This window comes from Notamacropus eugenii, chromosome 2, assembly GCF_028372415.1.
Source record: "Notamacropus eugenii isolate mMacEug1 chromosome 2, mMacEug1.pri_v2, whole genome shotgun sequence".
NCBI lineage: Eukaryota > Metazoa > Chordata > Mammalia > Diprotodontia > Macropodidae > Notamacropus > Notamacropus eugenii.
This window is the reverse complement of record NC_092873.1, coordinates 357,676,612-357,748,418: the sequence shown is the minus strand read 5'-3', so window position 1 is coordinate 357,748,418 and position 71,807 is coordinate 357,676,612. Positions and strand designations below refer to the sequence as shown.

At 39.0% G+C, this 71,807-nt stretch overlaps 3 protein-coding genes and 1 long non-coding RNA gene across 4 annotated transcripts; 3 read left to right on the top strand and 1 right to left on the bottom strand.

The window, feature by feature from the left end:
- The first annotated feature begins 10,315 nt into the window (after positions 1–10,315).
- LOC140524025 (keratin, type I cuticular Ha3-I-like) lies at positions 10,316–13,250 on the top strand. Its single transcript, XM_072638555.1, has 7 exons — positions 10,316–10,663; positions 10,788–10,870; positions 11,428–11,584; positions 12,071–12,232; positions 12,330–12,455; positions 12,606–12,826; positions 13,166–13,250. Exons 1-7 carry the CDS (start codon positions 10,316–10,318, stop codon positions 13,248–13,250), a joined length of 1,182 nt encoding a protein of 393 aa, XP_072494656.1.
- Positions 13,251–17,720: 4,470 nt separating this feature from the next.
- LOC140528524 (uncharacterized) lies at positions 17,721–53,739 on the bottom strand. The gene is made up of 9 exons (XR_011975208.1): positions 49,254–53,739; positions 38,354–47,673; positions 34,686–34,762; positions 33,942–34,565; positions 31,950–32,067; positions 30,540–30,678; positions 28,253–28,497; positions 20,991–21,088; positions 17,721–18,003 (listed from the first exon to the last, which is right to left on the bottom strand). It is a non-coding gene; the product is annotated as an uncharacterized lncRNA (long non-coding RNA).
- On the top strand, positions 22,804–30,952 carry LOC140528521 (keratin, type I cuticular Ha3-I-like). Its single transcript, XM_072646423.1, has 7 exons — positions 22,804–23,151; positions 25,122–25,204; positions 25,837–25,993; positions 28,062–28,223; positions 28,335–28,460; positions 29,357–29,577; positions 30,451–30,952. The coding sequence occupies exons 1-7, from the start codon at positions 22,804–22,806 to the stop codon at positions 30,587–30,589; spliced, it is 1,236 nt and encodes a 411-aa protein (XP_072502524.1). The 3' UTR covers positions 30,590–30,952.
- Positions 40,634–47,375, top strand: LOC140528523 (keratin, type I cuticular Ha3-I). The gene is made up of 7 exons (XM_072646425.1): positions 40,634–40,981; positions 42,320–42,402; positions 43,400–43,556; positions 44,787–44,948; positions 45,046–45,171; positions 46,122–46,342; positions 47,222–47,375. Exons 1-7 carry the CDS (start codon positions 40,634–40,636, stop codon positions 47,367–47,369), a joined length of 1,245 nt encoding a protein of 414 aa, XP_072502526.1. The 3' UTR covers positions 47,370–47,375.
- Positions 53,740–71,807: the final 18,068 nt, after the last annotated feature.

Below are 71,807 nucleotides of genomic sequence, written 5' to 3'. Positions count from 1 at the left end.
TTCTTCTTTCAGTTTAGGGATTTTTCTATTCATTCAACAAATATTAAGCACTTATCATGAACAAGGAAACACGCTGGACATTGTGGCTATAATGGCAAAATAAAACAAAAAATATCCCAAATGAGGAATTTATATTCTACTAAATATGTAAAGGAAATTTTTGGAGGGAAAGGGCACCGACAACTGGGAGAGTAGGTCAGGAAAAGCTTCCTAATAGAGGAGGCATCTGGGTTGATGAGGATTCTGAGGGGGGTGGGGGAAGGAGTGAATGCATTCTAGGCATGAGGGAATAGACTGCAAAGGCATGGCAGGGTGAGATGGAATGTTGAGTTTGGGCAATAGCAAATTCTTTAAAGATATTTGGAATAGAGATAATTTAAGGTAGCATGAATATAACGTGGCTTCTAAATGATATATCCCCCATTTATCTTATAATTTTAAAATACATTTCTTTTACTTTTATAGTATGTTCATTTGTGGATATACCTTTTCTCCCAACACAGTGATCCTTCCTTTGCAACAACAATTCAAAAAAAAAGGAAAAAAGAAAAAGAAAAAAGATGAGTAAAACCAACCAACCCATTAGTTGTATCTGACATGATATGAAATATTCCATATACATACTCTTCCACCTTTGAAAATAAAGAAAGGAGATACATTGTTTCTACTCATCCCTGGGGCCAAGCTTGGTTATTATAGTTTTATAGCATTCAATTTTGTTTTATTATTTTTTCTCCCATTCACATTGTTGTAGTCATCATGTGTGTTCTCTTCCTGGTTCTGCTTGCTTCATTTTATATTAGTTCACTTAAGACTCCTCATGTTTTCTGAAGTCTTCATTTTTGTCCTTTCCTATGGTGCAATAATATTTCATTGCTTTCATTTACTATGGTATGTTTGGCCATTCTATAGTCAATGGATATCTCCATTGTTCCAGTTTTTTTTTTACTACAAAAAAGTGGTAGAGTTTATACTCATGCTTCTGAAAGAAGAGGATCACAGAATTGTTTTGACTGAGTCCACTACAGATTTATGTTACAGAGTATGACTGGGCCCTCACTGCTGCTAGGCAATGGTATCACATACCTGTCTAATCAATTCGCTGCCCCATTCTCCACAATGACTCTTTCAAATATTTTCATCCCTCCTCAAATTTCCCCCTCACCTTACCTTCTCAGCATAGAACCTTTCCTCATATTTTACAAAAAAAAAAATTGAAGCCATTTGCTGCGAACTTCCTTTTCTTCTCTCTTCCTCATTTCCTAACGTTCAGATGCCTTCTTCCATTCTCTCCATCCATTTGTCACAGGAAGTAATATTCTTAATCCTTACCAAGGTTAATCTCCCTACCTGTTCAAGTGATGCCATTCCATTCCATCTTCTCTGATATTTTTCCCTTTATCATCCCCACTCTTTCTCTTATTTTCAATGTCTCCCTCACTACTAGCTCCTTTCCTACTGTCTATCTTCCCCCTCCTGAAAAAAATACCCGCACTTGATCCTTCTATCCATATGAAATACCATTCTATTTCTCTCCTGCCCTTCGTACCTAAACTCCTGGGAAAGACTTAGGTGCCTCTACTTTCTCTCCTCACTCTCTTCTTAACCCCATACAATTTGACTTCTGACCTTATCATTCCACTGAAATGGCTCTCTCCAAAGTTACTGATGGTCTCTTAGTTGCCAAGGTCAATGACTATTTTTTCAATCCTCATTCTCCTTGATCTCTCTGCACTCTTTGACATTGTTGATCACTCTTTCCTTCTCTATATTCTCTTTTCTCTAGGTTTTCAGGACACCATTCTTTCCCTGTTCTCATTCTACCTATCTGACCACTCCTATTCTGTCAGCTTTGCTAGATTCTCTTCCAGAGCACACCCTATAACCATAGGTCTGTCCTGGGCCCTTTTCTCTTTTCCCTCTGTACCTTGCTTAGTGATCTCCTCAGCTCCCATGGATTTAATTACCATCTTTATGCTACCAATTCTCAAATCTACCTTTCCTTCCTCAATCCCTCTGCGAACTTAATCTCACATCTCCAATTGTCTTTCAGGCATCTTGAAATGAACATACAATAGACATCTTAAACTCAATATATCCAAAACAGAACTCATTATCTTTCCCCTTAAACTCTCTTTCATACCTCCCTTCCTTTTACAATAGCAATATCATCCTTTCCGTCCCTCAGACTCACAACCTGGGAGCCATCCTGCACTCCTCACTATCTGTCAACCCTCCATATCCAGGCTCTTGCCAAGGACTCTCAATTTCACCTTTGCAGCATCTCTCATATATGTTACCTTACCTCCTCTACATTGTCACCCCTCTGGGGCAGGCCTTCATCACTCTACACCTTGATTATTGTAATAACTTGCTCATGGGTCTCTATTCCAATGTATTCTCCATTTGGCTGCTAAATCAATTTTCCTAAAACACAGGTCCAGTCATGTCATCCTCCCCACTCAATAAACTCCAATGGCTTCCTGTTGTGTCCAAGATCAAACACAAAATGCTGTTTGGCATTCAAAGCCTTCATAACCTAACTCCTCCTACCTTTCTAGTGTTCTTATGTCTTACTCCCCAAAATGTACTCTTCGATTCAGTGACCCTGATCTCCTGGCTGTTCTATGAACAAGACGCTCCATCTTTTGCACTCAGTCATTTTCTCTGGTCATTCCCCATTCCTGGAATGCCCTCCTTCCTCTGATCCTCCTTAGTTTCCTTTAAGTCCCAACAAAAATTTTATTTTCTATAGGAAGCTTTCTCTAACCCACTTAATTCCAGCTGTTTCTTTTAATTGTTATTCCTCTTTTATTTTTCCTATATATAGCTTACTTTGTATATATTTGTCTGTATGTTGTCTTCCCGATTGGATTGTAAACTCCTTGAGGGTAGAGACTGTCTTTGCCTCTTTCTGTATCCCCAATACTTAGCATAGTGCTTGACACATAGTAGATGCTGAATAAATATTTATTGAATTGAATATTAATATTTTGATGAATATGGGAACTTTGTTTCTATCTTTGACATCCCTTGGCTAGGAATGGAATCTCTGAACTAAAGGGAATGAACATTTTAGTCCCTATATTAACATAATTCCCAATTTTTTTTTTCAGAATAGTTAGATCAGGGGTGGAGAGCCTGTGACCTCGAGGTCACATGTGGCCCTCTAGGTCCTCAAGTGTGGTCCTTTGATGGAATCCAAAATTCACAGAACAGATGATGAGGTTTGGATTCTGCCAACGGATCACACTTGAAGACCTAGAGGGACACGTGGTCTTGGGCCACAGGATCCCCATCCCTGAGTTGGACCAATTCACAGCTCAACAATAGTGCATTGAGGTGCTTGTCATGCACCTTTCCAATATTGACTGCTTTCATTGTCATCTCTGACATTTTTCTGGGTTATTAGGTGAAACCTCAAGTTATTTTGATTTGCATTTTTCTTTATTAGTTATTTGGAGCAATCTTATATAACTCACTATTAAGAGTTTGCGATTATTCTTTTGATAACTTGGTATAAACTGAAGAATGGCTCTTAGTATTAATTCTCTGTATACCTTGGATATCAGGAATATTTGATTTTTTTTCTCTTAAATTTCATGCAATCACAACGATCTATTTTGTTGCTTGTGATAAGTATATTCTTTGTATAGTTAAGAATTTCCCCTAGTCCATAGTTATGAAAAGCATCTGATTTCCTTCTCTTCTAATTTTTAAATGATGTTTAAATGATCATTTTCATTCCCTCTTTTCTTTTTAATATTTAATTGAAATTCTTTGTTTTTACATCAGCTTCAATTTTCAATGCAATAGCTACTAATAACTGGAACTTCTATGGTACTTGAAGTTTTCTAAAACAGTTTACAAATATTATCTTATTTGAGCCTCACCAAAACTCTGGAAGGTAGGTGCTATTATTATTCATATTTTATGGATGAGGAATCTGAGGGAAGCACAGGCTAGTTAGTTGACTTGTCCAGGGTCTAGTAAGTGTCCACAACTAGTAAGTGTCTCAGGTCTTCCTGATTCCATGTTCAGTGCTTTATTCATGGTGCCCTCTCTCATCATTTCCCCTTATAATCAAAGAATAAAAAATGAAAGAAAAAATAGTAATTCAGCAAAACTAATACATTAATCAAGTCTGGTGGGGTTATACAGGGTTCTACAACCATAGTTCCCTACCTCAGCAAACAAAGGAGGGTAGTGTATCACTCTATTTCTTTTTCAGGACCAAACTTCATCATTATTATTCTGTAGCATTCAGTTCCAACTTTGTTGTTTTTTCCATTTACATTGTGGTAGTCAGTGTGTGTATTGTTTTGCCTAGTTGCTTCACTTTGCATCAGTTAATAGAAATCTTTCCACTTAAACTTGTAGTCTTCATACTAATTGTTTCTTATGGTACAGTAATATCCCATCACATTAATGTGCCACAATTTGGTTAGCCATTCTCTCATCAATGGACTTTTACTTTGTTTCCAATTTTCTGGTATTACAAAAAGTGCTGCTACAAGTATTTTGGTGTATATGGAACATTTCCTTTTATACTTGACTTCCTTAGAATATATGTCTAGTAGTGGGATCTCTGGGTAAGAAAGTATGGATAATTCCACATTACTTTTCAGAATGGAATGGAAAATTCACAGCCTAACCAAAAGAACACTAGCATGGCTTTCCATAACACTGCCACCATTAACTATTAGCATATTTTGTTCTCTTTGCCAGTTTGCTAAGTGTGAGGTAAGGTCTACAAGTTCTTTTGATTTGCATTTTTTTCATTAATTGTAATTTAGAGCAACTGTTCATATCATTCTTCATAGTTTGCAATTCTTTTGTTATCTCTTTGATCACTTAGATGCAATATTTGACAGCATATGCCACTGAGAATGGCTTTTGGCGTTATATATCTGTGTAGATTACCTATGTAGATTGGATATCAGAGCTATTTGATAGAATTTTCCTCCTAAATCAGCAGTTTCCCTTCTTATCCTAGTAGCTTTGATTTTGCTAGTTTCCAAACTTTTCAATTTCAGGTTATTGAAATTATCTATTTTTATCTTTTGTGATCTTCCCCATTTGATTTTTGGTTAAGAATTCTCTACCTAGCCATAGTTGTGATCCACTTGAGTTCATTCTTCTCCTCCTTTTCCTTCTCCTCTTTCTTCTGCTTCTTCTTCTCCTCCTCCTCCTTGTTCTTGTTCTCCTCCTCCTTCTTTATCTTCTTCTTTTGTGTTAAGGTCTTCCCCTATTTTTACTTCAATTCAATAAATACACATTAATCACCTATTGTGGGGAAGACAGCATGTCTAATGAATGAAGGGCCAATCTTGGGAATCAAAAAAACCTGGATTCAAGGCCTGTCTGTGACACACTGGTTTTATGATTAGGGTCAAGGGACAGTCTCATGTCCAGCATAACTCTTTAAGACTGTAAGTTACAGCTAAGTTTTTGATCTTCATTAATGGAGGAAGTTTTTACACCAATGAAATTAAATGTCAGAATAGGAGAAAAAATTGAGGAAAGGCAGAGGATCAGGTTAGGTTACATCATTTCATTCTGATACTGGCTTAAGCTTATAAAAGCACAAATTCTTGGAATGCCAGGGAAATATAATTATTTAATTGGGAATAAAATCTTTGGCTATAGCTGCCTTTTCAGACCTGAGGCATTTGTGATGCATCACTGGCCTTAGCTCTCAAGGCAAGTTCCACAGACTATTATAGGCTAATATTCTCCCATGCCAAAGGTCTCCTAATTATTTCCATTATTTATTCCCCACTACAAGCCCTAGAGATTTGTCACATTTATTATCCCTAATTTACTCTGCTCAGTCAACTGAGGGGGTAGCCTGCCTGTGACTATAGTCAGAACTTGTATCAGAACTCATAAGAACCAATTTATGATTTTTCTCAAATCCATTTCTTGCTTGTTGCCCTTCTGTAACATTGAGTTGCCAAGTAAATTAAAAAAAATAGCAGAAAAATCACTCTCAGAATCAGGCTGATTGTCTCACCTAGTAGTGCTTACCTCATTAACCAGAAAAGATCAAACTTAAAATCTAGATCCTTCCACTTTTTTTGTGACAATCAGAATAAAATCACAAGATCTGGAGGTCAAAGGGATCTTTGAGGCCATCCATACAAGTTTCTACATGTCACTGATGAGGAAATGGAGATTCTGAGAAGACAAATGGTTTGCTTAAGGTCATACAGGTAATAAGGAGCATAGTGTGGATTCCAATCCAAGTCCTCTGACTCTAAATTCAGTGTTCTTTCCATTTTATCTCTTATTCCATCAACATTTATTGTTTACTATGAGCTACGCATTGTGCCAGGCACTAGGGATGCTTCATATGAAAACCAAAATTCCTACCTCAAGCAGCTTACAAAAAGTTACCAGAGATTACATAAAGCAGGACATAAAGGAAATGCCAGTCACCAGATCTTTGCATTGAACTTTTGAAATAAATAACAGAAACTGTCCATTTAGATCCAAGTTTTGTGAAAGGGCAAGAAGGGAGAAAACTTTTCTCTTTTGTTACTTTCCTTGGAGTTAGAAAACCTAGGTTTGAATCCCATCTCTGCTCCCTGTGTAGCTTTGGTCAAATAACCTTTATTTTGGTCTTGGTTTTCCCATCTGTAAGGTGAAAGACATTCTGTTAGATTCCTTCTAATTTTAACTTTTTGTTATCCTATGAACCACCTCTACCATTTATTTCATGCTCAGTTTGTGCAATGTTTGTATTTTCTTGAAAATTTGGAAGATTGGAAGTCATTTTGTCATTTCTCAGTTTACTACAAATATGGAATTCAGTTAGAGGTAACCTGATTAGGAGAAAAGCAAATGCACACTGCTGCTTTATATTTTATACATCCAAATATGCTTAGAGACTGTGGTTTCATTGCTATCAGGCACTTCCTTAGATTCTAACCTACCAGCTTAGTTGATAAATCTCAGTGGGTTGTTTGAGGCACAGGAAAGTTAAGTGAGTTTTCCAGGGTCAGACAGCTGATGAATGTCAGAGATGGAATTTGAACTCCAGGGATTCCTGACTCTTGGCCTGGCTCTGTATCTGCTACATCAGTGATGTCAAGCTCAAATAGAAAGTGGGGTCATTAAACTGTACATAAAGGTTCTTGTGGGCCACATCTTGGCTTAGAAAACTGCATATTAATATTATGTATATTTTATTTTATTTTCTTAAATATTTCCTAATTATCTTTAATCTGCTTAGGGCTCACTCTGGAGTATTATGAGCTGCAATTCAGGTCTTTGATACCCTTGTACCACACCAAGTTGTCTCTTTGATACTTGACAGTAAAGATCTTTTCTTCAAACATCCAAAAAGGCCTTCTATGGAGGCCACTTGAGTTTTGGTCTCTAGTATGGAATTTTTGCTTTGTTAGCTTTCTACTTTTGCCTGCACCCTTGCAGAGAGATGAGTTAAAAGTTGTCTGATTTTCAACATATGTTTACTGATAAAATGAAGTACACAACTAGAAAAAAGATCTTGGGAAAAAATATCTTTGCAGGACTCAGGACAAAATCCCTATTAAGAACTTGAGAAGGAGCCAACCTGATAAAGAACCTCTTTGAAGTCAGCTAGGTTGGTCTTCAGATGAAAGAAAGAAGGAAAGAAAGAAGAAAGGAAAGAAAGAAAAAAATGAAGGAAAGAAGGAAAGAAATAAAAACGGATATGGAAAGCATTTATTAAGCATTTGTTATGTGCAACATTGTCCTAAGCATTGAGAATACAAATACAAGCAAAAAAGAAAGATACTCCCTATACTCAATGAGCTTGCTTTCTAATAGGGGAACCAGAAGAAGCATGCCCACACACATATACATATGTATATCTGAAAAGAAAAATGACCTTTTGAAATCCCTTATGGATATATTACATATATAATATGCACATATAATATACACACATGTATATATATAAAGACATATGTATGTCTGTATATACATCTGTATATATGCACACACACATATATATGGATGTGTGTATATACATGCACATGTATATATGCATATACAAAATCCATATATATGTGTATACGTATATACACGCTACACATATATACATATATACACATACACACACAACATATATATATGTATGTATATATACTTTTTCTTACTTCACTTACTACACTTCAATTACAACTACACTCACTACACTTGCTAAGCTGAGGATACAAGAAGGGTAAAAACAGTCTCAAACTTCAAGGTGTGCACATTCAAATGGTGAAGGGACTGATAGGGCATGTATGGTCAGGGATGAAGGGAAAGTTTGTGGCCTCTTGTCTTGAGAGACATTCCTGTTGTCAGGCTATTGGAAGAGTCAAGTAATTCATCTGATCCTAAGGGACTTGAAAGCGTGAATGTGGTTCCCAGAGCCTAAGATTCCCTCATTACAGAGTGCAGAGAGGAGCTCTTTCTATCAATGTCTATCCTTTTCTTGCACTAAAGACAGTTTTGATATATTAGATTGTTTATACCACTAGATATATACTTTGAGGTCCTATGATTTTATTGATGTGGGAGCTTTCTCTGTTGATTTGAAGAAATTCCTTTGGATGTAGGAGACAGTCTTTGAGAGGTATTGTAACTGACCTAAATACAACTTGATAAAGAACTCTGAATTTAGCTAAGCTGTTCCTTCAGTGATGGTCTCTCCCAAGGTTTGAATACATAGTCTTTCCATCTTAATAGGATCTGCCAGAACTAGTACTCTATTGGCATTACCATTGAGAACCCAGAGTTGACTCCATGCTACAATGTGATATAAGAGGAAGACTCTAGAATGTAAGATTCTTGAGGATAGGGACTATTTTTAGTTTTGTTTCTGTATCCCCAGTACCTTCACCTGCTTGTTGAATTGTACTGAATTGGATTAGTTATGCCATATTGGGCAAATATTTTTGAGTGCATGTAAGTTTCGGATATTTCTTTCAAAGAGATCCCATTTTAGTAGTATGTCCTATATTCAGGTCCAATACAACATTTTTGCTTTTAAAAAGAAAAGGAATAACAGGAATTTTAATGTACTGAATAATCTACTTTGAAAGATGTAAGTGTATCACTGTGACAAATATGAAAGGCAATTTGGAGTGAAGAGAGAACTATATTTAGAGTTAGAGGACATGGGTTGAAATACCAGCTGCTGTTTCTTGTCTTAAGTGACCTTGGGCATAATTGCCTAACTTTTCTGGGTATCCCTTTATATCTATGTCCATTTCTAAATCTATCTGTCTATACATCTACATCTATATCTGTCTATATATCATCTACATCTGCCTCTGGGTCTATGTCTACATCTATGTCTGTTTATGTCTACCTCTATTATATCTCTGTTGATAACTATATATGAGGGGGATTGGGTTAGCTAACCTCTACAGTTCTTTCCAGCTTTAAGTCTGATTCTATAACTAATTCCTTATTTAATCATGTATGCTTTTTGGGTAGACCCCATTGACAATGCCCTTCAGTTTTTAGACATTGTAATCTATTCCCAAGTCAATTTCCTTTGAACAGATTCATTCTCTTTAGCCTTCTTGGAGAGACTGTTGATTTCCAGAACTAGACCCAGTACATCCTCTGCTCATCTGGGTGATTCTTTGTATTTCTTTTCAAATTACCTAACTACTTTCTAAGCACCAGCATTCATTTTCTAACTTTCATTGTCGATTTCCCAAAGATTCTAAAGAGTTTATGATTCACTCAAGTGTCCATAGAAATGCTTGTTTCCAACATTTATCTAGTTTCTATAGTTATTCTCCACACTAGTGGCATTATTCTTCACCTTAGCACTGGAGAAAGGCTAGAAAGAGACTATTCAGTTTTCAAAATTTCAATGAAATTAATGGTAGAACTTGAATGATAGAAGGAACATCTTCTCTACATATAACTCCACCCTAGACTGGAAGGTCAGGGTCCCTTGCTGTCCTCAGACCTGAGTCATGAAGACTGCCATTTAGGACTGTGATGATCCTGTATTTTTGAAAACAACAAATGAGACACTAATTTCTCCATCCAAATGAGACACTTATTTCTCCAGCCAATTGCATCTATGAAGAGTCCTGACCCAGCACAAGTCAGAGTAGAGACTTTTATGAGATGAGGCAGGACTCTTTGAAGGTCTCTAACTAGAGTATTTTTGGAAAAAAATGACCAAAAGTGAAGGAAGGAAACAATGCTATGTGATGAGCTCATACCCACTTCTTGGGGTATAAAAGGTCCAAGGAGGCAGGTAGACCTCTCACAGCTTGATCATTGTACTAATCCTTCAACTGCCCTACTCACCACCATGCCTTATAACTGCTGCCTGCCCAGCATCAGCTGCCATACCAGCTGCTCCTCCAGGCCCTGCCTGCCTCCCAGCTGCCATAGCTGCACCCTCCCTGGGGCCTGCAACATCCCTGCCAATGTGGGCACCTGCGGCTGGTCTTGTGAAGGCTCTTTCAATGGCAATGAGAAGGAGACCATGCAGTTCCTGAATGACCGTCTGGCCAACTACCTGGAGAAGGTGCGCCAGCTGGAGAGGGAAAACGCTGAGCTGGAGGGTAGGATCCAGGAGTGGTGCCAACAGCAGGTCCCCTATGTGTGCCCAAACTACCAGTCCTACTTCAGGACCATTGAGGAGCTTCAGCAGAAGGTAAAGTCTTGAAATATCTTACAGCTGAAGATACAAGTGCTTAGAGACAGTGAACTATTTATTTAAAAGGTAGAGGAGATTTTGAAATCGAAGGAATACTGAATATAAGCTTTCTCATTTCCAGATCCTGTGCTCTAAGTCTGAGAACAACAGGCTAGTGGTATTAATTGACAATGCCAAGCTGGCCTCTGATGACTTCCGAACCAAGTGAGTTTGGGTACAAGGTAGAAAGAAAATCATGTCTCTCATGTGTTTTTTTAAACTATCAACATTAAACATGTGTTAGAAATGAGCTACAAAATTGAATCCAGAAGAAATAATTAAGTAAAGATATGGAGATATAGAAAAGGAAATAATTTTTTTTCAGATGACAGTTTTGACGAACGTTGTTCAGAAGAGGCTCAGACAATTACTTTCTAATTCAGCTTTTTGATCACGGGGCTGATTTTGTCTCCTTTCTAACCCTTCTTTACAGGGATAGAGAGAAAGAAATTGAATGTAGAATGTAAACTCCTTAAGCATAGAGCCTATCTTATTTTTGTCATTGAATCCTTAGCATTTTCACAGCACTCGATGTAAGTAAGTGCTTAATAAATGTAGGATTGTTTGCCCTTGTGTACAATAGCTGATTAAAAGATATTTCTCAAACTAATGAAATGGGCTTTCAAACAAAAACTACAGAGTTAAAAAAAAGCCAAGACGATACCATCCAATGTGTATAATACATAGGTGTTCTTCCTTTGCTTAACCACCTGCACTTAAAGGTATGAGACCGAGCTGTCCCTGCGCCAGCTGGTGGAGGCTGACATCAACAGCCTGCGCAGAATCCTGGACAACCTTACCCTGTGCAAGTCTGACCTGGAGGCCCAAGTGGAATCTCTCAGGGAGGAGCTTCTTTGCCTGAAGAAGAACCATGAGGAGGTGAGAAAAGAAATCTGCAGAGAAAATATTCTTGGGTGTAGTGAATAGGTAGTCAATCTCTGGGTGACAGCAAAGACACCACTTTCCTGCTCACTCAGTTGTAAGTGCTAGAGAATGATGATGGAAAATTGACTTAAAGATATGGGACTACGTAGGCACTTAAATAGATAAAGGGAGCTTTTACTGAGCACTTACTATGTACCAGAAGTTCTGCTAAACAGTGAAGACAGTCCTCCTCTCAAGGAACTTACTTGGTTGGAAAATGGGAATTAGCCATTTATATGAAGAAAAGGTGTTTAAAGCACAAGGATGAGGATCTGGGCTAAGTAAATCTTTTTCTCTTTCTCTGGTTTTATTCCTCCATTGAATACACAGCAACTCATAGAAACAATTTGCATGTTTAGTGCTTTCTTTTTAAAGTGTTGCTTTGGAAGGACTTTTTTTCCAGGAAAAGAAATATATTCACATCTTCTATTTTTTGTTTAGGAGGTCAACTCCCTGCGTTCCCAGCTTGGTGATCGACTCAATGTAGAGGTGGATGCTGCTCCAGCTGTGGATCTGAATAGAACACTGAATGAGATTCGGGCTGAGTATGAGGCTGTGGTGGAGAACAACCACAGAGATGTGGAGGAATGGTTCACCACTCAGGTGAGGGTCTGGCTCATGTCCACTGTAGAATTTGAGGCCTCATGGGGTCCTGATGATCATGCTCTGACCTCTTGGCTCTCCTCTTGGGACATTTCAGACAGAGGAACTAAACAAGCAGGTGGTGTCTAGCTCTGAACAGCTGCAGAACTACCAGGCTGACATCATTGAACTGAGACGCACCGTCAATGCTCTGGAGATTGAACTTCAGGCCCAGCATACCCTGGTGGGTAATGTTCAGCTTTAATACTTACCCTTTGAGATTAAATGGAGTCACTTATCAACCATATAGTCCCATGAAATTTTCATGGGACTATATGGTAAAATCCTTTAGAGGGGCACCTTCTCTGACATTTTCTTCTCTTCTCTATCATAGAAAAATTCTCTGGAAAATACACTGACTGAGTCCGAGGCCCGTTACAGCTCCCAGCTATCCCAGCTACAGTGTATGGTCACCAATGTGGAGTCCCAGCTAGCTGAGATCCGTGGTGACCTGGATAGGCAGAACCAAGAGTACCAGGTTCTCCTGGATGTTAAGTCTCGGCTAGAGTGTGAGATCTCTACATACCGTAACCTGCTGGAATGTGAGGATCACAAGTAAGTGTCATGCCAGAGATTCCTGGAAAAGCCTATCTCTGTCTCTCTGTGTGTCTCTGACACACATACACAGAAATTTTAAAAAATTGTGTAGATCTTCTAGTTAAATGTATAGGAATAACCATATATCACAAGTCTTTCTCTACTCATTTAACTCATATAATTTTGTAGGAAGTGCATTTGGTAATGATCAGAGTTTTCTCTGATTTGATTAAGCCACTCAAAATCCAATGGTGGCTGAACCTAAACTTGAATGGAGTTTGTGGGCTATGTTCTTGGAGGGATCTTTGCATTGAACACTCCATTCTCAACCTAATGCATACAATTGTGTTTTCCCAGGCTTCCCTGCAATCCATGTGCCACCACCAATGCCTGTGGTAATTCCTGTGGATCCTGTGTCAAGTCTTGTTCCCGTACCTGTTGAATTTCCATCTCTTAGTTTCGCCATAGAAACTCAGGATGGGAAAGGTCATTTGATCCTGACTTCTGACTTAGCTCAGTTCTCAAAATCAATAACAATATTTTGGTTTTTTCCCATCATCCCCATTTCTGTCAACTATGCCTCCATTTTCAGGATCTCCCATGTACTGTAGTGAGTTCCAGGGCCAACAAACCAAGAATAACATCATCAACTCCCAACTGGTTGGAAAAATCCTTAATGGGAAGCATTAAAGCCTCCTAATTTCTGATGATGCCCAACTCCCTATAACTCAGTCACATGCTGTTACTCTGGGGTGTTTCCTATACAGATGGTGTTTCCGCCTTCCTTGCTCCTTCACCATCTTCTGGAATGCAAGGAGGTATCTTCACTTAACTTCCAATAAACTTTATTTCTTTGGCATTATAAATGTCATTCTCATTCATGTTTACTCCCTGCGATACATTCTTCATATATGTCTCATAAAGAAACCTTTCTAGTTAGGAGAATGAAATGAATTCAGTGCCTGCCATTATATATGATGAACAAACACTGATCAAAGGTTTAGGAGTAATCCCCAAAAGAGACCCATGGTTTAGGGTGACTGCCCCAGAAGACAGCTTACAAAAGATTCTTGGCCCTCCTTTCCCCTTACCAGAAGATGGAACCCAGATCAAGCCTGGACTCCTCATCATTTCTTTCTCACATTTAGCTTCTTCTCCCAATCACTCCATGGAAACAACTGTGACCACTAATGACACCTTCTAGTCAAGTGAAATAATGCGTTTTTCATGCCCATCCTCTTCTATTTCTCAGATATTTTGAGATGGCCAGTGTTGAACTTTATCATTATCCTTCCTCAATTCCACTTCAGCTACACATGGGGATGGCCATGTCTTTGATCCTCCCATCATCCACAAGTGTTCCACTTCTATGTTCATTGACTCTGAAATTCCTTTAATGGATCATAATCTCCCATCATTTCCTTGCTCTCTATGCTTTATTTCATGCTTACTGTGACCTGCAATACTCTCTATACTTTCTTAAGCCTTCATTCTTGTTATGACTTCACTTTCCTCGCTTCTCAATCCCAATCCATTAGGGAGCATATTCAATTCTAGTTCTCCATTTGTGAATCTCTTGCTCCTAATCCTATTCTGCTCTATTCTGCTTGACTGCTTTGCCAAATCCCACTCTTGTTTTACTTCCATTATCCATCTCCTCCATTCCTACTCATGTGCAGCCCAGTGGAGCTGGAGAAAAACATATAATTTAGCTGACTGGCTCCACTATAAATTTGCTAATTAATCTCAACTGAGCCCTTACTGCCACAAAGAGATCCTTTCCTTCTCCCTAGTAGATTTTCTATTATGCCCACCACATTGACTGGCCCAGAACTCTTTTCTACACTTGTAATGCTACTTTCTGACCCCCTTGTCAGTGTGCTACCTATTAGCATTAAGGTTCAGTCAGCAGATAACCTAACTTTGTCATTTTCCTATTCAAATGACATAGCAAGAACAATGATCCCAAAACATTCCTTCCATAAACCCAGGCCTCACTCTCACATAATATATTAGCATCTGTAGGTGAGAGTGGGCACAAACTTAAAACACAATAATAATGAGGTATATATGTAAGGGAAGACATGTGGCCAAGGCAGCTTATAACCCTGGAATGTTACCAATGTCTCTTCTCTTTCTGGAAATATAGGGCTTTAATGTCTCAATATTTCTCTCTGTCTCTCTCACCGTCTCTGTCTCTCTGTCTCTGTCTGACTGTCTGTCTGTCTATCTGTCTCCCTCTCTCTCTCATACACACACACACACAGAGTTCACAGTCGGGGGTGGTATCTGGGCTAGATGGGTGGCTCTGCTGATAGGCTAGGCTGCTGTTTTTGGCCCTGTGGTGCTTTGTGGGCTTGGTTGATTCCTCACAGATGAATGGGTTGCTGTGGTGGATTACTGTAACTGAGTCACTTTGCTGCCAGGTTGGGCTATTTCTTTTCTCAGTTGGATTTTCTCCTTTAGGTTTTTTTGTTGTTGTCTTTTTGTTTTTTTTGCTGAAGACCTCAGCTGGGGGAGTGTACATTTTGAGAAAGGGCAAAGACCCTTGGCCTAGGATTTGAAGCAGGGTAAGGGATGGAACAAAGAGTTATTAAGTGCATTCTATGTGCCAGATAGTGTGCTGAACACAGTACGAATATCATTAATTTGACAGAAAATGAAAATGACAAATTTTGGAAGGGATGTAGTAAAATAAACACTATGGTACTATTGTCCTATTGGTGGAGTTGTGAAGTGATTCAATCACTTTGGATAGAAATTTGGAACTATGACCAAAAGGTTATAAAACAGTACATACCCTCTGACCTAGCAATATTGCTACTAGATCTATACCCCCAAGAGATCAAAGAAAAAGGGAAAGGACCATATGTACGAAAATATTTATTGTAGCTCTTTTTTTGACTGTGAAGCATTAGAAATTGAAGGGAAGAATCAATTGGGGAATGACTGAACAAGTTATGGTATATGAATGTGATATAATATTATTCTGCTGTAAGAAATGATGAAGAGAATGATTTCAGAGCACTCAGAGAAGACTTGTATGAGCTGATGCAAAGTCAAGTCAGCAGAACCAGGAGAACAATGTATGTAATAATAGCAATATTAAAAAGATAGCTAACTTTGAAAGATCTAGCAACTTGTCAACACAATGACCCATCATGATTCCAAAGGACTCATGATAAAACATACCACCTACTTCAAGAAACAGAACTGATGTACTCAGAGTACAGATGAAAATTATTCTTTTTTTTCTCGATCATGGCTAATATAGAAATTTGTTTTGCATTACTACATATTTGTGATGGATCTTGTTTTTCTTGTCTTATTAATGGGTGAGGATATGGAGAAGGGAGAGAATTTGGAATTGAAAACAAAATGAAATTGAATTTACAACATTAGACTTTAATTAATTACTGTGACCTGCAATGCTCTCTGTACTTTCACAAGCCTTCATTCTTGTTATGACTTCACTTTTCTCCCTTCTCAATTCCAATCCACTAGGGAATTCTAGCCTACTCTCTATTCATGAATCTCTTGCTCCCTGGTCTTATTCTGCTCTACTGCGTTGCCAAATCCCACTTTTGTTTTACTTCCATTAGAGTTGAAAGAGAGTATTCTAGGCGTAGGGAAGAGATTATGTGAATGCAGTGACATGAAAGATGGGGAGCCTATCCAGTAAGTTTGGCTGGAATGTAGAGTCCACCAAAGGAAAAAATGTAAGAAAAGTCTGGGAAGGTATGATGGATTCTGATTGTGGAAGGCCTTAAGTACCTGACTGGATGCAGTTGTATTTTATTTTGGAGGCGATAGGGAGCCACTGAAGGTTTTCTGATCAGAGGAATGACATGGTCAGATTGCTTCCTTATAAAGGTAATTTTGGCAACTGTGTAGAAGATGGAGGTAAGGAGGTAAGGAGGAAAGGCTACATCTAGGGAAACTAATTAGCAAACTATTATAATAGTCTAGCCAGTACACTATGAATAAGTGCCTGAACTTGAATAGTTGCTAATTCAGTGGAGTCAGGGGGATAGAAATGAAGGTGGTTGAGGAGACAAAATCAACTAGACTTGTCCATTGATTGGAAATGTGGGCTGAAGGAAAGCTATGAGTCTTTGAGGTTGGTGATCTTTATCTTTCACCTAATGTTATTCCTTTTAGTTTATGCAAACATGGTGTCTGATATTATCATTCCTCATCTCCTCCAATCCCATCCCATAAGCAGCTGCAGGCTTACTACCTTATTTGGAAGACTCTGATAGTAACTTTTGCTTATGTAATGTGTAAGATTCACAAAATATTTTCCTTACACTGACCCTATGAGATAAATGGTACAAGTATTATTATGCCCATAATAATAATTCATATTTATGCAACGTATAAGGTTTTATGAAGTATTTTCCTTGCACTGACCCTTTGACAGTACAAGTATCATTATGTCCATTTTCCAGATGAGAAAACTGAAGCTAAGAAGGATGAAATGAGAAGCTACTATGTGTCATTGTTACTGCTATGACTGACAAGTGTGGGTATCGTCTTGTCCTCTGAGATGCTTTTACTTCTCTAAAAAAGATTCCTTAAATCTCAAGAACAGTTTACCTATCACATTGACACCAGGTCCTATATTATAGTGTTAGCCACAATAGCTTAACCTTGTGTTGGTTAATATTTTGTTTACCTATGATGTTTACTATAGACCTATTGAGCCAAGACAATGTCTTTACCCAGTTAAAGTTTGATATGGCCTGAAGTTGACTACAAACAGAATAAATGAAAAGTAATAGAAACAAGGAGAGGTTAATAACTTTGTTACACCCTTCCTCATCCCAAGCTTACTCAGCTAGAACGACATGATATGATTATAATTCTATAATAACAATAATTAAGCATTGCTTAACATCTGTGGAGCAAGCGTGGCACTTTGGATGCTGGGTGTAGATCATAGAAAGTTGTGGTTCTTTATTTCTTTTATTGAGATGGAATAAATACCTATGGATGCACACAAGCTTGGCAGCATTGGTTGGAGACCAAAAATAGTTCCTTTCTTTCTTTTTTCAAGAAAGCAATTTCTGTGTTTTCTATCTTCATTCTTCCCTTCCTTCCTTCCTTCCTTCCTTCCTTCCTTCCTTCCTTCCTTCCTTCCTTCCTTCCTTCCTTCCTTCCTTCCTTTCTTCCTCTTTCTTGAAATTTGGAGACTAAAAAAAGGAAAGCAGAGAAAAATGGGGAATCTAATTATTCACTGTTTGAAATGTGAATTTTATCATGTCCCCAACCTTCTTCTCATTTTAATTTCTATTTATTTTATTATTTTTTCAATACATATTTTGATTCTTAAAATTTCTTTAGTTCCAACTCTGCCCTTCCCCACCACTCCCCCCACATCCTCAGTGACAGAAACCTCATTTGAAACAAAGAAGTACAGTTGATCAAAACAAATCATTGGCCATATATGACAATGAATATCACAATCCATACCTATAGTCTACCTCTTCCATGCTATGAAGAGAAGCATCTATTTCATCATTGGACCATGGGAATCAAGGCTGTCTCTTGCCTTTGATTAGAGTTCATATTCTTTCATTTTCCCTTTAATTTCTGTGTCTACTATTTAAATTATTCTCTTGATTCTGGGTACTTTTCTTCTCATTCATATGTTTTTTCCTCAACCTTCCTTTTTAACTTATTATCATGCTACTTCTCTCAAAACACTCTATGTACTTTAGCCTAACTAGTTTACATCCCATTGTGCTGAAAAGCACTCCTTATCACCAAATTCTAGATCAAATTCTCTTTCTTCCACAAAGTTGTTTCTTATCCTATCAGCCAGAAATGATCTCTTCAACAACTAAGCTTTCATGGCACTTTCTTTGTACCCCCTTTATGACATTGCACTAATTACATTATATCTTATTTATTTATTCTCCCTGACAAGCTTCTCAGATTCCAGCATTGGATTTAATGCTCTTTCCATGGCAAGATGTTGATACTACCACCACAGCCCCTTGGAAAGGAATCAGTGGAATTCAGGAATCATGAAGAGAAGCTTGGAATTCTAGTCCTGGCTCAGCTATCAACTAACTGTGTGATCTTAGGTAAGTTACTTCCCACTCTTTTCTCATTTGTAAACAGAGTTACATCAAATGATCTCCTAGATCCTTTCCAACTCCAAAATTCTTTGATCTAACAGTCACTCAACAAAAATTTGTTGAATCATTGTCCTCTGATCTCAGCTCATTGGTGTTCAGTAAATTTGAGCTGCATCTGATGCAGGGATTGGTTCCAGTAAGGTTCAGTTGTAGGAAAACAATTTTACAAGTCATACAAGAAAGCTAATTTCATTATTTTGTAATCACTCTTAAGTCTGGAGCCAAAATAATATTCCCTAGCTTGGCTTCTTATATTATTTTTAAAGACTGGCTCTAAATGACATGTTATGGAAAATCAGAGAGTGGAGCTTTGTCACTTCTGAGGATATGCCTTCCAGTAGAGGACAAGCTCTTTGAGGACAGGCACCATTATTCATTTTTTTTTAATATCTCTACCACTAATAGTTTTTATTTTTAAATTTAAATGTTATTTTTATTTTCAGTTCCACATTCTCTCCACTTATTGAGAAGGCAAAACATATCTATTTATACATATACAGTCATGCAAACCATATTTCTACATTACCCATGTGCTGAAAAAAAAAGCAAGAAAAATAAAGAAAAAAAAATCATGCTTCATGATGCTCTCTAAGTCCATTACTTCTCTCTCTGGGGGAGGATAGTATTTCATATTATGAAATACAAAATTTGGAAATAATAGGTTTATGCTTGATAAATGCTCCTTGAGTTGGATTGAATGCACTATATGCTCTGGAGGTCATTCTTTTTTAAAAAATTATTTTATTTGTTTTCAGTGTTCTACAATCATTTCCATATATCTTAGATTTTTTCCCCTCCCTCCCCCTCCTTCCCCTGTACCTCCCTACTCCCTCCCTGAGGTGGCATTCAATTTTATATAGGTTCTACACATACATTCCTATTAAACAGATTTTTACCTTAGTCATGTTGCATAGAAGAATTAAAATAAATGGGAGAAATCATAAAACAAAACAAAATATAATACAAAATAAAATGGTCTGCTTCATTCTGCGATCGAATTCCATAGTTCTTTCCGTGGATGTGGAAAGCATTTTCCCTCGAGACTATTGGGGATTTTTTAAGTCCTTGCATTACAGTGAAGTACTAAGTCTACCAGAAAAATTCCTCTCACACTGTGGTTATTGTTGTGTACGAAGTTCTCCTGGTTCTGCTCCTTTCACTCAGCATCAGTTCATGTAAATCTTTCCAGGTCTCTCTGAAGTCTTCCTGTTCATCATTTCTTATAGCACAGTAGTATTCCATTACATTCATATACCACAATTTATTCAGCCATTCCCCAATTGATGGGCATCCCTTTGATTTCCAGTTTTTGGCCACCACAAAGAGAGCTGCTGTAAATATTTTTGTACGTGTGAGACCCTTTCCCACTTTTATGATCTCTTGGAGATTCAGTCCTAGAAGCGGTATTGCTGGTCAAAGGGCATGCACATTTTTGTAGCCCTTAGGGCATAGTTCCAAATTGCTGTCCAGAATGCTTGGATTCTGGAGGTCATTCTAAGAGAGGACTTGTAAACATGACTTGGGCAAAGGGAGCATCATTGGAAGCAGAGTCCAGCCTCCCAAAGGGATTACTTTGAGAGGGAAGCACTCACTTGTATAGATGGGGTTTCATGTGTTGATTAAGAAATAATAAACATTACAAACTTTCACACTGGTATTTGTGTGGTACTGATAAAAATGGGCCAGGGGAGAGCAAGTCTGCCTCCCCTCTAAGAGTACTAAAGGAAGTCCAGGAAAAATAATAGATAAAGGCTGGACTTGACCCTAGGAGTCCTGGTTCAAAGTCTGCCTCAAATACCATCTGTGTAATTTATAGGCAAGTTCCTTGAGCTCTCAACTCATCAATTTCTTCATCAGTAAAATGGACATAATGACACATTACCTAATTCAGAGAATTATTGTGAAATTATTATTGTTATTTATTATTGTTGCTATTATTATTATTAGGGCAGCTCAGTGGTGCAGAGGCTAGAAGGCTGGGCCTGAAGTCAGGAAAACTCATTTTCATAAGTTCAAATTTGGCCTTAGATACTTACTAGCTATGTGATCCTGGGCAAGTCACTTAAACCTGTTTACCTCAGTTTCCTCATCTGTAAAGTGAGCTGGAGAAGGAAAAGACAAACCACTCCAGTATCTGCCAAGAAAACCCAAATGTGGTCATTAAGAATGAGTAAAAAACATGAATGAAAGCAAATTATTATTGTTATTTTCCCTTTGAAGAATTGAAGTCAGCTTTTTCTCCCCTAGAAAAATGAAACAGATTATTTTTAAAGCTTCCAATTAGTTGGTAGGCTTATTTATTTAAATTGCATATTACACATGCATATATATTACATTACATTCTATCATATTATACTACATTAGCACTAGAATTTTATTCTGTTAGAGTGGAACCAACTTTAGTCTTAATTGATAAGAGATAGCATTATCTCTTTGTTCACAAAAGTAGTTTAGGCTTTAAATTTATCTTGCCCACTCATATTTGACATGATATACAGCTTATTTCCATGGTGTAATAGCTTTCTATCATTCCTTAGTTCAGGTATGGAGAAGACCAAGATAGCTGGGAGATAGTGGTTCTAAAATCAGGTGATCTTGGTTTAAATATTGTCTCTGCCCTGAGTGACCTTGGTTAAGTGGCTCAACTTCTGTGAAGTCAGTTTCCTCACCTCATTTATAAATTGAGGAGGTTGGACCTGAATAATTTTCCAGCTATTACGTGCTACCTGAGTGACCTTGGGCAAGTCAGTTACCTTTTCTGAGTCTCAGTTCCCTCATTTGTAAAATGAGGATAGTTGAGTTACAGGACCTCCAAGGTCATTTCCAGCTATACTCATTTAGAATTTACAATGCAAACTCCTGGAATAGGCACCAAGGACAGTTGTAGAATCTTCAGCGGTCAGAGGGTCACAGAGCTAAGAGATACCTCAAAGATTATCTTGTCCAACTCCCTCATTTTATAGATCAGGAAACTGAGACTAAGAAAGATTACCAAGATCACAGCGGTAGCAAGTGACATCTGGAAAGCATTTCAGAAATTTTTTGTATAATCCCTCCATTCTACAATTGAAGAAACTGAGGTCTAAAGAGGTTTTACAATTTGCCCAAGGTCACAGGGCAATAAATGACAGAGCCAAGACTCAAACTTAGGTGCCATGATTCCAAGTCCAGTGCTGTTCTTTCTACTTCATCACCCTTCCTCAGGATATAGCTTTCTGCCTGACCTTGCATGGAGGCAGACAGATGGACTTATAAGACCTCAAAAACCCATCTGGTTACAGTATACAGTAATCTTCCCACTAGTACATTCCAGTCTCTACTTGTGCTTTCTCAGGTAGCTTCATCTCGGACTCTTCCAAGTTTCAACCTGATAGTGCTTTAACTTCTTAGAATGGAGAAAAAGAGTCAAGGGAGGTCAGCCCAGAGTCTATATATGGTGGAGTATAAAGCCAGAGACTCTGACCTTAGTCACTGGGGTGACCATGAGACAGAACTGTCCCTCAGGGTCTCCACACCCAATGAACAAGGGGAAGTGATGGGTTGGCCACTTTGAAGATGAGCCATAAAGCCCTTACTTCACCGAGAAGTACAATTGGTGTGGAGTCCTGACTTAGCAAGAAGCCCAAGTAAAACCTTTTATGAGGTGAAGGACTCTTCTGAGGTCATTAAATAACAGACTGAGAAGTGCTTCAGAAACAATGCTAAAGAAGAAAAAAGGGGAAAATACTATATACTATAACCACACCTACTGAGGAAAGAATATAAAATGAGCCTGGTATAGGAAGGAGATTCATACGATAGGAAACAGGTAGACATTGCAGGTCATCAGGGGACATTGTTGAGTTCATCATGCCTTACAACTGCTCTCTGCCCAACTTCAGCTGCCGTACTAGCTGCTCCTCCAGGCCCTGTCTGCCTCCCAGCTGCCACAGCTGCACCCTCCCTGGGGCCTGCAGCATCCCTGCCAATGTGGGTACCTGTGGCTGGTTCTGTGAAGGCTCCTTCAATGGCAAGGAGAAGGAGACCATGCAGTTCCTGAATGACCGTCTGGCCAACTACCTGGAGAAGGTGCGCCAGCTGGAGAGGGAGAATGCTGAACTGGAGAGTAGGATCCGGGAGTGGTGCCAACAGCAGGTCCCCTATGTGTGCCCAGACTACCAGTCCTACTTCAGGATCATTGAGGAGCTTCAGCAAAAAGTGAGTCAGATGGGGCATCTCAACTAATTCATGCACCAGTCGTGTGGAGAAGGAAGACAGGCAGAATTATCCAAAGTACTACATTTAAGAGAGTTTGAGAAAAGTTTTGTGGGTGCAGGTAGAGTCAGTAGGGTCAAGAGAATGGCCCATGGTCTTATATTATAAGCAGGTGCTATCTCATTTGAAAATCTTGAAGAATTTCTACTCTTTCTTGGTCCAGTGTTACCTTTTGAATTTTATAGCAGTTTCATTAATAAAAGTGATCAAAGTCAGTGGCACCTGAATGAAGACCCAAATAATCCATCCTTTGTAAATTATCAACTATCATTTAAGATGTATTAGATGATGGGTTCTCAACTGGTGTTCTATGAATTTGTTTTATTAGTATTTTGCTTAATGCATTTAAATATAATTGGTTTCCTTGGTTATCTTTTGTATTTTATTTTATGCACTTCAGGATATTATTCAAGATCAAGTTCATAGGTTTCATTAGATTTCCAAAGGGGGAACAGAAAATGTTCAGAACCACAACCTTAACTAAATTGAGGGTCTGTAGTTCCATTTAAAGTGGGTAAAGCATGAAGTAGACATTTGATCCTTGCAATATTCCTGAGAGATACATACTACAAAAACTATTATCTCCATTTATAAGATGAGAATACTGGGTTTCAGAGTGAATAAGTGACTTTCCAACAATTACATAACTAAGAGATTCAGGAGTGGGTTTCAAACCTAGATCCTTTTTTCAAGACTAGTCATTGATATGGTTTTCAATAATTAGTCACAGTTCTTCTGGGTCTCAGTTTCCTTTTCTGAAAAGTTAGGAGGGTGGACTAGATGACCTCCAAGGCCTTTTCAAGCCTTAAATCTTTGATTCTAAAATGATCTTTCCATTATGCCATACTCCCCTTTAATGTGTCCTATCTTCTTCAGAGGCCCTGCTTCCTTTAACCCCTTGGCTGGGTGGGTAGGGGGTAGACTTTTCTCCTGAGGTGTCAGAAACAATGATGGAAAAAAATGGGGAAATTTAAGTGTTATCCATGAGGGTGGATGTATGATACTGGAGGTAATCTAATTAGAGAGAGGGAGAGAGAGAGAGAGAGAGAGAGAGAGAGAGAGAGAGAGAGAGAGAGAGAGAGAGAGAGAGAGAGAGAGAGAGAGAGAGAGATGATTAAAGGGTCCATTTCCACCTGCCTGATATTTCTATGAAAGCTTCAGTTCTGATCTTGTGGAATTATAAAACAGAAGTGGCTAAGCTGAGCCCTAGTAAACATATACAACATGGGCTGCCAATGCCACCCCCAACTGAAATTTGGGGCTCAAGCTTGTGCAGAGACTCCATAACAGGTCTGGACTACTAAGCATGTGACAAAGAGACGAACTTTTCATTGACTGCTGTGATGATCGTAGGGTGCATTCAACAGGTACTAACTACCTGTGAATTTTCTGTTTTCTCCCTGGTCATAAAAGAGTAAGAGAGACATACTGTAAGCCTCCGGATGGGAAGAGGACTTAGGTCCTCTGTTAGATATGGAAAAAGACTTAGAGATAATCTAATCCCACCTCTTCATTATATAGCTGAAAAAACAAAACCCTGAAGCCTAGAAAAGTTAAGAAATGTGCTCAAAGTCACAGAACTAGCTAGTGGCAAAGTCAGAAATAGAACACAGAGTTCCAGACGCCCAGTGAAGCCATACACTTTTCTTCCTATCATATTGCTTTCATATTGAAGTTAAATAATCACTCAATAAATAGAATATATGAGGCACTGTACTAAGCATTGGGGATTCTTTTAAGGAGTTTACAACCTGATGGTTTATAAAAAACACAGAAGGTGAACTGGAAATGTGGCATTATCATCTTCATCCTTTATGCAAATGACAAGAGGACAATAGTTGATTTATTTTACTTCAAGAAAAAAAAGTATTATTTCTAAGTGTAATGCAGTTTACAATCATTCATTCCTTCAGATCCTGTGCACTAAGGCAGAGAATACTAGACTGGTGGTGCAGATTGACAATGCCAAGCTGGCTGCGGATGATTTCAGAACCAAGTAAGAACTTTTGAACAGTATGCTTTGTCCATTCACAAAATAAGTGACCTCAATATGCAGTGACTTTCCCATCCCTGGAAGTGTTCAAACAGAGACAGGATAGTTATGAGACTTTTTAGTCCAGGGTCTATTTACTTCCTTCAGAATTTCTTTTGATAATTATCTTTTAATATATTTAGTTTCCTTCATAATCTTATACATTTTATTTTAAGCATATGAAAACATGATAGCTAGCTCCTGATTAGTGAGAATAATGAATCCTCTGTAAAGTGGTCAAATTATTCAAATTCACATTGCACATTTCCATCAAGCTTAAACCAATTACCATATTTTACATAATTATAGCTTTGGATAGAGTGAATTTGAGAGCTCCTTATGAGATTCATTATTCACACTAATTGGGATGAAACTGCATTCTAAGAAGGGGTTTTATTGTCTTTGCCAGATTGCCAAATGGGTCTACAACTCCCAAAAGGTGAAGATTCCTTGGCCTAGGGGATCTCTGAGCATTTTCTGACTCTACATTCTAAGTTTCCATAAGACTTAGAAGACTGGTTTCTGAGATATGGGGACTTTCTCTTTGTGTTTTTGTTTTCTTTGCATGTCCTTTGATCTCTTGTCATATTTTAAAGGTACCAGACAGAGCTGTCCCTGCGCCAGCTGGTGGAGGCTGACATCAATGGCCTACGGAGGATCCTGGATGGGCTGACCCTCTGCAAGTCTGATCTAGAGGCTAAGGTGGAGTCCCTGAAGGAGGAGCTACTCTGTCTCAAGCAGAACCATGAACAGGTAAGGGAAAATTTCCAGACCTAGGTATCTTGTCTGGTAAGAAGGGACCTGACAATTCAGACTGTATGCGGGGAGAAGGAAATGTATTCACTGTGCCCAAGAAACTGAATATTCCTTGCCCACGAAATCAACCTTGCTTTAGTCAATCAGTCAACAGACATTTATCAAGCACCTACTATATGCCAGGTGCTGTGTTAAGTTCTGGGGATACAATGAAAGGAAAAAGACAGTGGATGCCCTTGAGGAGCCCATCAGAGAATGATTAATCCACTCTACTCTGTTCGCATAAAGGCGTGTGGTCAAGAAATGCAATTGTTATTAAAGCATTCCCAATAGTTTCATTGTACCCATTAAGTTTAGCATCAGCACCAATTCATAAACCAGCTAGACTTCTTTGAGGAGCAAGAGACAGGTAAGTGTTTCACACTGTAACCAACCTGAATGTAGTAATCATGGAATCTTGGTCCCAAGGTCCCTGGCTAAAAATTGGGCATAGGGTCTTGTGAAGAAAAGAAACCAGAAAAGCATTTGCAAGCCATACAGGAGGCAGTCAATAAATGTTTGCCTCTAAAAGCAATGATAATAGCTAACACTGTAAGTATTGTATAATTGGCAGTCTTTGATATTTGAAAGGTAGATGCTACGGACATTATTGACCCCATTTTGCAGTTGAAGAAATCAAAGTTCAGAGAGTTACTCAGGATTAGTTACACAACAACCATTTATTAATCAAAAACTGTGAGTCAGGTAGGGCAGCTAGGTGGCACTGTGGATGGAGAGCCTGGTCTGAGGTCAGGAAGACCTGAGTTTGAATACCTGTAGACACTTAGTAGCTTTGTAACCTTGGACAAATCATTTAATTCTGTTTGCCTTGATTTCCTCATCTGTAAAATGAGCTGGAGAAGGAAATCGCAAACCATTCTAATATCTTTGGCTAGAAAATCTCAAATGGGATCATGAAGATTTGGACACAAGGGAAACAACTGAACAACAGTAAAAATGTGTCAGGTGCTGTGTTAAGTTCTGGTAACACAAGGAAAGGCAAAAATGCAGTCCTTAACCTCAAGGGACTTATAATGTAACTGTGTATATACAAGATTTACACAGAATGGTTAGGAGGTAATCTGAAAGGGGTTCCATAAATCTAGTGATGGTCCAAAGCAAGTTTTGAACCTAGATCTCCCTTGACTATGGACCCATGAGTCTTTTCTATTAGCATTTTCTGATAATGATATAGATGATGATGGTCCTGAGGAAGGTGATAGTGACAAAGACAGCAATAAGGAAGAGTGACTAAACTTCAGGAGATAATAAACACTGAAGGAAAAACTGGAATAAATGAGAAATATTAATTCTGGCTTCTTTATCTTCTTAGAAGAGGTATGATATAATGGATAGAGAACCAGTAACCCCAGGAAGACCCAGGTTCAAGTCTTATCTTCTGCACATACTGAGTGACCTTGGGCAAATGACTTAGTGGCTTGTAGTCAGTGAGTGGAGGGACTTGCACCCAGTAAACAAGTCATTTAGTGAGCACTCTGTGTTCCAGGAAAAGCTTGAAGACTCTAATCTGAAGACCAGCTGCTGCCCTGTATGGGTAGATGGAGTTTCATTAGCTGGGAATTCCCTATACCAATGAAATCATAAAACCAGTGCCTATTCCTATGTCTCCCCATCAGACATGTAGATGGTGGCATTGTGAATGGAATGTTGAAGTTAGAAAGGGCTGACTTAAAATCCTGCCTCAGATGCTTCCTACCTACATAACCCTGGCCAAGGGATTTAGCCCATCTATCTCTTATTCTTAACTCATCCTACCATCTGTAAAATGGAGGTCAGTAATAGCAGGATTGTAGGATAGATTATGAAATTGTATGAAAAATGCTTTGTAAGCCTCAAGTGGCTATGTAAATGGTAACTATTAATGTTTCCCTTAAGCTCTATGTCCCTTAAGAGTTAAAAAGCTTAATTCAAGGAAAAAAACTTGTATCTTCCAATGACACTCCTACAAGAGACTTTACGAGCAGACTCATTGCTGCTGGGGTCCTTCCTCCTTTTTCTTACACAGGAAGTCAACACCCTGAGAAGTCAGATTGGAGAGAGACTCAATGTGGAGGTGGATGCTGCCCCAACTGTGGACCTGAACAGGGTGCTGAACGAGACCAGGTGTCAATATGAGACTGTGGTGGAGAACAACCGCAGAGATGTGGAGGAGTGGTTCACCACTCAGGTGAGGCTGTTTCACCTCCTATGACTCACCAGAATGTCAGGTAGTATTTGTTGGCCCCTCTTCATCGGCTGCCTCACCACACCTCCTGACCAAGACTGATTTCTTTTTCAGACAGAGGAATTGAACAAGCAGGTGGTGTCCAGCTCCGAACAGCTACAGAACTGCCAGGCAGAGATTGTTGAACTGAGGCGCACTGTCAATGCTCTGGAGATTGAGCTGCAGGCTCAGCACAACCTGGTGGGTTTCCCCTTGGTTCTGGGTTCACCTTGCAGCTCTAAATGAAACAATTAATCAATCAATGAATCCATGAGCATTTATTAAGTACCTATAATTCACCAGGCACTCTGCTAGGTGCTGGGCATAAAAAAAAAAGACAAAGAATGAAAAAGTTCCTTCTCTCAAGTAGCTTACATTTTGTTAGAGGAGATAACATATACATATATAAATAGATAAAAATAATATTTTTTGAGGACAGGAAGGTGATAGCAACTGGAGGGGATCAGGAAAGACTTCTTATAGAACAGAGAACTAGGTCTGGGAATAGATTCCAAGGGTCTTTGAACTTAGATGGGAAAAAAAAAATCACATTTTAATTTTCACTTACCTGTAACTGAAATTTATCATTCAATTATGTAAAGACCTGGTTCTGGAAAATGGCCCATAGGTACATACAAAATTTAAGAGTTCTAGTAGAAAAGGTGGGGCTTGAACTGAGCCTTGAAGAATGCTGGGAATTTTAAGAGGTACAGGTGAGGAGGGATTGTATTCTAGGCAAAGGCGACAGCTGGATGGAGTATCATATATTGAGACATTAAAAAGACTGGGTTGACTGGATCAGAATATAGGTGAATATTGGATAATGAGGCTGAAGTTGTGGGTGGGGGCCAGGTTGTAAAGAGTACCAGATCAGATGCCAACAGAACAGGCTTGTATTTGATCTTAAAGAGAATAGACAGGCACTGGATGGACGAAGACAGAAGTATAACTCATGTTAACAGGCAGACATCTAATTTATTCTTATTTGTGATGATTGTGAGGTGCCTGAGAAACTTAGGGAGACATTCTTGGAAGTGTCTTACACAGCTCTGAAAAAAAGGTGACATTTCTAGCATTCTTTCTTTCTTCCATCACAGAGAAATTCTCTTGAAAATACCCTGACAGAAACCGAGGCTCGTTACAGCTCCCAGCTGTCCCAGGTACAGTGTATGATCACCAATGTAGAGTCCCAGCTGGCTGAGATCCGTGGCGACCTGGAGAGGCAGAATCAAGAATACCAGGTGCTCCTGGATGTCAGAGCACGGCTAGAGTGTGAGATCTCCACGTATCGTGGCCTGCTAGAGAGTGAAGACTGCAAGTAAGTCATCCCGGGGATTTGAAGCAAAGTTGCATGTATGGCTTTTCCAAATCAGGGGGTTTATAACCAAAATCTAGCATGGAACCAAAAGAGCAGGACGTTTGTTACCAAAGCTTGAAAATACTAATCTATTTGCATAGACCTTCGTGGTGTGATGTTGGGAAGCAAATGTCCACATTATTTGCTCTCTTTCCCCAATATATTTAATTAAAAAAATGTCTTTATAATTCATTGTGGTGAGAGTATTTTCTCCTCCTGCAGAAAATAACAATTTTGGTTATCTTTCATTGAAAGGTACCATTATAAGCTATAGATGATAAGACCCTGGACTTGGAATCAACAAGACTGGTTCAAATGCTCCTTTAGAGACACTTATTAGCTATCTAATCAAGGGCCAATCACTTAACCTTTCTGTGCCTTGGTTTCCTCATCTGTAAAATGAGAAGTTTGGACTTAATGGCTTCTAAGGTCTCTTTCAGCACTGAGGAGTTAAATGACTTGTCCAGGGTCACCCATCCCAGCCAGTATATGCTAGAAGTAGGAATTGAACCCAGTTCTTCTCAACTTTAACACCAGATCTCTAAACTAAAATGCATACCTAGACTGCATAAAACGATATTTCCCAAGTGAGTGATGCCATCTTAGGTAACTAGGCACATGCCAAACCCCACTGCCCAGGGTAAACAGTAAATCTAGTAGAGGGAAAAGTCTGGATTATCATTGTTATGCCTTGATTTTTCTAGGACAAACACTGAATAGATGCTTGACAAAATATATATATACACATCTACATATATAGCCCTTTAAAAAATTGTATTGTTGTCTGCATTGCACTTGTCACATTTCCATGACTACATGATTTTGTCTCCCCAGGCTTCCCTGCAATCCCTGCGCTACCACCAATGCCTGCGGCAAGCCCATTGGCCCCTGCCCCATCAGCACTCCTTGTGCCCCCTGCACACCTTGCATCCCTCGATCTCGCTGCGGTCCTTGTAATTCCTTTGTGCGCTAAATCTCCCAGCGTCCTCCAGAGGGTGAAGGGCAGAGGGCCATTTGTTTCCAACTTTTGGACAGATCTCCTTCTCTCTCAGTGATTGTATCCTGTCAAATAGAAGAGGCCAAGGAAAGAATAGGAAGAAATATACACAAATTCTCTCCAATGTAGTCAGGGATCCCAGGGGGCTAGGATTTGCTGGTTCTACACATCCAAGTCCCGGCATTCCTGAAGGTCTTTGATCTTCAAATATTTGAGCATATTTCCCTTCAGAAAGTGTGACTTACTGGCTCCTATGGTCCCCTCTGTTGCTTCAACCTTTCCATCTCTCCTTGTAGTTCCCTTCTCATCCCCCTAATAAACTTCCACCCTTGCAAAGCAGTGATGATTCTCATGTTTATTCATTCCTTCCAAAGTGTGTGATGTTTGTATTTCATAGAAAACCACTTAAAAGCAGAGGGTTACTCACTACTCTTGGTCTACAAGCAGCCACCATCATGAATAACACTCATTAACGAGACAGGCTGCCAGATACTGTGCCTTAGGCACCATATGGAATGGTCAGGAAGCTCTCTGATCAGAACAGGACACATACTTCAGTGAACTGAAGCTTCTCTTGCTAAGAAACACTGCTCACAGTTCCTAGACAAACTCTTTGCTTCCCCCCTACCCCCCAACACACCTGCAAAGAAGCTCTGACATGCCAGTCATACAGATAACAGATTTTAACAATCACTCTTATCATCACTGATCCAAATGAGCATTGCTGTTAAGTGGTTTTCTGTCATATCTGACTGTTGACCCCATTTGGGATTTTCTTGGCAGAGATACTGGAGTATCTGACTTATTTTACAGATGAAGAAACTAAAGCAAATAGGGTTAAGTAACTTGCCAAGGATTATACAGCTAGTAGTTTACCATTTCCTTCTCCAGCTCATTTTATAGATGAAGAAACTGAGGCAAACAGGGTTAGGTGACTTGCCCAGGGTCACATAGCTAGCAAGTGTCTGAAGCCAGATTTGAAATCAGGAAGATGAGTCTTCCTTACTCTGGGTTCAGAACTCTGTCCACTGTATCCTTTAGCTGCCCAAAAGAGTGGAACCCCTTTATATTAGTCTCTAGGGGACGCTAGACACTTATTCAAGGGTCATGCCATTATTCACAATGTGCTGGAAATATCTTTTGGGGAACTCTTTTCAGAGTCTGTGGCAGGTCCATGGTAGCAGAACTTGCCCTTCTGGACTGTATGTAATCCTTTGAAACCACCAGAAATCATGGAGAGCCAAATCTAGTGAATGAAGTGGGTGATCAAACTGGGGAAGCCTCATTTGGGGCCTAAGAGGAGGTATGAAAAGAAGGTAATATGGACATTTCTTACCTGGGGGTTAAAGGGACTCTGAAGATCATTCCAAAAGAAGAGATCCAAGTTTGTTGACAACAGAATTCCAGAGTTGTGTGTCCTCAGATTTTGATTATTTTGATTATTAACTTGTGAACTGTTAAAAAATTTGATAACTGTATGTTGATATAATTGGTTTTATTTTCAATTTCTATGCATTTTATCTTATGCCTTTGAAAATATTCTTCAGAGGAATCTATAGTCTTCATTAGATTTCTGAAGGGGCCCATGACATAAAAAGGCTAAGAACTATTGATCTTGATCAACCTAGAACTGACCAAGATATACCTCTATGGTAAACCTAACAAGTGATTATGAAGCTTCTCCTTGAAGACTATAAGTAAGGGGGACGCTATGACCTCCCAGGGTAATCTATTCCACTTGGAAATAATGCCCAGTTTGAAGAATTTCTTCCTCCCAAATCTGCCTCTTTCCCACATCTACCCTACTCACCTTAGTTCTGCCCTTTTGGGCCAAGAAGAACAAATTGAATCTCTCTTCCACCTGACAATCCTTCACATACTTAAACATAGCTTTCCCTCCCCACTCTCCTCATCTCTCCTTCCTCCCCAACTTTTCTATCCTTCTCTCCTCTTTCTCCCCTCTGCTCTCCCTCTCCTTCCCTTTTCTCTCCTCCTCTTCCCACCCCTTCCATCTCCCCTCCTCTCTTCTATCCTCTTCTTTCTTCTTTTCTCTCCTCTTCTCTCCTTTCCTCTCCTATCATCTCCTCTCTTGTTCTCTTCTGTCCTGTCTTCTAATTTCCTCTCCTCTTCTCTCTTATTCTCTTCTGTCCTCTCTTGCTCTCTCATTTCCTCTTATCACTTCCTCTCATTTTCTCTCCTCACCACTCCTTTTTCCTCTTCTCCTCTTTTCCTTTCCTTTTCTCCCCTCAAATCTCCTTGTTTCTTGAATCAACCCTCATTTTCAGTATTGTAATTACTTCAGTGGTAACCTCTCTTTCCAAACTTCTCCATCTGACTGATGCCTAAAATCCCACCATCAGAAACATTCCTTTCTTGGTTCTTCCACCCTGAATATCATTTGCATGAGCAGGTTCCAGAATGCTTGTAAATAAAATTAGCATCACTATTCTTGAGTTCCAACTCCAATATACCAAAGCATGAGAGGCTGGTTGTATGACATAATTTCTTTAGCCACAAGAATGTATCTCTTCTCCTGTCATTAGGCAAGCACAGAATCTCAAGGTGAAGGCCCATTAGTTGTCATCTCTTTGCTGCTCATCATCATTCCAGTTTAGGAGCTTAGATGATGTCATTTGCAATGACGGACATGCCATTGTTCAAGAACTAAGAGGCAGGAGGAGAACCCCATCCTCTAACTTTGATCTTTTCATTCATCCACCCTTTTATCCTTGAATCTCTTTCCAATATAGGACTGAAATATTGGTGCAAATGGAAAGAAAGCCTAGACTCTCAGCATTGACCTTCTGGCCCTCAAATATCTTTTATATCCTTAGTGCTTGTAATTTCATAATATCTTTGGTTATTATGCATGGAATAGTGGATGGATAGCTGGCCTTAGACCTAGGAAGACCTGGGTTCCAGTCCCACTGTGCTCACTCACATTAGTAGATGGAGTTTCCTCAACTGGAAGTTGCCTATACCAATTAAATCACAGGTTCAGACCCTATACTTATTGAATATTAGAATTTGAAGGGAACCCAGGGGCCCTACCCAAATCATGAATCCTATTTTCAATACTTCCACTAGTCATTTAAGTACCTCCAGTCTATCTTCTGGTCAAGATGGAAGTCTGAAAGGTCATAGAAGACTCCAGCTCTCTTAATACACTCCCAAATATACAATATATATTATATATAAAATATATAATACATAAAATATATAATATATTATATATAAATATGTAATCCATAAAATATATAATATATATTATATATAAAATATATAATATAAATATAAAAGTGTTAATTTGATATTTTAAAGGACGTACAATGAGAGCCCTCACAATTAGACCCTCCTGTGATTTTTCTAGGTTATACACTGGATACATTCTCATGATCTGTTTTGGTTAAGACTGATTCTCTTCATCACTGGTCTCTGGGGAGTGCCTTCTCCTGACAATTGCCTTCAACTATTTTGTCTTTCTATAACTTTTTTCCCACAGCAGAGTCCTTTGGCAGACTTGTTGACCACTGCCCAGTAAGCATTGTTTTTCTCCTATCTCTCGTGCACATGCTTGTGTCTTTCACTCAGATCATGGTTCCTGTATTACCTTTGAGCAATAGAATTCCCAGTATCATCGTAAGTCTCATGACCTTGAGGGAAATGTATTAGTGAGGAAACTGGGACACAAGGGAGTAGTAATGATCTCCAGGTCTCTGTTAAGGAGTTTTTAAAAGAATTTCTCTGTGATAAAGATGAGGAAGAAACATCAGAGATTGAGCTTCTTTGTAGTCAATTGAGGCTCTTGCCAGTTGTTTCAACTCATGTCTCGTCACTGGCCTTTGATGACTCTGGAGAAGAGAGTAAGACTGATGATGTTGCCCAGCTCTGCCTCACTTCAATCCCATTCATTTGCAAGTCAGTACATCCTCCTCCTGATGTCACTGGTCCTCTTTCAGAACAAAAGATAAACAACAATTAGTGAGTCACATGATTTTTTCCGGGGGGGGGGGGGGTTTCAATCAATCAGTCAATCATTCTACCAATTAGCAAACATTTAATAAGTACCTACTGTGTGCCAGGCGCTGTCCCAGATGCTAGGTATATGAAGACAGAAGACACAAGTGAAACAGATCTGCTCTCAAGGAGCTTACAACGTAGCCAGGCATATACAAAAAAGATACAAAACAGATAAAATGTAATTTGAGGGGAAAGTGACATTAAATCAGGATTGGAGTGGGGAATCAATTTTAAGAGCAATCTTCATCTAATGTATGTGGTTCATAGAAATGATTTTTGTGCGTGTGATGTTTATTAAGCATAGGTATGACCGTGTCACTGTCCTGCTCAATAAACCTCAGTGGTTCCCTACTGCCTCTAGGATAAAATACAAAATTCTTTGTTAGGTACATAATGCCTTACACAACCTGAACCTCCAAACTCTCTTTCTTGACTTATTCCGCATTACTCCCCTTCACACATTCTATGGTTCAACCAAACTGACTTTCTTGTATTTCCCATCTCCAAAATCCTCCATGGATTGAATGTACTCCATCCTCACCTATATCTCTTAGTAGCCTTAGTTTTCTTCAAAGCTCAAGTACTACTTCTTTAATGACACTTCCAGGAGCTAGTTCCCCCCTCCAGTTTCCTTACATTTATTTCGTATGTGTTTTGAACAAAGGGGTAGTGTAGCATAGAGTATGGGGACCTGGCTCCCACTTAGAAAGACCTGGTTTCAAGTTCTGTCTCTGACGTTTATTAACTGTGTGATGGCAGACAAAGCACTGAACTTCTCAGAGCTCTGAGCAATATTCAAAGACTACAAGCTAGGTCTTGATTATAGTAAAAAATGTATCCTGTGAAGTGGGTTCATATATTCAAATTCACACTATTCAAAGTTATAATTATGTAAAATATGATAACTGGCTGCAGCTCAGTGGCAATATATAGCAATAATTTGAATAAGGTGACCACTTCAGGGATGCATTATTCAAACTAATGCGGACTTAGCTGTAATAAGTACAGAGCTGGAGATAGCCTGCAGGGGTAGAGGAAATTTTCTCCTCAGGAGTTACAGACCAGTGAAATCACAGTCACAATATTATTTTTTAAATACTACCCTCCTTCAGAGAAAGAACTGATATTGTCTGAATACAGACAAACATACTATTTTTTCCTTTCCTTTTTCCTTTCCTTTTTCCTTCCCTTTTCCTTTCCTTTTTCCTTTCCCTTTTCCTTTCCCTTTTCCTTTCCTTTCCTTTCCTTTCCTTTCCTTTCCTTTCCTTTCCTTTCCTTTCCTTTCCTTTCCTTTCCTTTCCTTTCCTTTCCTTTCCTTTCCTTTCCTTTCCTTTCCTTCCCTTCCCTTCCCTTCCCTTCCCTTCCCTTCCCTTCCCTTCCCTTCCCTTCCCTTCCCTTTCTCTTTTTTGTTCATCTTTTTGTACAAAATGGCTAATATGTAAATATTTTACATGATTGCATACATATAATCTATATCAGATTGCTTACCATCTCAGGCCAGGGGAAGGGCAGGCAAGAAGGGAGAGATATAATTTGGAACTCAAAATTCTAAAAAAAAAGTTATAGATGGCTTTAACATGCTTTTGGGGAAAAATAAAATGTAATTAAAAATGCATGCATCTACGCGTATAAATTCCATCAGTAATGATCTGATAAATGTTTAAGAACCAGTTCTCAAAAAATGTGTACTGCACTTTTAAGTTTAATCTGCATTAACATTTTTTCTACATCATTTCTTAAGACCAGGCAATCAACAAAACAATAAATCAAGTCCTGATTTATATCTTGCCAATTTTCTGAGGCATAAACGCTCACACTGGTAATTTGACAATCAACTCTGGCGAGCTGGTTCAAGCTGGCTCCAGCACACCCCTGTCCTAATGGTATACGATATCCTTAAGGGCAAGGATAATTTTTTCCCCTCTTTGTGCCTGTCGCATAGATGGGGCATTATAAATGCCTGCGGATTGTGGCTGCTGACGTTATTTGCCAGTTTTATTTTTAAATTTAGCAGTAATCATGAATCCACCTTGTTATTTAGTGGGGGCCATCTCCTCTCCTTCTGAATATAACTCTGCCACTAGATCTCTGTGTGGTCTTAGGTGAGTTAGTTTCCCTTTCTGTGCCTCAGTATCTTCATCAGTAAAACAAGGGGTTTGACCTAGGCCCTCTCTAAATTCTTTTCCAGTTCTGGCATTCCATTATTCTTTATAAAATGCTTCTTTCAGAAGGACTTCAAAAGCGGGGTCCTTTGCTCTTCACTTTCAATTGAGATGATAGATTCACAGTTGTAGAATTAGACAAGACCTCAAGGCCATTTAATCCATCTTCCTGACAGTTGGAGGAAAGGGAAGCTGAGAGAGTGAAGTGATTTGCCCAAGGTCACAAAATTGGTAAGTAGGTAGGATTTGAACCTGGGCTGATTGACACCAAAGCCACTCTTTTCCAAAGAAAGGAGACTCCAAAGCAATCTTTTAGATTGTATGTAATGTACATATACAGTATTCTTTTCAATGCCTCTTGAGATGAAATTTAATATTACAATACCACCTCTTTCTGATCCCTCCTCAAATAATCATGAATATGTTTAACACATTATATGTGTCATATATAACATATAAATAATGTTAACACATTATAATCCCCTCTCCTCTATCCCTAGTAGAATGTGAGCTCCTTGAGGGCAGGGAAATTATAATTTTTATTTATTCATCTTTCCATCCCTAGTGCTTATCATACTACTGTCCACAAATATCTGTTAAATAAATGCTTGTTAGACTGGGTCAGTTGAGACATTCCCCCCTAGGCTTCTATGGATAACTTCTTGACCCTCTGTTATAAGCAGTTCAGCCTAGATATCTATGTGTTGATTAATAATACATTATCTGAACCCAGCAGGGTTCTTGATTTCCTTGGTGTTTCTCCTAGGGTTCCTACAAAGGGAGTTCAGGAAGAGCATGGGACATGAACACCCATCAAGCCACAGCCCTTGTTTCTGTAATGACAGGTGTCTTAGATCTCTAGAGATATTTAATTAGCACACTACAACAATGGCCTTTGCTTGGCTTCTTTTGAAACCTTTTAATGTGTAGTTTTTTCCTGCCCAATCTGCTGGAATAATTAGCCAATGAGGGGATAAGTTCTCTTGGTCTGATCAGTTGAAATATACCAGCTGTACAAAATAACAGAAAGCCATAAAAAACCAAAGGGAATATAGAAGCATCCTAAGAAGCAGTTTGAATGATTCTCCAAAGCAAAGATTTCATCTGGGGGTTACAAGTTTACTCTTCTGGTTTGACCTTTGCAATGTAATTCAGATTTGGGGCTGGGAATAGCTTTAGAGGTCACTTAGTCCAAACCCCTCATTTTATAAATGAGGAAAACTGAGGCTAAAGAAGTTGTGACTTACTTAGATGTTATATAGTTGGTAAATGTCTGAGACAGGATTTGGACCAAGGCTTTCCATGTCCACTATGCCAGTGGTGGTAAATTCAGATAGAAGCAGGGGTCACTAAACTGTGGTCCCCTAAACATAAGGATCTCTGTGGACCAAATATTGACTTACAAAATTGCGTATTAATATTATCTCTGTTTTATTCTATTTTTATTTATTTTTTAAACTATTTCCCAATCACTTTTTAATGTTTTGGGTCATATGCAGCCTAGTGACTGTGTTTTTGTATATACTACTCTGCCAAAATGAACTGAGACATTCAATACCTCCTTTTTCAATTCTTCTCCTTTCAATTCTTCTCTCTTTCCCTGGTCTCCCAAGGTCTCCCATTGCATCCAGGGTGGTCTCCAGTTGATCCTGATGTATATCTTGCCACTAGACCCAGATGACTCTGGAAGAGAAAGTGAGGCTGGTGACTTTGCACAGTCTTCTCTCACTTAAATCCAATTCACTTGTATGTCATGACATCAAAATCTTGATGTTATGGTCCTTTTAGAGAATGAAGGACAAACAAGAGCAACTCTAGCTGCTACATTCTAGGTCTTTTATAGTTTGTATCTTTACAGTTTGGTCTCTCGCAACTCTCCTACATTTGTTGTTGTTCAGTCATTTCAGTCGTGTCTGACTCTTCATGACCCCATTTAGGGTTTTCTTGGCAAAGATACTGGAGTGGTTTTCCATTTCATTGTCCAGCTTATTTTACAGATGAGGAAACTGAGGCAAACAAAGTTAAGTGACCCTTGCCCAGAGTCACAGTTAGTAAGTGTCTGAGGTCATTTTTAAATTCAGATCCTTCTGACTCTAGGCCCAACACTATCTATGGTGCCACCTACCTTCCCTAATATTGCTCTCCTATATTACCCCTTCAATTCTAAATAAACTACTTTGTTTATTTTCTCCTATGTATGTACCTTGGGCTTTCTTCTTCCACATTGTGTTGAAACCACTCCTTCTGTGAAAAGGTCTAGTTCTGAAACTCAAATCTCACTTCTACTTGTGTGATCTTAGGAAAAATCCCTTAACTTTCCTGGACTCATTTTCCTAATCTGCAAAATGAGGCAATTGGGCTCGATGCCTGTAATGTCTCTCCCAGCTCTCTCCCTACTTATGGAAACCATTGCCATGGAAACAGAAAATGTCAGACCTAGAAGGGACGTTAGAGGCCAGAGAGTTCTGTTCCCTCTTCCTTTCTCTCCATCACTTAAGGACCAAGTCAAAGCTCATCTTCTCCATGACATGCCAGGTAATGGTGAGCTCTCCCTCCTTATCCATACCAGTTGTCTGTAGTAGTAACATTTAGCATCTTAACTTATACTTCCCAATGAATGGAGTGCTTTGCAAACCATAAAGTGCTAAAGAAATGTAATAGGCTAACATTACTGCTAAGGCTTCTGAGTTGTGGAAGGGTACAAAACCTGATTCATTTTTTGTCTTGGTATCTCTGTGTCTAACACAGTACCTGTTACATAGGGAGAGACCTTTAGGGATAAGCACCTTCCCAAAGAGGAATACCAATGCAAGATGGCAGCTTCTTTGCAACTTAGAGTCTTAGAGTTGGGGATGGCTAAGTCATATGTCTGGAACCATACAGCCATTATGTTTAAAAGACAGAACTCAAATGCAGGTCTTCCTGGCTTCAAGGTCATCTCTCTATCCACTACATCTCACTGCTTCCCCATCTGGTACTCAATTGTTATTGTTTGGTCATTCAGTCATGTCCAACTCTTTGTGACCTTGTAGACCATGAAGTACCAATAGAGTATCCATAGGATTTTCTTGGCAAAGATATTGGAATGTTTTGCCATTCCCTTTTCTATTGGTACACAATAGGTGTTTAATAAATGTTCAGTTGAATTATATTATGAGTTTTCTTTTCCAGACTCAAGTCTTATGTCCTCCCTGGATTTTCTGCTCCCTGAGGGTAGAAATAGTGCCTATACTTGCTTGTATTTCCTGCCTAGTACCTATCACAATTTGTTGTATATTGTAGGTACTCAAAAAAGTTTGTTGACTAGTTGATAGATTCATTGAAGCTGCTCGATTTGGAATAGCAGATATGTGAGAAAGGGAGAAAAAAACTCTGACTTTTGCCACCTGTAAAAGGAGTCAGAGGCAGAATCAAGCTAATATCCAGGAGTCACGACACCAGGGCTAGGTGGCAAAGCAATATTGTCATGTTACCCACCAAGCCAAATTAACGATGATTGGCATGAGGACTTTAATGATTCTACCTCTTTGAAGCTAGACCCATGAAGCTCTTACTTCACTGACAAAAGCTCTGGAGAGGAGTCCTGACTTAGCAGGAAGCCCAAGTAAAGTCTTTTATGAGGTGAGGGACTTTTCTGAGAGATGTAAATAACAAGCTGAGGGGAAGGGCATTTGAAAATTTGTGGGGTAGAGGTAAAAATAAAGGTGTGGTACTCTGTCCACACCCTCTGCTGAAGGCCTATAAAGGCTCCTTGGTGGACAGAGACTCCATAACCTCATCAGCTCTGGGGACGAGTCTTTTTTACTCAACTGAGCAACCAACCATCCTACTCAGCACCATGCCTTACAACTGCTGCCTGCCCAGCATCAGCTGCCGTACTAGCTGCTCCTCCAGGCCCTGCCTGCCTCCCAGCTGCCATAGCTGCACCCTCCCTGGGGCCTGCAACATCCCTGCCAATGTGGGCACCTGCGGCTGGTTTTGTGAAGGCTCTTTCAATGGCAATGAGAAGGAGACCATGCAGTTCCTGAATGACCGTCTGGCCAACTACCTGGAGAAGGTGCGCCAGCTGGAGAGGGAAAACGCTGAGCTGGAAGGTAGGATCCAGGAGTGGTGCCAGGAGCAAGTGCCCTATGTGTGCCCAGACTACCAGTCCTATTTCAGGACCATCGAGGAGCTCCAGCAGAAGGTATTAAATGGGTGGTTGGGTATCTTAAAGCTATTCTGAGACTTGGTAGCAAAGATGAAAGGAATAAGAAATATGAAAAATGACTTGTATTGTGAAACTAGGCAAGACAAATGCTACTCAAATGTAAGATTTTTGAAATTTGCCATTGGGATTTTCCATCATTATATGGAAGACTAAGTTTTTTCCCAGATCATCCTCTTTCTTTCAGTGATCTGTTAAGTATGAATACTTATTTACATAATGGTAATCATGTAGAGGAGTTAACAGCACTTTGCATAAGAGAGGTATAATTATGAGTTGCTTCAGAGCACTAGCCATTCATACACCAAAGCCAGTGGAATTTCTCAGTTGTTGCCCTCATAGATGAGGATTGGTGTAGAAGAATGAAGCTGGCAGAGTTTAGTTTTTCTGAATGGACCTGATTCATTTTTCTGGTTTTGTGCATCAGTCAACCCCTCAACATTAATTAAGCTTTTACTCCACCTTTGTTTTTTTTTTTTTTTTGGGGGGGGGTGGTGGTGGACCATTAAGTGAAAGAGTGAAATAATATATGATTTTTGCCACCTGTAGAAAGAGTTAGAAGCAGAGTTAACCTAATACCCAGGAGTCAGGACACTAAAGCTGGGTGACAAAGCAATATTGTCACCTTACCCACCAAGCTAAATTAACAATGGCTGGTGTGAGGGGTTTAATGATTCTATGTCTTTGAAACTAGGCATATGAGGCTCTTACTGGAGCTTCTCCTCTGGAGAGGAGCATAGTCATTTTCTGAGGGGAGGATACAATTTTCTTTATTCTCAACTAATGAGTGTCCCACTTCTTAATCAATTAGTTATTAAGCATTTATGAAATGCCTATTTTTGTTTCAGGCACTATGAGAAACACTAGGGATAAAAAGAGAGGTAAAGTCCATAGCTTCTGCTCACAAATGGTTTCTGGTGGGCCTATAAGCTGCAAGGAACCAAGAGTGGGAATATCTGAAAGTGCATGTGTGTGTGTGTGTGTGTGTGTGTGTGTGTGTGTGTGTGTGTGTTTAGTTTGGAAAAGTGTAGGGGGAATGTTACTAAGAGCCATACAGAATGGAAGGAGGCTATGATTATTTTCCAGGAGAAAAGTATATAGGGGAGAAATAATTTACCTGGCAACATTTCATGAATGATTTTCTGAGTTTTCAGTACATTCATATTGGCAATGAATGACTTTTTACAATCCAATAAAGGATATTGTGGTCAACCAACCAGCCCTTTTCTATTGCTCAAATCCAGAGGGTAAAGGGTCTAGTTGTTTAAAGGCTGCTCTAACACCTTGTTCCCTGTGTGCCCTGTTGGAATATTCTAGATCTTATGTACCAAGTCTGAGAATTCCAGGTTGGTGGTACAAATCGACAATGCCAAGCTGGCTGCTGATGACTTCAGGACCAAGTGAGTTGGTGTGGTGAAGCAGAGGCTATTGGTCAACTTATAGGAATCAGGGCGGGGAGGAACCTCAGGGGTCTTCTGGTCCAATCTCATTTTATAGTTGAGGAAATAGAGACCATGAAATATAAAATTACTAACCCAAATTTCATGCAATTAGCATTGTAGAATCACAGATCTAGAATTGGAAGTGACCTTAGGCCATATTATTGGATGCCCTTCTCCTTTTACAGATGAAGAAACTGGGGCATAGAAAAATGACTTGTCCAGGGTTGCATAGGTAGTGAGCAGCAGAGCCTTGATTAGAACTCAGAACTTATCACCTGGATTTGGAAATATTATAATCTTTCCATTGATTTCCCTGATCTGTTCCCAATTCTACTTGTCATTAATGACACCCAAGGCTCTTTCTTTGCATTTTCATCAGAGATATATTGGAATCACAGATCTTCAATGCTAGAAAGGTCTTTGGGAGAGCTCTAGCCCCATACCCTTCCCCTTTTTATGTACTGAGATGATTGAAGCTCAGAGGTGTTGAAGTGACTTGACCAACATTCCATAGTGAGAATATATCAGGTCATTAAGGCCATTTGTTTCCAAATCCACTCCATCATGATGTTTCCCTTACCGCATCCAGAACAAACCTCAGGTGCATTGAAGGTGGGTTTTCTTGTGAATACAAATGATTACTGAACTTCCTTTTGCTAATATTAAGCTCCCAAGTTTTTGATGATTTGTATAAACTTTCAACTACTGTTTGATTTCCAAGTTTTAGGGGAAGGGGACCCAAAAGTCCCAGTGTAGTTTTAAGCTAACTGAATTTAGACTTTTAGGACACGTTGTGTAAAGGTGACTAAAGAAATGGACAGAAATAGCTGTTATAATCCCCATGTCCTAATTAGAAACAGTAGGATGAAAACTAAAACAGACAAACTATAGAGCCTAGATCAGGACTCCTTCCCACCTCTCACTCCACTGATCATCATCTCCTGGGGGGTCACAGATATGAGACGGAGCTGTCCCTGCGCCAGTTGGTGGAGGCCGACATCAACAGCCTGCGCAGAATCCTGGACAATCTTACCCTGTGCAAGTCTGACCTGGAGGCCCAAGTGGAGTCCCTGAAGGAGGAGCTTCTCTGTCTCAAGCAGAACCATGAGCAGGTAGGGCATGTTGAGCACCTGTGGGACCCAAACATGCTGGAACCTGCTGCAGTGCAATAAGTGGGGGTAGGAGGCAGAGAGGCCATTTGTTATGCCCCAAGGATCTAGGGAAGTTATTTTAGGAACAAATCCTATTACATAAAATGAGAGAATGAGTAATGTGCAAATTGGATACATGATATGGAATTTGATTTTTCTGCTTGAGGCCACACACCTGAGCAAAGAAAGACATATACATTCATGAAATAAGGTCAGCAGCAGGGCAGCTTTCTGTGGTCTTCTTTGCTTTATTCATGATGGAAACCTTTATGGCTTCAGAAGGAATAGGAGAGAGCTGGAAGAGGCCTTCAGGACCTCCTTTGTCATAGAAGGGGACACTGAGGTTTGGAACACAGAAGTGTTCAGAAACCAGAATGCAGGCCTCCTTCATCCTAGTCCAGTGCTCTTGGCAGCGCAGCACAGGATGCTAAATCCTGACAGATTTTGTAGTTTGATTAGTTCTGCTTCAGAGAGTAAGCACTTTGACTCTGCAGCAGCCTATGGGGATATGTGAAGGAAGTTAAGAGTGAAATGAATAGAAGTTTTCCTTCCTGGGAATTCTATTTCTACTGTGAGAGCCAAACAGCATACTGGATAGCTCACTTCTATCCAAAGATGTACCTTAAGCATTTTTCTTCTTTTGCTCCTTTGTTCTCCCTCCCTTCCTACTACCTTCCATCCTTTCCTCATTTCTTAGCTTTCTTCCTTCCTTTCCCTGCTTCCTTTTCTCCTTCCTCCTTTCTCTCCCTTCCTCCATTCCTTCCTTCTTTCCTTCCTTCTTTCCTTCCTTCCTTCCTTCCTTCCTTCCTTCCTTCCTTCCTTCCTTCCTTCCTTCCTTCCTTCCTTCCTTCCTTCCTTCTCCCTGACAGTGCTACTCTCTCTTTCCCCATGAGTGTATGTGTGTGTGGTTACATGGGAACCAAATGCTGGCTTCCATTGCCAAGACTTTAGATGTAATTGACCTTGGACTTCTCTCAAGAGGAAATACTAGGGCAGTGGAACTATAAAGAAGAGAGCTCTTCCAGTGGTGCCCTTTTATCTAAGATAAAGTGGCCAACACTTTCTCCTGTTGATGGAGGCCTAGTTTGTGGCTGATGGAATCTATAGAATCCTTAGAAAGGCTTTGTAGGTCTTCCTGGGAAGAAAGTTATCATACTTCTTTGCATTCATTTTGACTCTTTTTTTCCCCAGGAAGTCAACACCCTGAGAAGTCAGATTGGGGAACGCCTCAATGTGGAGGTGGATGCTGCCCCAACTGTGGACCTGAACAGGATCCTGAATGAGACCCGGTGTCAGTATGAGACTGTGGTGGAGAACAACCGCAGAGATGTGGAGGAATGGTTCATCACTCAGGTGAGGACCTACTTCATGGCTACTGCACAACCAGAAATTTCTTGGGGCCTTGAGGATCATGTTCTCACTGTTTTGCTCTCCTCTTATGACATTTCAGACCGAGGAATTAAACAAACAGGTGGTGTCTAGCTCTGAACAGCTGCAGAATTGCCAAGCTGAGATTATTGAACTGAGACGTACCGTCAATGCTCTGGAGATTGAGCTGCAGGCCCAGCATAACCTGGTGGGTAACTTTAACACGGGTTGACAGAATAGACATGCAAAAAGTTCTTGAGAAGTCAGAGCATTCAGCTAATTTGAATGAGATAAGATTTAACCAGGATAAATGTAAAGTATTACAGTTTAAGGTCCAAAAAACCAATTTTGCAAGATGCAGGAGGAATGGTTATATAGCAGTTTTTCTGAGAATGATCTGAGGAGTTTAATGAATTGTAAGCTTAATGTGAGTCAGCAGTGATACAGCAGCCAAGAAGGCTTATGTAATCTTAGGCTACATTAAACTAAGTGGGGCATCTAAACCTGGAGAGGTGAGAAGTTCTCTGTATTCTAACCTAGTCAGATCCTATCTGGAATAAATGTGTGAAGTATATGTCGCGCATTCCAAAGGATGCCAGTAAGCTGGAGAGTACCCAGATGAAGGCAAAAAGATTGGTGAAAAGTATTGCAATCATGTCAGATGAAACTTGAATGAGGGAGCTAGGAGGTTTAGTTTGGAGAAGACCTAAGAAAGATATGATTACTCTCATCAGGTATTTAAGAGCTTGTTACATGGTAGAAGGATCAGACTTGCTTTTTCTTGGGGGACAGTATTGGGAGCAGGGGGTGGGACTTTTAGAGTCAAAATTGGTATCAATAACAGGAAAACAAGAAAGCCAAAATCTCCTGGCAGAGTTGTCCCAAAGTGGAACTGGCTGCCTTGGGGAAGTCCTGGGTTCTCTATTATTGAATATCTTTCAGCAAAGCAGTATGGATAGGTTTTAGATAGCCTCTGAGACCCTTTACCAATTCTTGATTCTATAGTACAGGCCCCAAGAGAATTCTCTGCTTTGTGATAACTAGAGTGATAGAAAAGTGTGAGGGAGAAGAGAGAAACATCTGAATTTTGGGGAGATCAAGACTATCACGAATGAAGAGCAGTTACTATTTCTGACATCCATTTTTTCATCATCGCAGAGAGATTCTCTTGAAAACACTCTCACAGAGACTGAGGCCCGTTACAGCTCCCAGCTGTCTCAGGTACAGTGTATGATCACCAATGTTGAAGACCAACTGGCTGAGATCCGTGGTGACCTGGAGAGGCAGAACCAAGAGTACCAAGTGCTCTTGGATGTCCGGGCCCGGCTTGAGTGTGAGATCGCAACGTACCGGGGTCTACTGGAGAGTGAAGATTGCAAGTAAGTCTAATCCTTGTGATTTCTTCCCTGCCATTGTGATTTTTTTTGGAGTGGGTGGGGAAGAGATAAGCTCTTTAGCTTGTTAAAATCATTTCAAATAGAAAGAGCAGTGTGGAAAGTGGGGGAGTAGCATGGTACAGTCTTTCCGGAGAGGGCATGGGTTCAAAACCTACCTCTGCTCCTTGCCACTCTGTGACTTTGCAAGGCTGCTTAGGCTCCTCGTGTTTTAGTTTCCTCCTATGTAAAATAGGAGATTGAAACAGATGGAATTCCAACCTTACATCTATGATTGCACAAACATGGTGGGGTTAAGTAGGTTGCAGTATATTGTGGTAATTTACACTCAAACACTAGGTTTTAAATGGGAAATGTATGATCCATAGAGCCCTCCAATATAGCTATAAAGTCAATGTATCTTGGTAAAGATAGGGAGAGTGAGTGATGATAGATGCCAGACCAAGTTCCATGTATGCATGGAACATTAAATGACTTAAAGAAAGGCATGAACTAAGCACAAGGATAGTTTCTTTCTTGGAGGGCTTATGGGAGGCCTGGGGCAAGATTTGAACAAGATAAGAAGGCATGGAAGGGCTGTGATTCACTTTTTCAAAGGAAGTATAGATTCATCTGGATGAGATCATCTAGCAGATTATTCAAAGATTCATTCTGGGAGCGAAAGTCATAAAATGATCTAATTAAATCCAGCAACCCTTTTGTAAAGCACCACTTATGCATCAGACACTGTGCTAGTATCCCCAGCACCTGCCCTCACATCATTTGCATTCTATTGGAAGGTTTAGTTCTTTTTATTTCCGTATCTTCTAACCGAAAGTTGCCCTTCACCCAACTAACTCAACTCCATTAATTTTGTCTCCTCAGACTTCCCTGCAATCCCTGTGCAACAACCAATGCCTGTGGCAAGCCTATTGGCCCTTGCCCAATCAGCAATCCTTGTGTCCCATGTGCCCCTTGTGGACCCTGTGGACCTCGCTCAAGATGTGGCCCCTGCAACTCTTTTGTGCGCTAAGGACCCCAGGGTGGCAAGGAAGAGAAAGGAGGAAAGGACCAACTACTGAGCTGCTCCAGCTCTGTGTCATCTGAAGACTTCCATATTACAAATTGATCACTCCCCAGCCTGCCTGTTGGATCACAGTATAAAAAATTCTCACTAGTCAAAAAGTACATTTTCAAGAAAACATAGATTTGATCTCTGTGTCTCTTGTCTCTCACCCATCTGCCATTTTCACTTGCGTGTTCCTTTAGTGCAGCAGCTCCTTTTGGGGTGACTCTTGAATCAGGCAGGGTCCACCTATTGTGAGTTAGATGCTTTCCTGAGCAATGAAAAACAGATTGGATAAGACAAATAACATAATTATCATGATGAAGCATGTTTACTATATTTTACATTTTAATAATTTATATTGTAAAATAATTACATTTAGTAGAGTTGAGATGATTGAACCATTAAAAGAATGAATTTTTGTCATTTCCAAATACCCTTTCAGTTTCTGGAGATTCAGTGAATGTCTTTTGTTATCCTCCTAATAAATTCAATGATTCTTGCACAGTGGTAATAATAGCCGTCTTTCCTATTTACTGACTTTGACGTAATTAGACCGAATGGCTGGAAGTTGACTAGGTGCTCGTCGTATGGATCACAACTTCCCACTACATAAAAATATCCCTGTCTACCATATCTATGGAGCTGATTTGGGTGTGTGGGAGGAGGAGGGAGGAAAGGAAAAACAAATGTTAAGACATATATTAAGAACTACTTCTCAGGAAATGTGAACTATCAGGTAAAAGCCATTAAAACCCAAATGCTATACTGAGTTATCTATGGAATGATAAAAATGAATGATTATGGGACAAACTGAATGAATGCCAGATTGGGAATCTGAGGACCTTTGTTCAAATTCCAGCTTTGCCTCTTGCCTTAGACAAGTGGCTTAATCTCTATGACCTTCAATTTTCTTCTCTTCAAAATGAGTTGGATTAGGTTTGATTTCCTTCAACTCAAAGTCTATGATCCTATGTGCTCATATTGGCTTTTCATGGCAAACTTTTACCCAGAGAGACAAATGGTCTATTTAGTGTTGCTTGAATTCCATTTCATTGATATTTATTCATGTATATTTGGCAGCTAGATGGTGCAGTGAATAGTGTGCCAGGTCTGGAGTCAGGCAGACTTGAGTCCAAATGTAGCCTCAGATACTAGATGTGTGACTCTGGGCAAGTCTCTTAACCTTGTTTGCTTCAGTTTCCTCATCTTTAAAATGAACTGGAGAAGGAAATGAAAAACTATTTCAATATCTTTTCCAAGGAAACCCCAAATGGGGTCACAAAGAGTTGGATATGTCTGGAAACAAGTGAACAACAAAAATTTGACTTTATCAGTGAGCAATACAAACCACTAATATAGGTATAAAGTCAACATGTTTTGAGAGAGATAGAGATGCCTAAATGGAGAAAATTTGACTATGAGAGATACCAGTTGATCAAGAAATAGAGACTGAGTACCTGTTTTCTAAATCATGAGACAATGGAAGCAATGGACTGGAAGTCAGGGAACGTAGAATGAAATCTAAATTTGTGAACTGTGTAACCTTGACAAGTCATTTTTCTCCTCTTTGCGCATCAATCACCTCATCAGTATTATAAAGAAGTTGGACTAGATATCTAAGTGTCCTTCCAATTCTGAACTTATGAATAAACATTCATTATGTATCTATCATCTATGTAAAACATTGTGCTTGGTTTTGATTGATATAAAGACAAAAAGGAATACAATAGGTAAAGACAATAGGTAAAAACAATAGATTAAGGATATCTAGGGCTGTTCCTGGATATTGTTCCAGGAAGGCTAAGGGAAGACAATGGATGAGGACTGGATTCCAGTGGTCTCACTCACCTTTATCTATTGGTCCATTCAGATCTTTTCCTATGCTCCTTGATGCCATCAGGTCTTAGCTCTGTTTGTTTTACCTGCTTTCTGTAACAGAGATAGAACCCAATCTTCTAATTCCCTGCTGATTTGGAAGAAGAAACATGGAGACCCACTATGGCTCATAATTATTTATTTTTTTTCCATCTCTTCACATGGCTTCTCTTCATCTCATCTGAGTGGCTTTTGAACTCAGGGAGGAAAATAGGGAGGAAATTTCTTCCCATGTTCAAAAATCCCCAAAACATGGAAAACTTTGAGGAAAGTTTATATATCAATATTCTCACTCCAACAAGCCTTCAAGCAATTCCTCTGGGTGAGGAGTCATAAAATTTAGATATCTTCTTTCCCCCCTCCCAAGCTAATTTTCTCTATTTCTGTCAATAATAGTATCATTCTTTTAGCTTAAAACCCTGGTTATTGCTGTTTCCATCTTTTTTTTTTTTTCCAGTTTCTGACTCTTCATGACCCCATTTGGATTTTTCTTGGCAAAGATACTGGAGTGGTGTGCCATTTCCTTCTCCAGATCACTTTTACATATGAGGAGACTGAGGCAAACAGGTTTAAATGACTTGCCTAGGGACACACAGGTAGTGTCTGAAGTCAGACTTGAACTCAGGAAGATGAATCTTCCTGACTCCAGGCCTGGCACTTTATCTACTGCATCACCTAACTGCCCTCAAAACTCTGGAACCTTCCTCAAGTCTGTCCTCTCCCACTTTTTCTGTATATAGTGATCAAATCCTGTGAATTCTTTTGTAATGCCTCACATCTATTCCTTTCTTTCCTTTTCCATTGTTACCACCCTAGATCAAGACCTCTTTATCCATTGCCTAGAGTATTACAACAAACACTTCTCTTTACAATTCATCTATGCTATTCTCCCACCTTCTTAGAAAGAGGACCAAACACTTCTCTGAAAAAATAAAAACTGAGGTCATTTGAGCTTCTCTTGATGCTATTCTTTCCTCCAATTTTGTTCTCCAAATCTCAATATTGTTCCCTGTCCCTTCTTCCTTTGTTCTAGTCTAGCAGGAAAGAGGGGGACATTATTCTTGCAAATTTCAACTCCTCTACTTGCATCCTTCAATCAGTCTTGAGGGAAATCCCATGAAAAAGAAAAAGAATATTAAAAATAAACAACACTCCCCTCCATCTGAGGAAGTCTTTCCTCAGTTAGCGAAGTGAAGTTTTTGATGTGTCTTCTAGGAAGAGTAGAAAATAGCTCTGAGGTGATGGACTGATTCATAAAAGAGCTATGAGCAGTTAATGAAAGGTAGATGCAATATAGCAGCTGCAATTCAATGGAGAAGCAGCAGAAGACTGTTAGAAACAGCAAATGGAGACTGGAGGAAGCAGCTCAGCGGATGACATCAGTAGCTCTCTGGGGAAGCAGTAAGTGGAAACTTTGGATGCAGAGTGGTGTTTCAATTAGAATGCAACTTACTTACCAATTAAAGAAAATAGTCGACAGTAGCTTCATTGAAGTAGAAGGATTCAAAATAAACTCACAAAATCAATATCATTTCTATAGAGCAAGAGCAAAATCTAGGAACAAAGGGAAGCTACAATAAACAACAATACTTTCTACTCTCTCTTTCTCTATGTATGTGTATACATACACACATATGCCTACATATGTGCATACACACATACATATATTCTCAGAGTTAACTTACCATGGCACAATCAAGAACTCAAAGGTATGCTGATGAGTATTTAACAACAGCCTCTCTGGGGGAAAAGTGTTATATAGGACATACTTTTGAGTTTAACCTTCACTATCAGCACTAGAAAAATCAATAAGAGCATGATGTAAGTCTTTTGCTTTTGCCAATTTCTGATGAGTAAATATTCACACTGAAAATTGAACAATCAGCACTCCTGGCTCCAACAAACCCCTGCATGTAGGTAAAATTACAACACATCCCTTAAAGAAATTAAGAATGTTTGGGATAGCAGAAGGGTCATTCAGTGTAAGTGATTGGGTTGTGTCAGTATAATAAAAATACTAGCTAAAAAAAGAACAGATTTACTGAACGGTAGTTTACAGAGCTAAATGAAATAGTAAAAATCATTTGAAGAGGGAAAAATCATCTTGATTCTTAAAGAGAAATAATGACAAAAGTAGAAATGAGGACGACGTAGTACTTTCAAAGCTCAAATTATATTGTGAAATAGCAATCAAAACCTGTTTGAGACTGCTTAAAAAAAGATACATGGATCATTGGGACAGATTGGTTCAGAATGGAACAGGATGAATCGCAAATAGTTCAATTCAATCACATAGGGTTTGTTAAATCCAAGAACATAAATTACCTGGGGAAGAACTCTGTTTTTCAAAAACTGCTGGGAAAATTACAAAATTGGTAGGCAGGACTTAGGTTTAGACAAGCATCATAGACTATAAAAAATAATCTAAATGTAGATACATGATCTGAATTATAAATGCCATACCATAAAAAATTCTAACCGCATCAGACATTTTTCATAGTTATGGATAGAAAAGGGTGGGATTCTTTATTAAACAAAGGATAATGATGCCACAAATGATAAAACAGATAATTTTGGTTACACAGCTTTGAACAATTTTTAGCATTAAAAATAATACAAATAGTATAGGAAGGGAAACAGCCAGTTTGGGAAAAATCTTTGCATCAAATATCTCTGATAAGAATGCACTGTTCATGGACAATTAGTAAAAATCTATTATCCCCCAAGTCATATTGAACAATTTCAAAAGAATTTGTAGAGGCATACCTTGCTTTATTGTGCTTTGCTTTATTGCACTTCATAGATATTTTCTGTAAATTGAAGGTTTATGGCAACCTTTTGTCAAGCAAGTCCATTGGTGCCATTTTTCTAACAGTATATGCTCACCTTTTGTCCATGTGTCACATTTTTGTAATTCTTGTAGTATTTCAAACATTTTATTTATTATTACATGTGTTATTGGAACCTGTGATCAGTGATCTTTGATACTACTATAGTGATTGTTTTTGGCCCTACAAACTGTGTCCATGTAAGACAGAGAACTTAGTTGATAAATATTGTATGTGTCTGACTGTTTAACTGACCCATTGTACTCTTGTCTCTCTTCCTCTCTTCAGGCCTTCCTATTACCTGAGACGCAATAATAAAATTAGGTCAAATAAAAACCCTATCATGGCCTCTAAGTGTTCAAGTGGAAAGAAGAGTACATCTATGTGACAAACTTCATTGCTGTCTCATTTTAAGAAATTGCCACACACCCCAACCTTCAGCATCCATCATCCTGATCTATCAACAGCCATCAAGATCAAGGCAAGACCCTCCACTAACAAAAAGATTATCACTCACACTGAAGGCTCAGGAAATGGTTGGTATTTTTTAAAGCAGGAAAGTATTTTTTAATTGAGGCATGTACATTATTTTAGACAAAACTGTTATAAACTTAATAGTCTATAGTATAAGCCAAGGTTTTATATGCACTAGAAAACCAACAAATTCATGAATTGCTTTATGATTTTCACTTGATTGTGGTGGTCTGGAACCAAACCTGCAATATCTTTGAGGTATGCCTATAATATTAACAATGATATGAAGGATTGCTCCAAATTACTAATGAGAGATATGAATAACAGTGATGATAATAATAAACTTTGAGGTTTCCTCTCTTACTCAGCAACTCAGTCAAGATAATAAAAGATGTGAGAAGTTAATGCCAAGATTGTTGTGAAAACCCAGGCATGATAATGTACTGTTGATGAAGCTATGAACGAGTCCTACCATTCTGTGAAGCAATTTGGAAATATATTGAGAAAATGACTAAAATGTCCATACACTTTGACCCAGAGAAGCTACTGTTAGATATATAACCTGATGTCAAAGATAGAAAGATCCAGTATACACTAAATGATAATTTCACTTTTTTCAATTTGTAAAGGACTAGAAACAAACATGAGGTCCATTGATTAGAGAACGGTTATACATATTGTGGTGCTTGGGTCATGGATATAGTGGAATATTACTGTGCTATAAGAAATAGAAAGTACAAAAATACAGAGAGACTTGGGAATATTTATATGAACTGGAAAGTTATATATACAATGGCTGCAATAATGTAAAGTACATGAAACTGAGTAGTGTAAAATGGCAATCAATGGTAACATTTGACTCCAGAGGACATATGAAAATGCACTTTCCTCACTTGTTTACAGTGAGGGAAGGCAAGGAACAGGGGAGATTATGGTTATGGAGCTCTGCATATAATGCTGGCCTTGATAAACTTGTTTGGTTTATTTTTGTTAAATAACTTCTCCCTTTCTTTTATGTACATAAGTATGACATATTTTGTATACCATATATATTTTATACCTATATATATTCATATACTATAATCTATAGATCTGCACATATATAATAAATTATGTATACATAATATGTATATATAGCATACATACATGTGTATGTATATTTGTATACATATATACACACATACATATATATATTTATACCTAAGTATAATATATTGAGAAACACAGGTGATGTCAAAACAAAACATCAATAAAATAGGTCATGTTTTTATAGCTTTTTATAGTTTTATAACTTACAAAGGACTATATTCACAATAGCCCTATACAGTATGATACATTCTAAATAGAAAGGATAAGTGAATATGACAAGTTAATTTCCTTACTTTAGTTAGCCAGGCCTATGAAAAACTTTGGTACTGGGATTCTGAAGTCATATGGATACCATGGTGCCCCTGGTGGCACTTTTTTCTGTCTGCTGGAAAGTAACCAGGAAGAAGTGAAAAACCTCTTTGGAGGGTCTTGACAACCTAACCTTAGAAAGTATTGCAAACGTGGCATCTATAAACTTTGTAACAGGGTAAAGGTGTCTGTCTCTAGTGCTTAAAATAAAAAAAGGAAGATTAATAATAATAAAAAAGAATAACATCATGGTTTTGTTCATGAGAATTCAGGGAAGATGAGAATAATGAGAAAAATGCATGAGGTAAACTGTGATAGACTTTAAGGGAATATTACTGAATGGCATTGAGAAACATTAATGAGAGATTTGAGACCATGGAGACTATGCTTTCTCCATGCTCATTGATTTAGGCCTATCTGCAACACATGGTTGCTATTGATGATGTTCTCATTTTCAGATAAATTGAGAGATTTTTCAGGATTCCCTTGGTTTTTAATGTTTAGTTGTTTGCATCTTGTCTCTTTGTGACTCTATTTAGGGTTTTCTTTTTTTTTTTAATTAAATTTATTTATTTAACTTTTAACATTCATTTTCACAAAATTTTGGGTTACAAATTTTCTCCCCTTTTATCCCCTTCCCCCCCAAACACCAAGCATTCTAATTACCCCTATGACCAATCTGCTCTCTCTTCTATCATCCCTCTCTGCCCTTGTCTCCGTCTTCTCTTTTGTCCTGTAGGGCCAGATAGCTTTCTATACCCCTTTACCTGTATTTCTTATTTCCTAGTGGCAAGAACATTACTCGACAGTTGATCCTAACACTTTGAGTTCCAACTTCTTTACCTCCCTCCCTCTCCACCCCTTCCCTTTGGAAGGCAAGCAATTCAATATAGGCCAAATCTGTGTAGTTTTGCAAATGACTTCCATAATAGTTGTGTTGTATAGGACTAACTATATTTCCCTCCATCCTATCCTGTCCCCCATTACTTCTATTCTCTTTTGATCCTATCCCTCCCCATGAGTGCCGACCTCGAATTGCCTCTTCTCCCCATGCCCTCCCTTCTATCATCCCCCCCACCCTGCTTGTCCCCTTATCTCCCACTTTCCTGTATTGTGAGATAGGTTTTCCTACCAAAATGAGTGTGCATTTTATTCTTTCCTTTAGTGGAATGTGATGAGAGTAGACTTCATGTTTTTCTCTCACCTCCCCTCATTATCCCTCCACTAATGAGTCTTTTGCTTGCCTCTTTTATGAGAGATAATTTGCTCCATTCAATTTCTCCCTTTCTCCTCCCAATATATTTCTCTCTCACTGCTTGATTTCATTTTTTTTTTAAGATATGATCCCATCCTCTTCAATTCACTCTGTGCACTCTGTCTCTATGTATGTGTGTACTCCCACCCAGTACCCATATACTGAAATGTTTCAAGAGTTACAAATATTGTCTTTCCATGTAGGAATGTAAACAGTTCAGCTTTAGTAAGTCCCTTATGACTTCTCTTTGTTGTTCACCTTTTCATGGTTCTCTTCATTCTTGTGTTAGAAAGTCAAATTTTCTTTTCAGCTCTGGTCTTTTCATCAAGAATACTTGAAAATCCTCTATTTCATTGAAAGACCAATTTTTCCCCTGAAGTATTATACTCAGTTTTGCTGGGTAGGTGATTCTTGGTTTTAGTCCTAGTTCCTTTGACTTCTGGAATATCCTATTCCATGCCCTTCAATCCCTTAATGTAGAGGCTGCTAGATCTTGTGTTATCCTGATTGTATTTCCACAGTACTTGAATTGTTTCTTTCTAGTTGCTTGCAATATTTTCTCCTTGACCTGGGAACTCTGGAATTTGGCCACAATGTTCCTAGGAGTTTCTTTTTGGATCTCTTTCAGGCAGTGTTCTGTGGATTCCTTGAATATTTATTTTGCCCTCTGGTTCCAGAATCTCAGGGCAGTTTTCCTTGATAATTTCATGAAAGATGATGTCTAGGCTCTTCTCTTGATCATGGCTTTCAGGTAGTCCCATAATTTTTAAATTGTCTCTCCTAGATCTATTTTCCAGGTCTGTTGTTTTTCCAATGAGATATTTCACATTATCTTCCATTTTTCCATTCTTCTGTCTTTGTTCTGTGATTTCTTGGTTTTGAAAAAAGTCATTAGCCTCCATCTGTGCCATTCTAATTTTGAAAGAACTATTTTCTTCAGTGAGCTTTTGAATCTCCTTTTCCATTTGGCTAATTCTGCTTTTGAAAGCATTCTTCTCCTCACTGGCTTTTTGAACCTCTTTTGCCAATTGAGTTAGGCTAGTTTTCAAGGTGTTAATTTCTTCAACATTTTTTTGGGTCTCCTTAAGCAGGGAGCTGATCTGCTTTTCATGTTTTTCTTTCATCTCTCTCATTTCTCTTCCCAGTTTTTCCTCCACCTTTCTAACTTGATTTTCAAAATTCTTTTTGAGCTCTTCCATGGCCTGAGCCCATTGGGTGGGCTGGGACACAGAAGCTTTCATTTCTGTGTCTTTGCCTGATGGTAAGCATTGTTCTTCCTCATCAGAAATGAAGGGAGGAAATGCCTGTTCTCCAAGAAAGTAGCCTTCTATAGTCTTATTTCTTTTCCCTTTTCTGGGCATTTTCCCAGCCAGTGACTTGACCTCTGAATATTCTCCTCACACCCACCTCGCCTCCTGATCCTCCCAGCCAAAGTTTGGGGTCTGAGATTCAAATGCTGCTTCCAGCCTTAGGGCTTTTGGCGGGGGCAGGGCTGCTATTCAGTGTGAGATTAAGTTCAGGTGGTCAGGTCAGGGCAGGGCCACCTCTCAGGCTCAGTTCCCTCAGGGGTTTATGCACAGACCTTCCACAATGGATCCAGGCTCCCGCCCGCTTGGGGAGCCCTGGTCTGCAGCCGCCTCTCAGCTTCTACCTCCCGGGGGGGCCTGAATTATGGGGGCACCCCACTCCCCTCTCAACCCGCCAAAGAGACTCTCTCACCGACCCCCGTCACCTGTGGGTGGAGGGACTTGTGCGGCCGCTGGAGATCCCGTCCCTGAAGCCTGCTCAGATCTTTTCCTTTTGGTGCTGCGGCCGTGGCAGGGCTGCACTCAGCTCCCAGTCCCGGCGCCCCGTCCACAGCATGAAGGACCCCCCGCGAGAGGTTTGCAGGTCTCTCCGGAACAGAAATCTCCCTCGCTCCAATATTCCGTGGCCTCTGGGTGCAGAATTCCCTGTGAGTTACTTCCCTGTAGCCGTTCTATGGGTTGTGGGTTCGGAGCTATGTGTATGTGCGTCTTTCTACTCCTCCATCTTCTATTTAGGGTTTTCTTAGCAAAGATACTGGAGTGGTTTGCCATTTCCTTCTCCAGCTCATTTTGCAGATGAAGAAACTAAGGTAAACAGGGTTAAGTGACTTGTTCAAGGTCACACAGCTAGTAAGTATCTGAGGTTGGGGGATATAGGGTGTGTTCAGGGAAGACTAGCATTTCTGATGCAAGGGCTGCTGAGTTCTTTTCAGGTCTGCTCGTTCACCTTTGGTGTTCATATGATCTACCTAACTCTCACCTGTGATTTCTAGAAGCTAGTACATGTACAGTAGCATGCACAGTGGCCACACCCTGGTAAACTGTTGTGGCAGGTAGGCTAAACTAGGTTGAGGATAACTAAGGGATCTCAAACCCATCAGTGAGTTAGGGGGTTGTCTCCCTCAGGCATGTCAAGACTTCCCCTGGCGGAATGGGTGGATGAGAACAATTTGTTCCAATGGTCATGAATGCAGCTGAGGCAGGTGCTGTGGAGCACTTAGAGATTAATCAGACTTCAAAGATGCCAGGGTTATCCACTGCATCTGAAGCTTGACTCTGTCCTGCCACTGGACTGTGATGACTGGAAAAGAGAGGCCAATGACTTCATACAACTCTCTCACTTAAATCTAATTTATACATGAATCAAAAGACATCACACATACCATTTTTACCTAACTCAAATTACTGTAGCAATAGGCAAGTGATGAAGCAAGAGGTGAGGACACACTGGGAGCTGTAGTCACAACCCTAGACTTAGGTGGCCCAGGTCATAGGGTCGTCTTCTCACTGGAAGCAGCAGTGGGATTTGGCAGTGCCCTGGGTGTCTGAGCAACCTTTTAGGATTGTACTGCTCATCTCCTTATGTGATGAAGGGGCTAGGAAAGGTACCCTAATAAAGGTCTGCTTAACCAGCCCTGGCCCAATTACTGAAGCAAGCAGGGATTTTACCTGTGGTCAAAACACAAAAAAATTACAAAAACTTCTACAACGATGATCCTACTCACCATCAGTACATGGAATGTGAGAACATTTATAGACAACGCAAAATCCAGTAGACCTGAAAGACAAACAGCTTTTGTTGTGAGAGAACTCAGAAGGTATTGTATCCAAATAGCAGCCCTGAGTGAAACAAGACTTGCAAATAAAGGTCAGCTTACTGAAGTCAGAACTGGATGCACATTTTTCTGGAGTACGGCTGTGAAGAGGAGCAGTGTGAAGCTGGTATAGGTTTTGCCATCCAAACCAATCTACTTAACAACATGTATACTTCACAAAACGAGTGAACAACAGGCTCGTGACAATGAGGTTGCCATTTGCAAGAATATGCTGCACCACCATCATCAGTGCTTATGCTCTCACCATGATGAACCCTGGTGAGATCAAAGAAAAATTTTATGAAGACTTGGAGACACTTATCATCAATGTGCCAAAAGAGTACAGCTTATAATTCTGAGAGACTTTAATGCTAGAGAGAGCTCAAACTACCAGACATGGCAGGAAGTTCTTGGGAGGAATGGAGCTGGAAACAGCAACAGCAGTGGTCACTTAACTACTGCAGATTTGTGTATCTCATTATCTTCTCATCACTAACATTGTCTTCCATTTACCTAATGCAATAAAACTTCATGGATGCAACCTCGCAGCAACATTGGCATTTAGTAGTCTATGTGATTGTAAGGAGAAGAGACAGACAGGATGTGAGGGTAACGAAGGCAATGTGTGGCGCAGAGTGCTGGACTGATCATAGACTTATCCTTTCCAAGCTAAATACTCACTTTCAACAAAAACTGGCAGCAAGGCAAAGTGACTACCAGAAAAATGAATGTCAACAGATGAAGCTGCTTCTCTGAGCGGAACAATTTGTTGCTAACTTGGAGGGAAAGTTGAGCGAACACACAGTTGGGAACAGTGGAGCAGAAAAGGAGGGGACAGTTTTCAGAGATTTGGTGTGCAGCACTGCATTTACTCAACTGGATTAGTGCACTAGCAAACACCAGTACTGGTTTGATGAAAATGATGGGGAAATTCAGAAACTGCTAAATGAATAATGAGAACTCCATAGGGTTTACCAACAGGATAGGTCATCCATTTCTAAGAAGGCAGCATTTAACTTCATCAAAAGTAAAGTACAATTGAAGCTTGGAGAGATGTAAGATTCTTAGGTTCAGTAAGAAGGCAGATGAAATTCAGTTTTATGCCAATAGTAACAAATCTAGAGTGCTTTTATCATGCTCAGAAGGCTATTTATGGGCTAAAGACCTGTGGTGCAAGTCAACTACTCAGTGCTGATGGAGCCACATTGATTAGTGATAAGGACATGATCCTAGAGAGATGGGCTGAAAACTTCCATAGCGTTCTCAACAGACCATCATCAATCAATGTTGAGGCCATTAACCATTTACCTCAGGTTGAAGTCAATCCCTTCTTAACTGAACTTCCATCTGAAGAAGAAGTTTTGAATGTCATTAGGATCCTTCTGTGTGGCAATGCATCTGATGCTGATGCTATTTTAGCTGAGATTTACAAGAGGTATGGTGTCCATTGCTCTTACAAAAGCTGACAGAAATTTTTTGGGCTATATGGGAAGAGGAGGTTATCCCTCAGGAGTTTAAGGATGCCTCCATTGCCCATCTCTATAAACAGAAAGGAAATAGATTGTACTGTGATAATCATGGTGGTGGTGGGGTGGTGGAGTCCTCTCTCTTAGTCATTATGGGCAAGATTCTTGCCAGAGTCCTCCTTAATAGACTGATCCTTTACCTAGAAGATGGTCATCTATCTGAGAACCAGTGTGGCTTCAGAAAGGGCCAAGGAACAGTCGATATGGTGTTTGCTGTGAGACAACGCCAGGAGAAATGCCAGGAACAGAACAGAGGTCAATATACAACATTTGTAGATCTGACCAAGGCCTTTGATGCTGTTAGTCATGAGGGCTTATGGGAAATTATGTCAAAATTTGGTTGCCTGGAGAATTTCATCAGTATTGTACATCAATTTCATGATGGCCTATTTGTCCAGATTCTGGATAGTGGATGGTTCTCTCGTGCTTTTCCAGTCACCAACAGAGTGAAACAAGTGATATGCTTGCTCCCATGCTTTTTAGAGTGATGTTTTTAGCCATCTTGTCAAATGTCTTCAGTGAGGATAAGATGGCATCAGTCAGCTAACTCACAGATGGTAAATTCTTCAATTTGAAAAGGCAACAAGCCAAGACCAAAGTGGAGTGGTACATGATTTCTTGTTTGCAGATGATTGTGCACTCAGTGTGGCCTCTGAAGCTGAGATATAACAATGGATCATTTCTCTGCTGCTGGTGCTAATTTTGGCCCAACAATTAACACCAAGAAAACACAGGTGCTCCATCAGCCATCACCACACCACCCATAGATGTAATGATTGGTTACACCTAATGAAGAAGTTTTGAGTGCTGTGGTAAGTTCACTTACCTTGGCAATACATTTTCTAGTAATGTAGACATTAATAATGAGGTTGATGAATGTGTAGCCAGAGCTGGCTCAGTGTTTGGGAGGCTCTGAAGAAAAGCTTGGGAGAGAAGATGTATTAGACTGACTACCAAACTGAAGGTCTACAGAGCTGTTGTGCTGACTTCATTGTTGTATGCCTGTGATACATGGACAGTCTACCAGCACCATGCCAGGAAACTGAATCACCTCCATTTGAACTGTTTTAGGAAGATTCTGAGGATCACCTGGCAGAATAAGGTACCAGACATTGAGGGTCATACTTGAACTAAACTTAAACTAAACTAAACTGCCAAATTCTACTGCAGAGAGTGCAGCTACAATGGGCTGGCCACATTGTTTGAATGCCAAACATATGCTTGCCTTAAAGACTATTTTATAGAGAACTCCCACAGCGCAAGTATTCACATGGTGGTCAGAAGAAGTGATACAAGGACACTCTCAAGGTCTCTCTTAAGAACTTAGGAATTGTGTGACATGGGAGACACTGGCATAATGGCTCAGCATGGCATGTCCTCATCAGAGAAGGAGCTATGCTTTATGAACAAAGCAGAATCGAAGCAGCTCAAAAGAAAATGCAAGATGTGCAAATTTAGAGAACCTACTCCAAATATTCACATGCTCAACCTGTGGTAGTGCATTCTGAACTGATATTGGTCTGATCAGCCACACTCAGACACATTGCAACCTGATTCTAAACAGAGATGTTATTTTGAACCTTTTCTTTTTTAAAATTTTATTTTTTATTAATTAAATTTGTTTTCAACATTCACTTCCACAAGATTTTGAGATCCAAATTTTCTATCCATCTCTCCCCTCCACCCACCATAAGACAGTGTGCATTCTGATTACCTATTTCCCCAATCTGCCCTTCCTTCTATCATCCCCCTTCTCTTATCCCCATCCCCTCTGTTTTCTTGTAGGGCAAGATAGATTTCTATACCGCATTGCCTGTCTTATTTCCCAGTTTCATGTAAGAACAATTTTTAACGTATTTAAAACTTTGAGTTCCAACTTCTCTTCCCTCCTCCCTCCCCACACACCCTCATTGAGAAGGCAAGCTATTCGATATAGGTTACACGTTTAATCTTGCAAACACTTCCATAACAGTCATGTTGCAAAAGACTATATTTCCCGTCATGCTAGTCTGCCCCCCATTTATTCTATTCTCTCTTTTGACCCTGTCCCTCCTCAAAAGTGTTTACTTCTATTGCATACTCCTCCCATTTGGCCTCCCTTCTGTCATACCCCTATCCCTGCTTATCCTCTTCCCCCCCACTTTCCTGTAGTGTAAGATAGATTTTCATACAAAATTGAGTGTGCATGTTATTCACTCCTTAAGCCAAATGCTACGAGAGTATGGTTTACTCTTTCTCTCTCATCTCCCCCTCTTCCCCTACATTGAAAAAGCTTTTTCTTGCCTACTTTATGTGAGATAATTTGCCCCATTCTATTTCTCTCTTTCTCCTCCCAATATATTCCTCTCTCACCCCTTAATTTTATTTTTTAAAATATCATCCCTTCATATTCAGCTCACCCTGTGCTCTCTGTCCATACCTATAATCCCTCCAACTACCCTAATACTGACAAGAGTCTCAAGAGTTACAAATATTATCTTTCCATGTAGGAATGGAAACTGTTCAGCTTTAGTAAGTCCCTTATGATTTCTCTTTCCTTTTTACCTTTTCATGCTTCTCTCGATTCTTGTGTTTGAAAGTCAAATTTTCTATTTCAGCACTGATCTTTTCATCAAGAATTCTTGAAAGTCTATTTCATTGAATGACCATTTTTTTCCTCTGAAGTATTATACTCAGTTTTGCTGGGTAAGTGATTCTTGATTTTAATCCTACTTCCTTTGACATCTGTAATATCATATTCCAAGCCTTCTGATCCCTTAATGTAGAAGCTACTAGATCTTGTACTATCCTGGTTGTGCTTCCACAATACTTGAACTGTTTCTTTCTGGCTGCTTGCAATAATTTCTCCCTGACCTGAGAGCTCTGGAATTTGGCTACAATATTCCTAGGAGTTTTCCTTTTGGGGTCTCTTTCAGGAGGAGATTGGTGGATTCTTTTAATATCTATTTTACCCTCTGGTTCTAGAATATCAGGGCAGTTTTCCTTGATAATTTCTTGAAAGATGATGTCTAGGCTCATTTTTTTGATCATGGCTTTCAGGTAGTGCAATAATTTAAAAACTCTCTGTCCTGGATATATTTTCCAGGTAAGTTGTTTTTCCAATGAGATATTTCACATGTTCTGCTATTTTTTCCTTCCTTTGGTTCTGTTTTATAATATCTTGATTTTTTATAAAGTCATTAGCTTCTATCTGCTCCATTCTAATCTTTAAGGAATTATTTTTTTCATTGAGTTTTTAGACCTTTTCCATTTGGTCAATTCTGCTTTTTAAGGTATTCTTCTCCTCATTGACTTTTTGGATCTCTTTTGCCATTTGGGTTAGTCTATTTGTTAAAGTGTTATTTTCTTCAGCTTCTTTTGGGTCCCATTTAGCAAGTAGTTGGATCAGTTTTCATGTTTTTCTTGCATCACTCTCAAATTTCTTTCCAATTTTTCCTCTACTTCTCTTATTTGATTTTCAAAATCCTTTTTGAGCTCTTCCGTGGCCTGAGACCAATTCATATTTTTCTTGGAGGCTTTGGATGTAGGGGCTTTGACTTTGTTGTCTTCTGTCCATATATTTTGGTCTTCCTTGTCACCAAAGCAAGATTCTATAGTCCGATTCTTTTTCCTGTTTTTGCTCATTTCCCCAGTCATTTACTTGACTTTTGAGTTCTTTTTCAAGGTAGTTCTCTGCTTCCATTGGGGGTGGGGGTATGCTGTCAATCCCCCCTCCCAATCTGTGAGCCTAGAGCTCCAGAAACAGTTGCTGCTGCGGCCCCTTCTACTGCCCCTGCTGCTGCTGTGGCTACCATGGGCTCTTCTACCCCCTCTGCTGACCTTCCAATTTGTCCTTGGTGTTTTAGGATTGTAAAGTCTAAAAACTCCAATGGGTGCTAGAGATTCAGTCCCCCACAGGCCTGCTCATGTCCCATTGTGCCAGCTTGGTCTACCCTGGACTGCACTCTGCTCCCAGCACAGTATGATAGAAGTTTCCCATCAGCCTTCCCAGCTGTCTTGAGATTTGCCTTGCTCCATCATTCTGTGGGTTCTGCAGCTGCAGAATTTGTTTAGAGTCATTTTTTACAGGTATTTGGCTGGATTTGTGAGGAGAGTTTTACAAGTCCCTGCCTTTACTCCACCATCTTGGCACTGTCCCCAATTTTGATCCTCTTTGAGAATTAAGGACAACAATCTGAGGCTGAATTTGAAGATAAGTCTTTCTGGCTCCAGGTTGGCACTCTATCCGCTGTGCTACCTAGCTATTTAATTAATCAACAAGTAATTATTAAGTACCTCTTATGTTCCAGATACTGTTGCTAGGAAGAAGAAGATTGGGGTGGATTATAGAAGGCTTTTCCCTGTTCTCATCAGGAGTCTTTTGTATTTTATCCCTTATTCTCTGAACTATTCTGTTAAATCAAAAAGTGTTTAAAATTGAAAGGATTGTAGAGAGCATGTAATACCCCCACACATGGATATGAAAGGGCATACTTACACTGAACAACCACTTTTTGAGCATAGCCAGACATTCAACCAGTCTTGAATCCATCATGTACTGTTGGCTACTTTCTTTCAGTTAGGTGGCACAGTACATAGAATACTGGGCCTAGTCAGAAACTTATTGTTGTTGAGTCATTTTTAGTTGTGTCTGATATTTCATGACACATTTGGGATTTTCTTCGCAAGGATACTAAAATAGTTTGCCATTTCCTTCTCCAGCTCATTATATAGATGAAGAAAACTGAGGCAGTGTTAAGTGACTTGCCCAGGATCACATGGCTAGTAAATATCTGAGATCAGATATGAACTCATGAAGATGAGTATTCTGACTCCAAGCCTGTCTCTCTGTTCAATACACCACCTAACTGCCCAGGTGGCTCAGGAAATGGAATGCTGGGCTTGGAGTCAGAAAGATCTTAGTTTAACTACACCACAAAGTTGGATAAGTTACTTAACCTCTGTTTGCTTCAGATTTCTCATTTGTAAAGTGGGGAAAATAATAGTACCTGTCTCCCAGGGTTGCTGTGAGGATCAAAAGAGATATTTTTAAAACAACATAGTGTTTGTCACATGGTAGCTGCTATATTAATGCTATTATTATCCATAGGAATATGAGATATTTTAAAGGTTTTGTTAAAATCTAGGAAACCTATATGTATAATATTCTATATTAACCCATACCAGGTTAGTAACCCTGTCAATAAAAGGAAATAAATTTAGTGTAGAATGACCTGTTCTCGAATCATTGTTTCCTTTCTAGACATTCATTGATCATCTCTTAAGTGACTCATTCTAGACTTTTCCCCAAAATAGAAGTCAAGCTCATTGGTCTATAGTTTGTAGACTTTTTTCTTTACTGAAACCTGGGGCAATGGACCTACTCTGATCTTGTAGTATCTCTCCAGTTTTCCACATCTTTGATATGATATTGATGATGGTCCAGTAAACAAATCCACTAGCTCTTTCAGCATCTGAGGATGAAGTTCATATGAATCAGATGACTTGAATTCATCAAGGGTACCTAGGTCCTCTCTTACTAGTTTTTACTTAGCCATTTTCCCCCCTAGCTTTTCCATTGCAGAGGTCATTCTCATTGGCAGAGAAAATAGTAGAAAAGTGACTTGAATAGTTGTGTCTTCTCTCTCATGTTAGTTATTGCTGTCTTATTCTACTCCAGGAAAAGGTTCTATTCTTTTCATGATCTTTCCTTTCTTTCTCCTAATACAGTTTTTACAAAAATTCTATCTTATTGTACTTAACTTCCCTTGTCAATTTCAGTTCAATGTGTTCTTTATCATTCATGACACTTATTTAGCATTCATTAGTATTCTTACAGGACCATGTTATGCTGTTATATTCATCTTTAGTTACCTATTTGAGCTTTGATCTTTCCTTTAAAAAACATTTCATTTTTTCTAATTATATGTAAAATTAAAAAAAAATCATTAAAAAATTTGGGTTCCAAATTATCTTCCTTTTTTCCCCTCCTCTCTCATTGAGAAGGCAAACAATTTGACATGGATTATACACGTGCAGTTATGCAAAACATATTTCTATTTTAAGTCATGTTGTAAAAAAAAACCAACAAAAAAAACTCAAGAAAAAATATAAAAAAGTAAAAACAAAATGTATACTTTGTTCTGCATTCAGACTCGGTTCTTTCTCTGGAAGTGGATAGCAGTTTTTATCATGAGTCCTTTGGAATTGTATTAGATTGTTATATTGATGAGAATAGCTAAGTCATTCACAGTTGATCATCATGCAATTTTTCTGTTACTGTGTACAACATTCTCTTAGTTCTGCTTACTTCCCTTGGGTTCACTTATCTCCATGCAAATGATTCCCAGACCTATTTGTTCAACTCCATGACCAGTGGTGCTATAACTCTTGGGGGATGTTTGTAGTTTGTTTTCGCTATACCTTCAAAGTATCTCTTTGTAAAAGCTGAAAAAAACCCCAACAGATAATCAGTCCCCTCATAATTACTACATATGTCTCTGTCCTGACCTTATGCTCAATTTCCTAAACTTCTCATCTAATTTTTATCCACATGGTGTATAGTATACGCTAATGACAAAATTAATTGTTTTTCCTTCCATTAATCTTTACCCACCTGCTACTAAGCCTATCATATTTCTTGAATTTTTCTTTCCTACTTGTCCTTCCTTCATTCCTTCCTTCTTTCCTAACTTCTTTTTTTGTATCATTAGCATTATCTCCACCACTGTCCCCATTATAACTCTCCAACCCTTGAAAAAAACCAAAATCTTCTCTTGTAGTAAATAAGCATAGTCAAGCAAATCTACTCACTGGCCATATCTGAAAATTTATGTCTCAATCTGTACCTCTAGTTCATCCAAGAGTTGACAGGTAGGCATAATCATCACCATTCTTCTGGAATTATTATTGGTCAGTACAATGATCAGAGTTCTTATGTCTTTCAGTTGTTTTCTTTTATATTCGTATAGTCATTATATAAATTGTTCTCTTGGTTTTTCTCGCTTTACTCTGTATCAGTTCCTACAAATCCTCCTAGGTTTCTTTTGCTTCATTCCTTCTGTCATTTCTTATTATAGAGTAGTAATCCTTTATATTCATGTACCATAATTAGTTCTAACATAACTAAATGATAGACACCTACTTGTTTCTAATTTTGTGCTTCAACAAAAAGCATTCATATAAATTTGTTTGTGCATATGGGTTTTTTCCTTCTTTCCTTGACTTATTTGTGGTACATGCCTACTAGTGATATTGCTGGTTTTAAGAAAGTGCACAATTCAGTGGTTTTTGGAGTATAGCTCCTAATTATTTTCTAGAATGGTTATACCAGTTCATAGCTTCAACAACAGAGCATTTTTGTCTTATCCTTTTTCAGTTCCTTTAAAAACTGTCGTTTTGCTTTTTTGGTATTTTTTGCCAACCTGAGAGGTTGTTAGGTGAAAACTCAGAGTTGTTTCATGCTGTATTTTCCTTTTTATTAATGATTTGAAGCATTTTTTGATGCAGCTGTTGACTGTTTATATTTCTTATTCCCTTTGACCATTTATCTTTTGGGGCTATGAATGGCTCTTGTTCTTATGTATTTCCACTGATTCCCTGTCTGGTTATCAGTCAATCTGAGAAATGTGCTGCAATAATTTTCCCCCAGTTTATTTTTCCTGTTTAATCACAACAGTATTGATTTTTTTATTTTTCAATTTTATGTAATCAGAGATGTCCACTTTATGTTGAATTATAATCTCTTCTTTTTGTTTGATCAAGTACTCTTCTCCCATCCATATTTAAAAAAACACATCTCTTTACCTGCACTCCTAATTTGTTCATTATGTGATCTAGCTTATATATCAGGCTTACAATATGTCTATGTCATGTTTCCATTGGTGGATTATTGTGGTATGTGGCACGAATTGCTACTCTAAACTTAATTTCTGTGAGACTTCTTTCCAGTTTTCTTAGCCGTTTTTTTTTTCAGAAATTGAGTTCTTACCCTAGTAGTTGGAATCCTCAGGCTTTTTGAAACTAGGCTAATACGTTCTATTACTCTGGGGTCTTGTGTACCTAATCTGTTCCATGGTGACTTTTCCATTTTAAGAAACTAGTATTAATTTTGATTGTTATTGCTTTGTACTACATTAATAATAAGTGGGCATTTCACATAGCACTTTCAGTTTTACAAAATGCTTTAGAAATATTTCAGTTTATCTTCACAACTAACCTAGGAATTAGGTGCTACTATTATCCTCATTTTACAGAGGAGGAAACTAAGGTAAATCAGATTTAATTGGGATCACATGGTGACTCTAAGTAAGTGTCTGAGGCTGGATTTGAACTCTAGGCCCAGTGATCTATTTATTGTACCACCTAGTTCTCTAGGTAAGATCTGATATTACTGCACTAGTCTTTCTTTCTTCTTACCTTTTTTCATTATTTCCCCCATGATTCTTCATAAATGGTAAGGTAGCACTTTTGTAATTTCATTGGAATGGTATTGTATCTGTAAATTAATTTACAAATGAAATTTCATTGAAGTGGCATTGGATCTATAAATTAATTTAGGGGCCATTATAATTTTTATCATATTGGCATGATCCAACAGTTAGCAATTATTATCTGTCCAATTATTTGCCTATTGTTATTTTTGTAAGGGCAGCTAGATGACACAGTAGATAGGGTATTTGGCCTGGAGTCAGGAAGATTGATCTTCTTGAGTTTGAATCCAGCCTCAGAGAGTAACTGGGTGAGCCATGGAAAGTCACTTAACCCTGTTTGCCTCAGTTTCCAAAACTGTAAAATGAACTGGATAAGGAAATGGCAAACTACTCCAATATCTCTGTCAAGGAAACCCCAAATGAGGCCACAAAGTGTCAGATACAACTGAAAGACAACTGAACAAAAATTTCTGTAAAAAATATTTTGTAGTGATATTCATGACTGTATCTTGGTAGGAAGATTAACAGGGTTTTTTTTTTTTTAATATATATTCCATAGGTATTTTGAAAGGATTTATTTTCTGCTGGGTTTTGTAGGTAATATACAGAAAGGTAGATTATTTTGTGGACTTTATATTCTGCTGCTTTATTGAAGTTGTTGATTTAATTACTTTATTGAATTCCTTAAGTAAACTATCATATTAATTGCAAAAAGCAATAATTTTGTTTCTTCTCTGCCTATACTTATTTTCCCAATTTCTTTATTATGCATTATTGCATTTTAGGACTTTATCAGATTAATAGTGGTGACAACAGACACTCTTATTTTGCCCCTGATGCTGACTATGGCTTTTTATTACTTGAATTCTTTCTTTCTTGACTGCTTACAACTTTTTCTTTGATCTGGAAAGTATGGATTTTGTCTGTGATATTCCTTGGTGGCTTCTGTTGGCATTTTAATCAGGAGATGATTGGAAATTTTTTTTTTATTTTCATCTTTCCTTCTGCTTCTAACAGATTTGGTCAGTTTTCTTTGTTGATTTCTAGAAATATGTTACCCAGGTTTTCATTTTCAGTTATAATGTTCAAGGACTCCAATGACTGTTAAATTGTCTATCACCATTTTCTAAATAAAAATTTCAAACTAATAAGGAAATTACATTTTCTTCTTTCCCCCTCAAGTCTTTTGACTTCTAAAAATTTTTGGCTCATGAAGTTATTGAGAATCATTGTATTTTTTTTTGAGAGTCTATTAATTAGGTAAGATTTTCCATTTTCTGTTTCAAGCTATTTTCTTTCCTTCTATTATTTTTTCCACAAGAGCTCCAGGTTCATTTTCATCTTTTGCTTCATTTATTTTAATTATTCTTATCCTCCTTGTGGTCAGGCCTTTTTTTTTTCTCTGAGTCTTTGTTTGTACTTGTCATGGAATTAATCTCTTTTGGTATTAGTTCTTGGGTCTATTTTAAGTCATCACATTTCTTCAGCACATAGATGTTTTCTCCTATTTATTCATTTCTAGCTTTAGTTTCTGGATTGAGACTCTGTACTTGCACTAGATTCTGCTTTTTCCTCTCCTGACTACTCGGATAGAGTGGGTTGACTTTGCTTGGTCCCATTGCTTCTGTAGTCTGGATCAGGAAGCTGCTATTGCAATTTGGATCAGGAAGCTAGGACTTAGTCCCACCATCTTATGGATTGCCTGGCTTTTGAATCAGTCTATTCATGGCCCAATGAAGATTCTGTCCCTGAGCCTTTTCTATCTCCTTCACTTAACATAATTTCCAGTCAGGAGTTACTTTACCTTATGCTATGGCCCTGACAAGTCCCAAACAGATGTCATAGATGATACTGGTGAAGAAGATCATCTGAAGCCACCCGAAAAGCTCCTGATACTAAAGCTACTTGGGTATTATTATGTTGGTCCTGTCTCTTGTGCAGTAACCACAGTAGCACTGGATTCAAGCTTTTTGGAGCCTCCACCAGTATTAGGGTTGGTTGGGAGGTGGACTGGTTCTGTCTTCTATTGTAGCTCTGGCCTGGGCAACCCAGGCTCTGTGGCTCTAAGCATGGTTTCAGACTTCTTGGTCACTACCCTCCCAGACACTCCAACTCTTTGTGATTAGTGTTATGTAATATCATACACTGATTAATATGAGGCCTGCTCTTACATGTCCATGCAGGTGTTCATTATCTTATACACATACTAAGAAAAGAATGTGTGTGTGTGTGTATGTGTGTGAACTTGTGCAATGAGACTATTTACAAAATTCAAGAGTATAATAAACAAGCAAAAGTGTTACTTTGGAGGTTTGTGTATTTTATTTACTACAAAATATAACAAGCAAGAACATGTACATATATACATGGCTGGTTGATGTCCTTTGTTCTCGAAGACCCAAAATGACATCACTACTTTGGGGTCAAGGTACAATGTGACCAATATGAGCTATGTATGTATTATATATTTATCATGTATTAATATTTATTAATGCATTACATATTTAATTATATATACATCACACACATATATAACATATATATTACATGTGTGATGTTTACTATAAAATTGTCCTTCCTTGAAATATTCCACTCAGGCACATTTTCTTGCTGTTATAACAAATCTCTGACCAGAACTCAAAGTTGGATTATAGCCCCCTCATCTGGGCTCTAATTTGCACAATATATTCTGTCACCTTCAACTAGTCATCTCCTTTCACATGGTCTTCTTTGATGGATTATCAGTCAGATTTTATTTCCTAATCAGGGATCTCTCCTCTTCCTTCCCTGCCCCCTCAACCCCCATGCCTTCTCTTTATACACACTCCTTCTTAGTGATTCCATCAGTTTTCTTGCGATCAATGATCATATCTAAGCAGATGACTTTAAGATATACTGTATGTCTTCCATCCTAGTCTCTTTTCTGAGTTCCAGTCCTGTCTCATTAATAGCTTATTAAATGTTTCTAGCAATGTCAAAGGGCAGCTAGCTGGGTCTGGAGTCAGGAAGACCTGAGTTCAATTTCCACTTCAGATACTTAATAGCTGTGTGACTCTGGACAAGGCACTTAATGCTGTTTCCCTTAGTTTCCTTATCTGTAAAATGAACTAAAGAAGGAAATGGCAAAATTGCTCCAGCATCTTTGTCAAGGAAACCCTAAAAAGGGTCAGGAAGAGTCAGACATGACTGAAAAAATACCTGAACAACAACAACAACAAAGCTGTTCAATATGTCCAAAATGGAACTGGTTATCTTTCTAAATTTGTCTCTCTTTTTAACTTCTCCATTTTTGCTGATGGCACCACAATCTTTTAGTCACCCCAAATTGCAAACTAATTTGTCCGGATTTTTCCAGTTTTTCCAATCCCATGAACTCTAATTCTAACCAGTTACCAAGTCTTGTCAATTTGATCTCTACATCATATTTTTTTCATCTTATCCCCCTCTCTACCCACAAGGCCCCCACCCTAATTCATCCCTTATCACCTCTTGTCTGGACTATTATAATTATCTC

Excerpts from the sequence above, each read along its gene's own strand:
- LOC140524025 (XM_072638555.1), top strand. The coding sequence starts at position 10,316 with ATGCCTTATAACTGCTGCCTGCCCAGCATCAGCTGCCATACCAGCTGC. Across the intron at positions 10,664-10,787 it reads TTGAGGAGCTTCAGCAGAAG|ATCCTGTGCTCTAAGTCTGA; the intron begins GTAAAGTCTTGA and ends TCTCATTTCCAG. Across the intron at positions 12,233-12,329 it reads AGGAATGGTTCACCACTCAG|ACAGAGGAACTAAACAAGCA; the intron begins GTGAGGGTCTGG and ends GGGACATTTCAG.
- LOC140528523 (XM_072646425.1), top strand. The coding sequence starts at position 40,634 with ATGCCTTACAACTGCTGCCTGCCCAGCATCAGCTGCCGTACTAGCTGC. Across the intron at positions 43,557-44,786 it reads TCAAGCAGAACCATGAGCAG|GAAGTCAACACCCTGAGAAG; the intron begins GTAGGGCATGTT and ends TTTTTTCCCCAG. Across the intron at positions 46,343-47,221 it reads CTGGAGAGTGAAGATTGCAA|ACTTCCCTGCAATCCCTGTG; the intron begins GTAAGTCTAATC and ends TTGTCTCCTCAG.
- LOC140528521 (XM_072646423.1), top strand. The coding sequence starts at position 22,804 with ATGCCTTACAACTGCTCTCTGCCCAACTTCAGCTGCCGTACTAGCTGC. Across the intron at positions 23,152-25,121 it reads TTGAGGAGCTTCAGCAAAAA|ATCCTGTGCACTAAGGCAGA; the intron begins GTGAGTCAGATG and ends TCATTCCTTCAG. Across the intron at positions 25,205-25,836 it reads GCGGATGATTTCAGAACCAA|GTACCAGACAGAGCTGTCCC; the intron begins GTAAGAACTTTT and ends CATATTTTAAAG.